The 72,089-nt window shown below is 44.9% G+C and overlaps 1 protein-coding gene across 2 annotated transcripts; it reads right to left on the reverse strand.

The window, feature by feature from the left end:
- Positions 1–18,003: 18,003 nt before the first annotated feature.
- On the reverse strand, positions 18,004–39,879 carry INO80C (INO80 complex subunit C). 2 transcript variants are annotated; one of them, XM_068563680.1, is made up of 5 exons: positions 39,575–39,879; positions 25,067–25,177; positions 23,988–24,099; positions 23,159–23,226; positions 18,004–18,381 (listed from the first exon to the last, which is right to left on the reverse strand). In XM_068563680.1, the coding sequence occupies exons 1-5, from the start codon at positions 39,728–39,730 to the stop codon at positions 18,250–18,252; spliced, it is 579 nt and encodes a 192-aa protein (XP_068419781.1). In that variant the 5' UTR covers positions 39,731–39,879; the 3' UTR covers positions 18,004–18,249. The 2 variants fall into 2 exon arrangements, with proteins under 2 accessions (XP_068419781.1, XP_068419782.1); XM_068563681.1 differs by lacking the exon at positions 39,575–39,879 and adding an exon at positions 33,368–33,653.
- Between the last annotated feature and the right edge of the window lie 32,210 nt (positions 39,880–72,089).

The raw sequence follows: 72,089 nt of genomic DNA on the forward strand, positions 1-72,089 counted from the left end.
TGCAGGCTGACAGGCTCCCCAGCTTGGAGCATTGCCGTTGTTGGGACAGAGTGTATTCGTTTCCTATTGCTGCTGTAACCAGTTACCACAAACTTAAGTGCCTGAAAACAATGCAAATTTATTGTCTTCCAGTTATGAAGGTCACAGTCTGAAATGGGTCTCATTGGGCTAAAATCAAGGTGCCGGCAGGACTGTTTTCCTTCCAGAGGCTCTCGGGGAGAATCTGTTTCCCTCCCTTTCCAGCTTCTGGAGGCTGCCTGTGCGCCTTCCTCCATCTTCACAGCCAGCAGTGGAGCATTTTCAATTCTCACTCTGTTACCTCTGCTCCATCGTCACATCTTCTTCCACTCTGCCTCTCCTGCCTCCCTCTTGTGAGGATCCTTGTGATTACACTGGGCGCACCTGGAGAAGCCGGGATAATCTCCTTATCTCAAGATCCTTAATCACATTTGCGAGATCCTGTCTGTCCTGTGAGGTAACATATTCACAGGTTCCAGGGATTAAGAGGACGTCTTTGGGGGGCCATTATTCAGCTTACCACACAGAGGGAAGTGATGGTGTCCAATCACACGCAGGCTTAAATATTCCGCCCAGAAACAGTCACACTTCACTTTTCATTGGTCAACTGGTCACTTTTCAGTCACATGGCCACACCTAACTTTTATGAAGCAGGAAGTACAATCTCTCATGTATCTAGAATGAAGGGAATAAGAATAAACACCCTGAATTCTTCTTCAGGATTAGGATGAAGGAGAATGCAAAAGGCCTTCACTACCATGGTAACAACAAAATAAATCTACATGAACGAATAATCATACTTTTCTATTTGGTGAATAGGTTGTAGATGCAAGGAAGCCCTGATTAACTGAATTTCAGGTCGGAATGAGCCCCCCATGGTTGAGCCAAAGGCCCCAGCTGAGGCAAACACCTAGTCTGGTATAGGTAGATAGAAGAGCAGGCCTGCTCTAGAGGAAGACAGTGTGGGCAGGAGGCAGCCAAGATTTACATGGTTGAACAAAAGAAAACAAATATAAACCCCCAGACCCAGGAAGCTGAGCAAGTCATAAGCAGAGTGAACATAAAGAAAATCACACCCAGTCACTTTGTAATCAAAATGCTGACAACAAAGTTAAAAAAAAAAATCTAAAAAGGAGCCAGAAGAAAAAAGACGTATTATATACATACAAAATTAAGCTGACCTCTCATCGGAAACAATAAGGCCTGACAATAGAACAAGATCTTTAAATGCTGAGAGAAAAAAAATGTCTGCAACTTAGAGTCTATAAACTACCAAAATATATTATAAAAATTAAGGCAAAATAAAGACATTTTTTGATAAACAAAAGCTGAGAGTCATCTCTAGCAAATTCACACTACAAGAAATGCTAAACAAGTGCCTTGAAGCTGATAGAAAATAACATCAGATTGAGTAAGTTAACAAGAGAGAAAACACACATTTCAAACATCAGGATTAAAAGGGGGTTATTGTTAGCAATTCTGCCGAGATAAAGGATTAATAAAGGTGAATAAAGGGTTTTTGAACAATTTTATGCTAAGAAATACTAAGTTAGATAAAAAGGACAAATTCCTTGAAAAACACACTTACTAAAACTGACACAGGAAGAAACAGAGAATCTGAAGATCCTCATGTTGATTTTAAAAATTGACTGTGCAATTAAAAACCTTTTGCAAAGATAGTTTCACTGGTAAATTCTATCCAACCTGCAAGGAAGAAATTATACCAACTATACACAAACTGTTTCAGAGAATAGAGGAGAAAATCATTTCCCAATTTTTAAAACTTTTGGCCAGCCCCAACCCTAAGACCAAAACCAGACAAAGACATTACAAGAAAAGAAAACCACAGACCAATATCCCTTTTGAACATAGACACAAACATCCTTAACAAAATGCTAGCAAACTGAACCTAACATTTTTTTTTTATGACCAAAAACTAGGATTTTTTTCCTCAGGAATGTAAGGTTGTTTTATTTAAAAATATTAATCAATATAATTCATCATATTATCAAAATAAGATGGAAAAATCATATGACCATCTCAGTAGATACAGGAAAAACAGTCTACAAAATTCAGCACCTATTCATAATAAAAACTCTCAGCATGCTAGGAGTAAAAGGAAACTTCCTCAACCTGACAGAGGTAATTAAAAAAAAAAAAAACCTATACCTAACATCATATATAATGATGAAATATTGGAATTTTCTCCTTAATATGGAGAGCAAGGCAACGCTGTCCACTCTCATCACTCCTCTTCAACATTGCACTGGAGCTCACTATTCACTGGGACAATAGGGCAAAAAAAAATAGGCATATAAATTGGAAAGAAAGAATTAAAACTGTCTAGAACTAATAAGTGAATTCAGCAAGGTCTCGGAATACAAGGTCAATATACAAATATAAATTGTATTTCTATACACTAGCAGCAAACATTTAAAAATTAAATTTAAAAAATACCATTTGACAAAATGGGTCAGATTGAGGGATGTTGGAATTATGTTTATGGCGTGTTGGAATCATGCATATGATGGTAGTAATGAATGATCTGAAAATAAAATGAAGAAAGCAATTCCATTACAGTAGCATAAGTAGCATAAAATAGAATAACATACTTAGGAATAAATTTAACCAAGGAGGCAAAAGACTTGCAGGCTGAAAACTACAAAACATTGTTGAAAGAAATTAAAGACCTAAATAAGTGGAAAGATGTCTCATTTTCATGTATCGGAAGACTTAATATTGTTAAGATGACAATACTTCCCAAAAGCAACATATAGGTTCAATGCAATTCCTATCAAAATCCCGATGGCATTTTTTTTACAGAAATAGAAACGCAGCCTTATATTCAGATGGAATCTTAAGGAATTCCAAATCACTAAAATAACCTTGAAAAGAACAAAGTTGCTGGACTCACACTTCCTGATTTCAAAACTTACTAAAAACCTATGGTAATCAAAATTGTTGTACTGGCAAGAGAACAGATATATACACCAATGAAATGGAGTAGAGAGCCCAGAAATAAACCCTTACATATATGGTCAGTTGATTTTCAACAAGGGTCAAGACACTTTAATGTGGAAAGGACAGGCTTTTTAACAATTAGTGATAGAAAAACTGTATATCCATATGCAAAGGAATGAAACTGGGCCTTTACCTTACACCATATACAAAAATTAACTCAAAATGGATTAAAGACCTAAACATAAGAGCCAAAACTATAAAACTCTTAGAAGAAAACATATAGGAAATGTTTCATGACATTGGATTTGGCAGTGATTTCTTGGATATGACACCAAAAGCACAGGCAACAACAACAACAAAAAATAGATAAATTGGACTTCATCGAAATTTTATAAGTTCTGTGCACCAAAGAACACTATCAAGAGAGTAAAAAGACCACCTACAGAATGGGAGAAAATATTTGCAATTCATATATCTAAGGGTCTAGCAACCAGAATATCTAAAGAACTTTATAACTCAACAACAAAAAGACAAGAACCTAATTTAAAAAATGGGCAGAGGACTTGAACAGACATTTTCCAACAAATACATACAAATGGCCAACGAAAAGATGCTCAACATCATTAGTCATTAGAGCAACGCAAACCAAAACCACAATGAGGTATCACTTCACACCCACTAGAATGGCTAAAAAAAAAAAAAAAAAAAAAAAGACCAGAAAATAAACAAGTGTTGGGGAGAATATGGAAATATTGGAACCCTCATACATTGCTGGTAGGAATATAAATGGTACAGCCACTGTGGAAAGCATTTTGATGGTACCTGAAAAAGTTAAACGTAGAATTACCAAATGATTCAGCAAGTCTACTCCTAGATATATACCCCAAAGAACTGAAGACTCTTCTAACAAAAACTTGTACATGAGTGTGCATAGCAGCACTATTCACACTAGCCATAAGGTGAAACAACCCAAATGTCCACCAACTGATGAATGGATAAATAAAATGTGGTTTATCCACACAATGGAATATATCAGCCATAAAAAGGATTGAAGTACTGATACATGCTACAACATGGATGAACCTCAAAAACATGCTAAGTGAAAGAAGCCAGATGCAAAAGATCACATATTACATGATTCCATTTATATACAATATCCAGAATAGGTAAATCTGTAGGGACAGAAAACAGGACAGTGGTTGCCAGGGGCTTGGGAGAGGTGGAAATGGAGACTGTTAATGGACACAGGTTTCTTCTGGGGGATGATGAAAATGCTCTAAAATTAGATAGTGGTGATGGTTGCACAACAACTGAATTGTACACATTAAAAAGGTTTTTACTCTATGTAAATTATACGTCAAAAAAATTCTATGCAACATAGGGTTATACACCAAAAAGTGAATACTGTCACTATACACCTATTAGAATGGCCAAAATCCGGAGCACTGACAACACCAAAAGCTGACAAGGATGAGGAGCAATAGGAACTCTCATTCATGGGGGAGAAGGCAGAATGGTACAGCCACTCTCAAAGACAGTTTGACAATTTCTTACAAAACTAAGCGTACTCTTACCATACGATCCAGAAATCACGCTCCTTGGTATTTACCCAAAGGAGTTGAAAACTTACGTCTACACAAAAACCTGCGTATGGATGACAATAGCAGCTCTGTCCATAATTGCCTAGACTTGGAAGCAACCAAGATGACCTTCAGTAGGTAAGAAGATAAATTGTGGCACATTCAGGCAATGGAATATTATTCAGGGCTAAGGTCACATGAGCTAGTAAGCCATAAAAAGACATGGAGGAAAATTAATTGCATATTAGTAAGTGAAAGAAGCGAGTCTGGAAAGGCTACCTCATGTGTATGAGTCCAACGGTATGACATTCTAGAAAAGACAGTAAAAAGACCAGTAGTTGCCAGGGGTTGGAGGCAGGGGAGAGATGAATAGGCAGAGCACAGAGGAGTTTTAGGGCATGAAGATACTCTGTATGATACCATAATGATGGATGCATGTCATAATACATTTATCTAAACCCTGACCTCATACTCAAAATAATTAATTCAAGATGAATAACAAACTTAAATAGGAACCAAAATGCTTTTAGCAGAGAGCAGGGGAGAATATCCTCATGACCTTGAGGTAGGCAAAGATTTCTTAGAACACACACAAAAAAACCCACTAACTGTACAAGAAATACAGTGATCAATAGAAGGGCAGCAAAATTAAAATTCAGTTCATCAAAAGATACCATTCAGAGAATGAAAAGACTGAACAGCACTGATGATGATCACAGCCTGATTAGTGGCAGAGGGCCTCAGCACTGTTGCTGGCCTCACACTCACCTGCTTCAAAGGCTTGGAGCTTTGCAAAGTCCTTATCAAGTCCTACCCATCTTTTCTCTCGCTTAGATTGATAGACTGACAGGTTGTGAAGGTTGCATTTGGCCCTGACCAATTCAAGAGCTTTTTTGTCTAACAACAAAGCCTACACCTCTACTAACATTTCTGCAAATACCAATCGGCCACGGTTTTCTCAACTTTCTTTTTGCTATTCAATTGGGGTAGCCAAGTGGCACGGAAGGCCTTAAGAGTCACATTTTTAACATCGTAATGAAATTGACAGTCCTGAAACTGCCTGCATATTACCTCGCCTGCTCAGAAGCATCTCTGTAAACTTTATACCGTGAATACTAAAGCACTTCGTATCTGTAGCACCTCGCAAAGCACATTTACATGAAATTTCACATAAGCTCCACAACACACAGGGATTATTACCTTCATTTTCAGATGAGCACATTAAGATTTCTGAGCATTCCTGTTAACCTGTCCTTTACCTATCTAGTAAGCAGAGGTGTGGAGTGCAAACCCAGATCCTCGGCCTCCAAATCCAGACTTCTCACCTCCTTGTCAGGCCTGGCCCTGGGACATGGTAGAAATAGTCTCAGTCGCTAACTGCTTCGTCAGCATGGGGGTGAATCTGTGTGCAAACAACATTTGGCAGAATTTACAGAATGGTGATGGAACCAACCAGACAATTTGCCTGTCTCAACATGAGCTTGTGCCCTGTGAGTAGCCAACGTGGAACCGCCGAAGGCTCTGGGCAACTGAAGGTTTTGTTTCATGAAAGTAAGCAGCGCTAGGACCTCCAAGTATGAGCAGACCAGTCAGATTTTGCTTAAACTGGGGATCCTTTGATCACCAGTTACCAGTGGAAGGGAAGTGAGCAAACTGCCTAAAGAGACCAACTCAGCAGGCTCTGGGTGTGGGCAGTGCTCAGAAACGAGCTTTAAGATGTTGAAGTCACTCAGTTTGCTCTGCAGCTTTTTGATTGGCTGATTGTATTGTGAGCCTTCTAATCGTTGATTCGTTTTGAAATGCCAAAGCTCTTGCTAACTAAATGAAACACGGGGAGGAGCACCTGACAGAGGACTGGGCATGTAGGGGACTCAGTGGAAGTTGTGCCAGCAGCCCCTGCCCTAACCCTTTTGGGCCAAGTTTTCTGTCCCAACCCACACAGAGTGGAAGGGTATGAAACCAGGGAGAAGCTGGCAAAGGGTGGAAAATGGGTGCCAGGACTGAGGTGTGAGGAAGCCCAAAAGACTAGAGAGCTGAATAGATGGCAGGTAAAACAAAACAGGGAGGTGTTCTGATTTTAGCGGTGGGGCAGGACTGCGTGACAGGGTTCATGGTGCATATTTCAGTTTTTCAAAGGCATTTGCCAGCCCGTTGATTTTCCATTCAGCCGAGTCTGCCATAACTTGATTCCATGATGGTGTCATGATGTGTTCTGTGCCACACATAGGCAAGCCAAGGCACTAGTATTCTGTTTGAGATATTTCTTCAGAGAACAAGAAAAGCTTCTCCCCAAATTTCCCCTGGATAACATCTCTCCCCTTCTCAAATCCTCCCATTCCCCATAAAACAACAACAGCACAAGAAATATATGAGGGATGAAGTCAGAGTAGCAAGCATTTATAACTTCACAAATGACTCCAAGAAAGAATGGACCAGACTTCACATACGCGCAATAAGATACGGAATCTTCTTGCTTGGGGTGTATGGCACCTCGCTATTACCGGAAATTACTGCTTCGTTATCACAATTCCTACAAGGTAGAATGTGGTGGAGTCAGCATTCTGAGTCATTTCCAAAAATGCTTTTATGGGAAGTTTGCAAATAATACTATTTCTTATGGGAGAAATAATTTTGGCAGCAATATCTTCTTTTCAATTCATACCATGTAACATATTACTTTCTGAATCAGAAATAAGTCAAACCAGAATTTTTAAAGGACATAGTAATAGTGGTTCTTAATTATTGTATCTAGAATATATAATAGATATTTAAAATAGCAGTAAAGAAGGCTAAAGTGGGTGAGTTTTCACTTGGTAACTAATGATACTTTATCATGCCTATAGTTTGAAAGGCAGCATTTAGGATCCACAAGTAAGATTTTCTTCAGTGATATGGGATTCAGCAGTTGCTGCTCTATTGGGGGTTGTAGAATGACTTTTCAAAAAAAGCCATTTTTTTTTTAAAGCAAACTTCTTCTTTTAGAACAGTTTTAGATTTACAGAAAAGGTGCAAAGATAGTACAGGGAGTTCCCACATAGCCCACACCCAGTTTCTCTGATAATTAACTTTTTATGTTACATTTATATACATTTGCTAGAATTAATGAACCAATATTGATACATTGTTATTAACTAAACTCCATACCTTATTTCAGATTTCCTTAGTTTTTGCTTGATGTCATTTTCTGCTGCAGGATCCCATTTAGGACATGACATTACATTTCATTGTTATGTCTCCTTAAGTTCCTCCTGATTATGATGATTTCTCAGACTTTCCTTGTTTTTGATGACCTTGACAGTTTCGAGGAGTACTGGTAAGTTATTTTGTGGAGTGTTGCTCAGGTGGGATTCGTCTGAGGTTTTTCTCATAATTAGAGTGGGCCTGTTGGGTTTTGGAAGGAAGACCACAGAGGTGAAGTGTAATTCTCATCACATCCTATCAAGGTACGTGCTAGCAACATGACTTACCACCAGGATGTTAATAGGATGATGTTTTACTTTACTGGGGAAGCAGGGAGCTCGCTGAAGGATGGGCCAGAACCCCAGCCCCCAAGCGTGTGTAGGAGAGGTTGTAGGGGGAGGGGCCTGAGCTCCAGACTCCATTACAGAAGGAAAAAAGCAGAGAAACCTGACGAAGCAGGGGCCTGTTCCTCTTGGGAAATCCCGGTGGTTTACACTGCCTAGTAATGAGATTGCTTCCAAATCGGGAAAGCGTGCCCTGTGCCTGGTCCCATCGGGGGCCTGGTGAGTGGATGCCCTTCGATGCCCGGGAAGGGTTTTGACAGTGCTACAAGGAAGCCCAGGGATCCTCTGTGTTTGCGGGGTGGGGAGGGTTATGGGGGTTCAGGTGAGAGTAATTTATGAACAAGGATATTTGCTTAACGGGCAGAGGCTATGTTTAAAATGTGAGCCCCTTGAGGGGAGCATCCTAAGTAAATTAAGGCACAGCATTATACAGATATGGCACAAAACCAGCTGGTAGGAGAAACATGCCTGAGGTTTGAATCCAAGTGTTAGAAGGCGCAGAGCATGGGGACATCCCAGGCTAGGCTGAAAAGGGTTCAGCACAGCTCAGGGCTGCAAGGCTGGAAGGCAGGAGCCAGCTGGGTCTGTGACGAAGCTGTCTGCACAGCGCACTGGACCTCAGCTGTGCTTCACTCCCTCTCTCCACCAGGCCTTGGTGATGGAGGGTTACATCTCTACTCTTTTCCCCTTGTTCGCATTCCAGGACTCTGCCTGGCATGGGGGCTGGAATTCTTTCAGGCCCTGGGTTTCTGCATGAGCTCCTATGTGGAAAGTCGCCGGGCTGCTCCAGGATGTCCTCTGCAGTGCCCCATCCTGTCCTCCTTATCACAGCTGCAGGCAGCCCGAGCCACATTCCTCCTGCCTGAGTCATTGCCCCGGGTCCCAGGCTGCCTTTCCTCCAGCTTGGCCTAGGGGCCAGCCTCTGTCCATCCCATCTTGTTGCGTGTCCCTTTATTCGTCAAGAATGCTACAGATTTATTTTTATTGCCTATATGGAATGGCAGTTATTAGCCAAAGAAAGTTTTCCATACGTAAGTTATTCCCTTTCCTTTTCAGCATCCTTCTCATCAAGATCTAGCCTGTCTCATCCCTACTGGGCCCTACTCCTAATCACAGCATTATCTGTATATTTTTTAACTTAGGTTTCCTTGACGGTTATAACACCATTTGATCAAAAGTCTAAGCTATGCTTTTAGGTTTAGTCCGTGCACTCCCATCCACCCACTGGTGGACTTCTGACCTCCTCCTTCTTGCTTGTTGATGTCTTATCCCCTAGAGCACCTTCCTAACCCTCCTGTGGCAGAAGGCTTCCATTCCCCACATGAATGGATGACTGAATGAAAGGGAACAAACACAATGTTGCCTAATGTCTAAACCAAGTGATTTTGAATTTGTTGAATTAACTGGAAAATTTGACACCAGGTGGATCTTATTTATCCTAGATAATTGGCAGGCCCCTGGAATCCTGTCATATTCAATTTCAAGTTTAAAATACCTCTAATACATAATTTGGGGCTAAATTTTGTGCTAATTACTAGATTCTAGATAAGCAACAAGACATTATGGTGGTTTTAGAAAATGTATGGAAGGAAAACTTAAAATTGAAAACATTCTCTTCATGGCCGTTGACATTTTTACCCAGAAATTACAGTGAGACTGCCTAGTATCCCCACAGCATAACTTAAGTCAGGGGGTATTTATTCTGAGCACAACCCTCTTACTTTTAAGAATTATTCTATAAACATTGAGTGCCCATTATGTATCACGCAAGATGATTAGTAATTTCTAGTCATTTTTCCCTAAAAGAGGAAATATTCCCTAGTGTACTCACTTCTACTCTCTCCATGGTTTAGTCATCAGATGTTTACCAAGCTCTACCATGTGCCAGATGCTCTCAGTGTCAGGCTCCCTGCCCTTAAAGGGCTCAGCCTGGTGACCATGCAAGGCATCTAGCATGGAGCCTGTGGACCACCAGAGCTAGCGGGGCTGTGTGTGTGTGACAGGGAAGCTTTCTGGAGGAGGTAACCGCTAAGCTGAGTGCTGAGGGATGAAGGAACTCTCCAAGCTGTAGCAGGCAAGGAACGAGCTTGCCACGTTGTGGGAAACGAAATGTTGTGTTGGACGCAACTTATTTGAAAGGAGACATTAAGCCAGAAATTTAAATGGGAATTAAGAAGCACTCTTCCATATCCAGGACACAGTTCTGCGGTAAAGCCAGGGTGCCAAGTCTCCATCCCTTCCTCAGGATCTGCTCCTCAAGAAGTGGTGAGGCTTGGTGAACGAGGATTCCAGAGAAGCCAGGGCACATCCTCCCAGACACCTTTCTCCTTCCCGGCAGCCTCATGACCAGCTTGGACCGTGCGTGACTCCTGTGCAGCCCTGGGCAGACAGCCCAATATCCCTGGGCCTCAGTCTCCTTCATGGTTAAAATTGGAGTAGTGATGCCCCCCAGTTAGGAGCTGTTTCTCTGGGTTCTTCTCCCAGCTCTTGTAAAATGCAGATACTGCTAGGCACCTAAATGAGTTCACGCTGGTCTCAGCATTGTGTATAGGTAACAGGAAGTGTTTGCCCATGGTGAGGGCGTGTGTAGATAGAATGGGGTTGGGCCCTTCCTTACAGAGGGACCTGCACATGGGGTGGGAGCGAGAGGAAGCAGTGCCTGGCTTAGAGCTCTGCTTCTGGCCCCGCCAGACCCCATTTACTCTGATTTAAAAGACAAGACAGAAGCTATAGTTTCTGAAATGATCCTGGGTCACAGACTCTTCAGAAATGGAAGGTACCTCACCACTCATCACTCCCACCCTCCCACCCTTGATTTAGTCCAGTCAATTTCTGTTCTTTTCCATTAGATCCAATGACTTAGATGGGAACAAAGCAGTAGTTTAAATAAATATCATATCTGGCAAAGCCATGAAGCATTTTCCGCCTAGCTGTTGGTTCTCACTCAATTACTTGTGAAGCATGTAAGTTGCGCAAGCCTCACTGCTGGGTGTGGTGATGCCAGTGAAAGGTAGTTTAGAAGAAATGTGTCCACCCAGTCTTCTCTAGAGAAAGTGTACTGGTCAGGGTTCTCCAGAGACACAGAACCAGTTGGATGTGTGTATACATGTAGAGAGAGAGAGATTTATTTCAGGGAATTGGCTCACGTGATAGTGGGGCTGGCAAGACGGCAGTGTGAAGGGCAGGCCAGCAGGCTGGAGATCCAGGGGAGAGCTGAGGCGGCAGCTTGAGTCCAAAGGCAGACCTGAAGGCAGGATTTTCTCTTCCAGGGCCCTCCATCTTTTCCTCTGAAGGCCTTCAACTGACTGGGTGAGTCCCACCCATATTATGGAGAGTAAAGTGCTTTACTCGAAGTTCACTGGTTTAAATGTTAATCTCATCTAAAAAATACTCTCACAGTGACTCCTAGACTGCTGTTTGACTACATATCTGGGCACGGTGGCCACCAGGTTGCACACAGAGTTAGCCGCCACGGACCAGTCCTGGCACGGTCAGTTCGGCGTTCTCATGGTTCATCCAGGCGGGGTCCCTGTGCTCCGTCTCGCCCTCCTCAGGTAGCTCCAGGCCAGCCCCCTGCCAGAGGAAGCAGGGGCTGAAAGGAGCGTCCACCCTCAAGGACGAGCCTGAGCTCTGCCTGCGGGAAATACTCCCAACCCAGAGCTCCCAAATTGAGCTTTTTGCTCTTTTAAAATTACTATGTGTTCTTTCCAAAAATTCCAAAATTTCAGAGTAAAAACTTCCCCTCCTTCATCACTCCTTCCCCAAATCCCCACCCTTCTCCAAAGGAGGCAACTGTTAACTCCTTGGCATGAATCATTTCACACCCCTTCTCACTGATTTCTTTTGTCACTACAAAAATGGGGTTTGTCTATGGTTTTGTGATTTTAAAAATTCACTTAGCAATATACCATACGTGCTTTTTCGTGTCTATATCTGACTTTTGTATAGTGGATGTTTTTTTCCCTATTCACTAAATTAGAGAAAAAAGATAATGAAGAAAAAAAGGTAAATAAAAAGGCTTCTTACAAAATAAAAGATGAACCTCACTGTAGACCTAGGACATCAGCTTTCTGAGAGAGCGCCCACGGTGTTCTCTGCGGAGGGCCCTGGCCAGGCAGTGTTACCGCGAGGGCTGCCTTTGCCCCCAGACCCACTGACGCCTTCCCTCCCTGGAGTTCTGCCTTGCCTTCCTCCTCTGCCCCTGTAGCCGTGTTTGCCTCTGAGGCTGAGCCACAGGTTGGCCCTCCGCCACTCCATAAGCAAAGAAATAGCGGCGTCGAATTTCAGAGAGAATGGTAATGAGTGGGCACACTTAGGTTATTGTTTCTTTAACAAAACCTTCCAGGCAGGCAAGCAAGGAGTTTGGGGGAATTGTGCTAGTGTGTGCTTTGGGGACACCTCACTTTCAAGGTCTGGTATTGAAAAGACCAGAAACTCTCTTATCTTTATCTCTAGTTAGCAGTTTCCTCCCCAGTTGTTATTAGGGGAGAAATCGGTCACCAAGGCCTCAGCTGGATCCCTGAAAAAAGCCCTTGCAGTATTCCACATTGCAAAAGCCCAGGACATTACTGGGAAGATCCGAGGCTCTGAGTCCCCCGGGCTGCTGGAGGTGACTCATCTTCCTGACCCCAGCAGAGGAGAGCGACGTGTTTGGTGCATACTGTGCGCCTGTCAGCACTCAGCATCCTGTTGGCCAGGAAAACGCTGCCCCTTCCCGGGAAAGCCTTTGTCTGCAGTTGGAACACAAGCACCAGTGGACAGAGGCCGCGGAGTCATGGAAGAAAACCAGGTTGAATCCAGGGGCTCCGTGTGTGTAGTGGGAAGAGAGATGCCCCCATTTTCCCACCGAATCCTGTCACCAGCACAAGTAGGCAACTTGGCCTACTTTTGTTCTTGAGGGTTTCCCGGCCCATTATTACAACAAACAGTGGCAGCAGACATGGTGGATACCAAGGAAGGCAGAAAGCAAGAATGGTCTGGAAGAGGTCCAGTGAGTGGTTTCTATCGCCCCCTCCCCAACCCCGCCGCGACTCCTCTCCTCCCCGGCCTCAGCCACGGATCACTTATTTACTTAGCTAGTTATTTACCCCTTCCCTTGCTCCATAAAAAAGTTGAGACAGCTTATAAAAATACACAGAATAAAGGATGGACTAAATGACCATGATAAGTAAGGAAGAAGACAAGGAAAATCGCTGATAGAGCAGCAATAAGATGAGCACACGGGAATGTCTGTCAGACGATGCTGTTCAGTTACTACAAGTGGGCTGCGAATTCGGACCTAAGAGTCCTAGAAGCCAAAGAAAAGAGACAGAATAATCAGGCAGAAGGTGCATATCGGCAAGTCAGAAAAAGATCCGCCTTTTTAATACAGAGACCAGGGAGAGGTGAGGGACCACGGTTCACAGTTTGCATGTGGGCCAGGGACTGAGTTAAATGCTCTTCTGACATTTTCTCATTTGATCCTGGCAATCATGTCAGGGGGATATTATTACGACACTCACTTTACAGATAAGGAAACTGAGAATTTGAGAGTAAGTTAGTAGTTTGCCCAAGACCAGAGAGTTAGTCAGTTGTAGAAATGAGATTCAAACCTAGGCTATCAGGCTCCACGTCTGGGTGCCAAACTAGGAGGCTTAACCCTGCAGGGCAGTGGGGGCCCCTCAGGGCTATTTCTGCAACAGATGCAACAGGGATTTCTGTAGGACTGTGTCTCCTCACTTCTTTCAATACAGTTCCTAAATCTAGGCACAGAAGCATAAATGTAGTTCAAATTCTGTGAAAGCAGTTCCTTCAACTAAAACAGTTTGTCCAGGTGCTTAGTTCTTTGAAGATCTAATTTTCTTCTCTGTATGGATGTATAAACATTGCAGATTCTATCAGGAAGTAGATCAACAGGTATTTTCTCAAACCACAGTCATTTTAATGCATCCCAAACCCACTCTAGTACATTTTATTTATTCCTCAGAAGGAACTAGAAGCTGATGTCTTTAGTCTCTCTACTCCCACGCCTACCCCTACATGGGAAATACTCTCACAGCCCTCCAGGACAACGGAACTCACAACGAAGACCTCTATTAACCAACGTCTTGAGGACAACTTCACCTGACGTGTTGTTCTTTTCTTCCAACCTATTCTTTGTGAAATGCTTTGGGAATTGGGTATTCCCTCTATTTAAGACCATGTACCATTCAGCAGCATTTCTCAAACCTTCAGCTTCCATAAGCCCCTTTATGTTCATGCAGACCACCAATTTTAGGTAAAAATTCATCACAATTTTTAGTAATAAAAACATCATATTCTAAAGAAAACCTTTTTATTATGAAGAAATTCAAACACCTATGAAAGTAGAATAGTGTAATGAACCTCTGTGTACCCATCACTCAGCTTCAACAGTTACTGGCCAATCTTGCTTCAGCACTACTCACACCGACTTCCTCTCTCCCATATTATCCTGAAGCACATCCCAGATAGCACATCATTCCATCCATAAATATTTCAGTATGTGTTTCTAAAAGATATGAATCCTTTCTTTTAACATGACAAGACCATTATCACAACTAAAAGTATTCATAAGAGTTCCTAAATATCATCAAATATCAAATTTCCAATTGTTTCAAAAATGTTTTAATTTCTTTTTGTTTGAATCAGGATCCAAATAAGGCTTGCACATTCCTACCAGATAGAACATTATTTTAAACATCACTAATCATTTCATGCATTTGCAAGAGGACATCATTTTCAGTCTCTTCCCAAGGTATCTGTCCTCTTTGTTCTGGTTTCTTTACTCTGTACTCCATCAGTTTCTTTCCTTACCTTTTGTTTTTGCTAAGTTAAGCATTCCCAACTCGCAGTTATAGGTTGCTGGAAACAGCATCAAGTATCTGGTATTGCTTTCTGATGGCCATGGATTCAGAAGTGAGACATTTCTCATTGAAAATACTTTTAGCCCAGTTACAAAACACATTCAAAATCCAGATGGATGCGTGCTTTAACTTGGGAGATGGGGACAAAATGGGTCCTTCTCATCCACACAGACTGCCCTCAGCTCTCGAAAGCATTTGTCCAACATTACAGGTAGTTAGTTCTAAACTGTTCCCAATAGTAGATTGCTTTCTTCCTATTAAAGACAAGTATCAGATATTGGGAAAGAGTCAAACTCCACTCAGAGCAGATTGGACCTCAGTTTGGTGTTATGAAAACAATCTGGTTTTTCAACTGTTTTCTCTTTTAAAGGACCGAGTTCATCCTTTGGATACTACAGGTCAGCGCCAGAAATGACAAGGTATCTCAGACAAATCACCAGTGAGTGGATGTGCCGTGATGGGCAAAGTCAAGTTCATCCAAAGTTGTGGAAAGGCCCTCTGACAGCAGAGGGGAAAGCAGAGGGGTGGGGGTCAGACTGTTGGAAAGAGCACTTAAGAGGACACTGAAAACATCCAGACAGGAAGTGAGGTCAGGCAGGAACAGAGCTGAAAGAAGAGAAGTATCAGTGTGAGAAAAATGGGGCTTGGGTTGGATTGAACATGAGGGATGAATATGGAGCAGGGAGGAATCTTCAGTGACATTTGTGTTTCTGACTCCAGTGCTGGGGAGCTGTGTAAAAAGGAATCCTAAATAGACACACACACCCCTGAACACACACACACACACACACACAGGAACCCCCTTCCAAACTGCCCATGAGTCTGGGTGTACAGAGCCAGCTGATCTGTGAATTAGAAAACATACCCCATCCCCCATGGGAAATATTCTCTTTGTAGCTGCAGCAAGGGTCTCAACACTGGCTGCACATCAGCATCATCTGGGGAGTTTAAAAAATACTATGCCCGGCAGCACACCCCCTGCCCGCTCCCAGCTCAGGCCAGTTGAATCCGAATCCCTGTGGATTTTGACACCTCCCTCTACACCCCTCTGTCTCCCTGCAGAGGTGATGCTAACATACAGCGGGGCTGAGAACCGCTGGACCAGGCATGCACAGCGAGGGCTGTTTCAGCACCAAATTACCTGCCTGTTCAGAACCTGTGGGAGGACTCCTTCTTGGAGCTGCTCACAGCTCGAAGCTTAGTTTGGCTCAGCCTGGATCCCTGTTGCTTGGGGTGAGAGAAGTGACCTGACCTTCAGAACTCAGCTCTCTGGCCAAAATAAGGGCTGGCAAGGAAGGCCTGGCAGGGGAACAGGAAAGAAGGGAGCCAGGTGTCCAGCACACGTGCTTCCCCTCTGCCTGCGGAAGGCGGCGGTCTCAACCTCCTGTGCGTCACAGGCACGCTGGGATACTTGTCAAATGCAGATGCCTGGGCCCCACTCCCTGCATTGATTAGAAGGCGTAGGGTGTGGCCCAGGAATCTGCATTTTAACAGGTCCCAGGTGACTCTGACGGGGGCTCTGGTGCACACCCACCCCCCTCAAACCCTGAGAGGCCTGCAGGGGTCTGTGGGACCCCCCGGTGGCCGTGTGCCAGGCAGGGATCCTTTTTCCTCCTGGACCTGGCCCAGGGGAGTCGGAAATCAGGACTGAGGTAGCGGCCAGCAAGCAGTGTTAGAAATGATTAGAATTTCCATTTCTAGAAATGGTTAGGATCTTGGGGCATGGTCCAAACGGGGGGTCTTCACGGAAGAGAAGTGCACCTGCCCCAAGTGTTCTTTGTGTCATAGAAGGTGGAAGCAAGGCAAGAAGGGCCCTCGACTCACTCGCTCCATGGGGGTTTCCTAGGCTGAGTGCAGGCAGGGGACGCAGGAGCGAAGTGGGAACCCAGGAAGCAGCCTCTGGTCTTGCAGAGAACTTCCGTGTCAGCAGTGGGTTTCAAAGTACGGTTCCTGGGGCCAGCAACATCAGAATCATTTGTTAGAAATGCAAATTCTCAGGCCCCACCCCCGATCTGTGGATCAGACCCCTGGGGGATGGGCGCCTGTCTGTGTGACAGCGGGGCCTCGGGTGGTTCTGTTAGCACTGAGGCCTGAGGACCCCGCGCCGCAGGCTCCAGGGCTTCAGAGCTCACGGGCTTAGAGAAGGTCCTCGCGCTCCTGGCCTCACCTCAGTCCCTTTCCGTGGGGGAGGGAGAAGCCACACCGCACCCCTCCCACTCTCCCCACCAGCTGCTGGGAAGGGGCTGAATGACACAGGGGCTGCCGCGCCCACCCGGAGGAAAGGAAAAGCCAGGTTCCCGGCAGCTGCCACCTGCCCAGCAGGCTGGCCCCCAGCTGACTCTCGGCTTTGTTTTTCCTTTCTCTATGCCCAGAGGGGTGCAGGAGGGGCTTTCCCTCAGAAAGCAAAGGCACCTGGGGGCCTAACCCACCCAAAGCACAGGCAGCTCTGGCCCGGAAGCCCCAGGGTCTGGTTCCACTGTCGCCCCCCAGAGACCTGTGGGAATGGGGCTCAGAGAAGCTTGGAGCACGTCTCCTTCTCCTGGCCCAGGAGCGCTTCCTCTTCTCAGAGGATGGGAAGCAGGCCCTGTTCTGGAGCAGGCAGCATCCTGTACCAGGACAGACATCCTGCTTGGAAGGGGTGACAATGGTCATACCCCACACCTCCAGAAAGGGGCTGGGGCTGCTGTTTTAAGTCAGCTCAGGCTGCTCTAAATGCCACAGACCACTCAGTGGCTTAACTAACAGACGTATCTCTCTCGGTTCTGGAGGCCGGGAAGGGAAGAGAGGCTGATTCAGAGGCCAAGGCCCAGAATGAGGACTGACCCAGTGTGACAGGGTGAGTTCCTCAGTTCTCGCTTCTCCAGCCCCAATTCTGGACCTCTTCCAAGCATTCTGATCAGCGACAAATTTGAGCATGCTCAGAGAGGGAGTCCCCGGGATCAGGACTAATTCAGCCTCATTGTCCGGACTCACTGTCGAGTCTTTAAACATGTTATAAGAGTCCATAGCTTTGAAGCAAAAGTTCGAGGACTTACTTGGGTTAAATTAAAAGCACAATTTTATATTTTCTTGTCAAACAACTTTACTTGGGGCAACAACTGAAGTATAATTTAATTCAACAGGAAATATCACACTTGGAGGGAAAACAAAAAAACCTCCTTAAATTAAAGCCAAACATTCTTTCCAAGGCCCAACGCTGACATTTCCAGATTGACAGAATGAGTTCGTTTCCATAAAACAAAACGTTGAGTCCAAAGTCTGCCTTTGAAACAGTTTTCCACTTCATGCTCCGTCTCTCCGGCCTCAGGGAACGATGCTCGTGGCCTTCCTCAGGGCCAGGTAGCCCGTTACCACGTCGGACGGCAGCCGCCGAATGTAGGAAAACTCTTCGATGGTGCTGAAGCGTAGCTTGCTCTGGGGGTCAGTGTAGCTGGCCTGGGTGAGAAACAGGCACAGAGAAGGGCAGAAAGTTGTTGTCGGAGTTGAGATGTAAGATCAAGATAAAAATTATTTTTCTGTTTTACTGAAAGTGAAAAATGTCTTCATCATGTCTGACTCTGTCACCAAGAATGCTAAATCGCTCACTTTGGCAAAGACACATTAATCTTCCCAGACTTGAGAAAGGCTTCAGGCTATGGCCAGGAGGAAGGGTGAATAACCACATCAGACACCGGGACTCTTCTGGTTGGTGCCTCAGGGCTACCAGCAACAGGGTCCAAACTGAATTTATGCTGATCATCCCTCCCTGATCCCTGCCTTCAGACTCCAGCTGCTTCAAACAAATGCTCCGGACCTGTCACCCAAGGTGGGGGGGGGGGCACCCCGTCCCCACGCCACCTACTCCCAGTGCGCTCCTCTCCTGCTCCCCCTCACCGCCCCCAGGTCACTTCCATGGCTCCCTGGGCTACCCTGCGGTGCCGGACTGGCCACCCACCCTCCTCCACTGGAAAGGGCTGCCATCCAACACCTGCAGCCAGGGGCCTCTTTACAACCTGCAGCTCCGATCGTGTCTTTCCTCATGAAACCTCTCAATGGCCCCAGTCCGCAGCACAGCTCCTCAGACCCTGCCTGGGCCCCTCCTCCCGAGCCCCTTCCTCAGCCACGGGTCCCCACCGTCCGGTTCCAACCACCCCGGCTCTAAGCGCCCCCCTCCCGTCCTGCCCATTTGCCCTTTCCTTGCCCAGTAACCACCTGCTCATCCCTCAGGACTCAGCCCCCGAAGTCGCATCATCACGGAAGCTTTATCTGCCCCCACAGGCAGTCAGGACCCTATCCTCACGTTCACCTCAGCACCCCTATCTCTGGTGGAATGCTTATCTCTGTTGCTCTTACGTTTATTATCTGTGTGACTCTTTGCCTGAAGTCTGGGCTGTGACCTAGACTTCATGACCCTGCCCGAGGCAAGAACCCTGTGGCTTGCTTATCACTGGATCCTGGCTGTACTGTCTCCTAGTGCGATGCAGAGCGCACAGTGGGCCTTCAGCTACCATGAATGAGGGATGAGTGAATGAACAAACAAATGAACGATGGGGAGAGTCACAGAAAAGAGAACTTGTTTCCCACTGATATATCAAAATTCTCTTTTGGTCTGTTCTCCCCATGTGCAGAGTGGAGAAAATATTCACTTACTATCTACCTCAAGGCACATGCCTCCTACAGATTTTGAAACAGAAAACATGAGGGTGAGTCATTTGGAGCTCCTTTAAAAAATTATAAAAGATGCCATTAACGTCTAGACAGATAACAGCCAATTACTCAGGGGTGGATTGTCTGCGCCAGTGCTGGTCGTCTCTGCGTGGACCCAGACGCGCCGTGATCTACGGAGGGAGGGAGGCTTGGTGAAGAAGCAACAAGCTGAAGGGAACTTAGTCATGGGTTTCTCATGCTCTAAAAAGTCTTCAGTTCCATCACTGGGGATCTCCCTAAGGTATTTGAGGTCTGTGTGTCAGGAAAATGAGATTATTCCTAAAAAGCTAAAATTAATTAAAGCTCTATATAAAACAAAACTTTGATCCTTTGGCTTAATCTAGATATTGCCTTTCTGTACCACATTTCCTTTCATGCCACTCGTATAAAGGAAGGCTTAACTAGAAAAACAGCAGCAGGTCCCTTCTGAGGGCTCCTGGCCATGAGGCAGTTAGATGTACTAACTGGCAGGGGAGCTGCCCTGCAGTTCCGAGCAGGGGTGCAGGCATGTGCGTCTGGCTTTGATCATCTCGCCTCCATGGATGAACCAGCCCTGGCCTGGTTCCATCTCTGTGGCTGCCTCACTCCCACCACCAAACTGTGCCGAGCCGGCCTGCCCAAGTTCAGGCCTCACTGCCAAGAAGGCTGCTGAACAAATAATGCGGAATACAGAGAACTGTTGCACCAACAAAGAGGTCAAACAAAGACTCGCACGGACCAGACCTGACCTAGTATTCTGAACAGAGGGAAGGAGGCTGGGTGACACCTCAGAGATGAACAAGTAAAGAACCGGACTCCTGCGGTCTGCCCTCCTCTGGGCTCCGTCCCTCCAGCCTGAATGAAGCAAAGGCCCCCTGCCCAGAGGGCAGGCAGCAAACGGCTTTAATGCCTCCCTTGTTACAGGGGGACAGGCAGTATATACTGCTCCCCCATCTCACCCAGAGCCGCAGTACTTTCCACAGCCTTGTAACAAGGGCTGAACACAGGTGTGACCCTGCACCCCTTCCAGCCAGGCCCCAGCACAGGGGAAATGGCCACTGGCTGGAACAGATGGGTCAGTGTAAACATGAGCCCGGCTTTATTTTTTAATTACGTAAGTTTAATTTATACAAGTAACAGGTGAACATATTCTCCTCCAAAAAAAAGAAAACATTGCAAATAAGACTAAAGTCTCCTTTTACTACCATCTACCATCCAGAAGTCCTTTGTCTTCCCCTGAGGAAAGTGCTGCTAGGCAGGCACCCTTCCAGACCTTGTTTATATATATACCCTCACACACACATACAAACACGCCAGAGAAGTGCCCAGTATTTTTTTGTGACTGTGTATTGAGTTTTACTGAAGTGGTACCATGCTACTTATCCTGCTTTGCACCACATCTTGGAAGTTTACCCCTGTTGTTACCTATACATCAAGCTCACAGAATAGTATGAACTCCCCAGCCCTAGCCCACTGGTTGAACTTTATGTTGTTTCCAATATTTTGCTCACACATTTTCTCATAAGCATTTCTGCATGAAGCTCCTTGTACACAATATTTCTCTAGGGAGCTGGCTGGAAGGCAAATTGCTAGGTCGTAGGCCTCTACCTTTTTGTCTCGATAGGTAGTGCCAATCGTTTTCCCGAGAATGTGTACCAATGTGACTCCCACCTCAAGACAGCCATGTAGGAGGATGTCCATTTCTCTATGTTGGTGACAAGGTATGTAACCAAATGTCTTCATTTCTTTCCTACCTGATGAGTCTTTTTCCTAATTATCATTGAGATTGAACATCTGCTCATTGGTCATCTGTATTTCCTCCTTGTAATTGTCTATTCATATTCTTTTAGCTGACTCTTCTATGGGATTGTCTTTCAATGATTTGGTAGAGTTCTTTGTTTATTCAGAATGTCTTAATTCTTACATATAGTGGGGCAAGAGGTTAGTTATGTATAACATGACAAGTCCTTTGCCAATGGCATAAAGGGGCCTGGAACAATGCTTCTCAAAATGATTTTCATGCCTCCTAACGTGTGAAAACCACTCCACTATTAAATGAGCTGCCTGATAGTGGTGAGGATAAAGCTACATTCTAAGGGGTCACCCTCCAAGTCTGGCCATAAACCACGGCTGCTACAAGCTCAGCACAAAATGGTACAGGGAGAAATTTCCACTTTGGGCCATAACAGAATAACTTGTGCCAGATGAGCCCTCCTTCCATAAACAACTATTAAAATGGGTCAAATAGATGAGGCAACTACTTTCAGGCAGTAGACAAGAGATAGCATAAGACTACAATATTTTTCTCAAATGGAAGTCCCCTCAGGGGACCTTCCGAAAAAGATACATGCCCATGAATGGACGCAAAACGAAGAACCCAACACACAACACACACACACACACACACACGTCACTTTATAGTGCTTCTACTCTCCCTATTTTTTAGGATCATTATATTTAAGGTCTATGTTAACAAGTCTGTAGTACTCTTTAGAGTGTGTGCTCTCTGGAGGAAAAGCTAAAACATATGACTAACTCAGAGAGGAAAACTAACATTATTTTCAAAAATATAATAAAAAATCTTTCCCAATCTAAAATGTATATCATTAATTTAGTGTGTTACAGAAGTTGGAGTTACACATTTTCATGTAAAGGTAAAGCATTTAAATGTTGTATATGAGCTTCAAAAAGTGAGGTGTCTCATTATTTCTACAGTTATGAGAAGAAGCCCATCTTCCAAATTTAATAATAATGAAAAAGGATGAAGAAGGCGAGCGGAAAGTTCCACACTTCATCCACATTCTGCAAACAAGGAAACGAGGTTCTCTGGGGTCGCTGAGGTTCAGGGACTTACCCAAGTCCCACTTGTCCAACTGCACTGCTGGTTTTCAAACTGTGTTCCCTAGAAGCACCATAGGGGTCCCTGGGGTGGGGAGTGGGGGGAAGGGCAGAGGACCAGATCCACACGGGGTCACAGTGGGCAGGTGGGCTCCAGGGGATTCTGTAAAAGATTTCATTTGGAAAAGGGATTCTGATGCTTAAAAATAAATTTGAAAACCACTATCTTTACCATAGTGCCTCTTTAAAGAAGTTTAAATTTTTTTTTTTAAAGTGTTGGGTTGGCCAAAAAATTTGTTCAGGTTTGTCCATAAGATCTTATGGAAAAACCCAAACGAACTTTTTGGCCAACCCAATACAATCATCTCTAAATTGCAGGAATTTTTTTTTAAACTTCAGCAATAAAAAAGAGAAATTGTTGTTTCTTTCATGTTCTCTCATATAGTTACCAAGCAGAGGAAGGGAAACTAACACTCAGGTCTCCTGCTTTCGGGAGCAACCCTCGCTCCAGGCTGCCCACATGGATGCCCCAGGTTGCAGCCGCTCTTAAATAACTGAGTGAATGCTTCCGCACAAACCCATTACCTGTTCAGAGTACACGGGCTCTGGCAGGACCAGTGTCAATATCCAACACTTTCTAAATAGACAGTACCGTGAAATCTCCTTTTCAGTTCAATGTTGTAAGACATAGAGATGTAATCATACTCACAAGAAGACCTGAAACATCAGAATACTTCTTAGCTGGTTTAAAGGATAGAGGAGCATCAATACTGAAGTCTGGGGAAAAAAAAAAGAAAAGAAAAGAACTAAACTGGCTTTAAAACATGCAGATCCTTTCCCTTTTTTTTTCTTTTTTTTTCCCCCTAAAATACTGCTTGATAATATTCCTGAACTTTTTACTTTGTGATTCAGCACCCAGAGAATTCTCTGGGGAAATAATGCAGGATGTCATAGACCAAGTGCAGGCTCCAGATCCAGCTCTGCCCTGTCCCCAGGGACCCTCCACTCCAGCAGAACCACCGGAAAGCTCATCTGCCCACAAGCTACTTTCACTGTCTCTGGTTACATGGACTGATGTGATGAGATGCCAAACAACCCACTAACTGGATCTGAGCATCCGGACACCGGAATGTCCACACCCAGGCAACTGACTAGTTCGCTTGTCACCCGTCTGAGTCACCCCCATGAAAGACGTGCAGTGGGGCAAGAGATGGAAGGAAGTTCGAACCTGTACTTTCCATGGAAGTTGAGCAGAACATATAACACAGATTTGGAAATACTGCAGCATACTACTGCTGCAGACTGAAATGTTAACAGTGACACTAAAAACCACACATCCATGACAACGCAAACACACAGATTCAACACAGAATACAGCTATGAGGAAATATACACATAATCTCCCTATATGGATGCCACTGTAAAATTCCCAAGCTAAAAATTGTTTCTACATGAATGCAAACACAATAATGTGGGTTTGTTATAAGAAAGTTCCTAGTCTGACATTATAAACACATCGGAGGTTCTAGACAGCTCACAGTTAGGATCGTTCAGTTGCCATGGCAATGCCCTTTCAGAAGCCAGAATCTGTTTCAGGTTCTTCCAGGTTCTATTCTTCTTGCCAGCCGCTGCGCCACCATGGCCAGAGTGCTCGAGGCGAAAGCATGGATTAGAAGAAACAGAAATCAGTGGAGATGATCATTTCAGTATCTGACATTTATGCATATTCATAACTGTAATAAACCCCTCATTCAATCAGCAGTCAGTGTACCCTAAGGCTTTTTTAAAAAGTATTACACCATACACTTTAATCTTACTTATAAAAAAACACGGCTTTTGGATTGTCAAAACATATGAGTTAGTTGGTAATGGAGTAGAAACAAAAGGTTAATTTTTTTTTTTATATGCACATAGAAAATCACATCCTTTATTGGGTCTAACTTTAGGGAATTCACTCATGAATTTCCCACTACTTTAAAATAAATTTACTACAAAGTTAGATTTAAACTCATGACCACATCTCCAGACTCCTTTCTGAGGGCCAGTCTCCACCTTGTAAATTAGTGGTGCTCCAGGAAAACCCAAGGAAGCCTCAATCATGGCACAGCAAGCCTTCTGGAAATTTTTTTTCTTTTTTGTCTTATGACGATGACAAAATAAAATGGAAGGAATACAAAAATCTGTTACAGGCACTGTTAACGCTGTATTTTCAAAGCTAATTAATGAAAAACAAACTTCAATGGTATAATCTGAATCATGTAATTTATCCTACCCCTCAAGCACTCCTCTTTTAGTTAATTATTTCAAGCCTCATCTAAATCTTATGGAGAAGGAAGGTGAGCAATCATCGGGGAAGTGACCCACTCTCAAAATGGTATCCTTTAATGAATTCCACAAAGGACACCAAAATCCTTGGGAATTGGCACACTGGGAGGTCAAAAGGAAGGGCCTTCTTCTCCTGCCCCTACCCCTCCTACAACAGCCCACGGTGGAGGAGGTGGTGACTTGGGCTGATGGAGACGGGGCACCAGTGCTGCCTGGGCTGCAGGCCCAGCGAGATCAGGGGCCGAGGTATAGTTGTTTGGTTTTTTATTTCTGAAACACCTTAGATGCTTACCACAAAGTTGGGATCCTTAAATGGCAAAGGTTTGGCAGCTTTTTCAAGAGGTCCTGTGCTAAAATCAGAGGGCACCATTTTATTCTCACTCACGCCTTCCATGCTGATACCCTTAAAACATAACAAGAATAGTATGAGGTCAGTGTCCTTTAGCTGAGCTTCCTAACTCAGCTCTCAACAAGACGTAAGATGACAGCACCGGACACGCGAGGGGAGACGGTGCACCCAGAGCCCCAGCGGGCGGCCTGCACCGGGGGAGAGCCTGGAAGCAGCACCCGCTGTGCAGAAGCCACAGCAGAGGCAGCGAGGACCCCAGCCGCCAGGCTTCCTGGCTCCCCTGAGTGCCAAGCACAGGTGTCTCACTACTACAAGGTGGGTGCTATTATCCCCAGTTTACACAGAAGAAAACTGAGGCTCAGGTATACGGGTTCAAGGCCACACAGGGATTACCTCTGGATTCAAACCCAGGTGGAGCCAATTCCAAAGGCCCCACCATCTCCGTGACACCACATGGCCCCTACTCCTGCCCATCTTGTCAAATTGTGTCCTGAAACATTAAGCCAAAAAAGGTCCAGCCCCTTTAAGGGTCTCATCGGCTGGAGAACCCAGGATGGAGCTGGTACGCGTCAGGGCACAACAGGATGTGGGCATTCTGAGCACGGAGGATAATGGGAGAGCAGGCTGGGGGCCACGGTCAGCTGGCTGCGGCAGAGAGTGCCCTGACAAGCAGGCTAATGCACTTTAAAACAAAAGACCTTTGAAGCCAAGAATCAGGAAGAAGAAACAAGCCAAAGGAAGGAATCACTTCTGATTTGTAATGCTACTTCCAATCTTCCCAGACCGCAATAAACTGTTTTTTAATTGATATATAATTTACATACAGTGAAATGTGCAGATCTTAAGTGTAGGTTTCATGAGTTTTGCCAAATGCTTCCACTTGTGTAATCCAGGTCCCTAACGAGGCAGAATATTTCCGTCATCTCAGAAAGTTCCCTCATGCCTCTTCCTAGTCAATACCTTCCAACCTCAGGCAGCCACTGTTCTGATTTCCACCACGTTACTTTGGCCTGTTCTAGAAATTTATATGAGTGGAATCCGACAGCATGTACTGTTTGCTGTGTTTGGCTTCTTTAGCTCAGCATGAAGTTTCTGAGGTTTGTCCATGTCGCTGCATAGACTGGTAGTCTGTTTCACAGAATTTGTATACCACTCAGCAGAGCGGTATTCCGCTGTGTGGATGTACCACAATGTTGTCTGTCCATTTTCTTGTTGATGAAATGTGGGTCATTTTCAGTCTTCAGCTATTATAAATAAAGCTGCTGTGAACATTCTGTACAAGTCTTTATGTGGACATGTGTCTTTACTTCTCCTGGGTAAATACCTACTAGTGGAATGGGTTATAGGGTGAATAAACTTTATGAGAAACTGACAGATCATTTCCCTAAATGGCTGCACTCTTTCACACTCCCAGCAGCAGTGTGTGAGAGTTCTGGGGGGTGGGGGGGACAGGGACCACCCGCCCTGCTGCAATAGTTCCCCGAACAGTTTCTTCTCACACGCCTTCCGAGACTCCTCTCCAGGGTCTCTCCTGTGGGCTCCCTCGCCTCTGCTCACAACCCCTCTTCTATCTGGACTGCCCCTCACCTTATCCTCCCCCCATTCACGGTCTTTCCTAACTTTTCTCCCCTCCAAGGCCTAGCTCAGATATCCGCTCTCTAAGAACTAAGACACCCCCAATTTCTCATCCTTTTCCCACCATCTGTAGCCACAGTTCTCTCTCTCTTTCTTTTCCTATCCTCCCCTCCCTCCACAGTCCTTCGCCTTCATCTGGCCCTTTCTCAGCTCTGGGGTTCAGGGCAGGGCCTCAGAAGCACACATCTTGCCCTCTCCGTTCTCTACAGCACACTCAGCGACACACTTCTAAATGTAAACTTGACGTAACTCCCCTATTTACAACTCATCAGTGCTTCCCACCGCCCTGGGAATTAGGCACAAAGTCTGGCCTCCTGGCCTCCTCTCCAGCCTCCCCTCTTGCTCCCCCTCCCTCCTGTATTTTGTATTTTCTGGTCCAGAATCCATGGAGTCATTTTCTGTAAGCATAAAGAGTTTCCATTTTTTCCATTTTTATTTATGCTCCACTAAAATTTCCATTGGGATTAGTCCATGTCAGCTTTACTTTTACAACAAAGATTAGATTTAGCATTTTGTACATAACCAACTTTTTATTGCCCTTGTGATTTTTCCTTCATGGTCATAGTATTTCTGCACATATACGTGTCCTGGGAGACCCAATTTGATGAGGAAGATTTGATTTTTCCCATCACATTTAATCAGTAACCAACGTTACCTTGAGTAGTTCTGGCCAGTTGTCAATGTTATTTAGTGTTGACCATTTGTAAGAGTAATATCATAAATTGGATACATGATTGATAGTTAGTATTTAAGTCTTGGTTAGTCACTGAAATAACAGCAGCTTTGTGAAACAGGCAGGGAACAACAGACCAGAAGAAGGAGAGACAAAGGAGAGAGGTAAGCAGATGAGGGAAGGGACAGATTCCAAGGGTGAGAAGGCACAGGGGGTCAGAACAACCTGCTTCACCATCTGGGCCAGTCTTCCGTGCCCTGCATCTAACCTGGTGCCTGGCACAGAGTAAGCCCCAAATAATCACTGACTGATTAACTGATTGGAGTTAAGGAATAAGACAACGCAGCATCACTCCATGCCAGCGTCAGTATTTGAGATGTGTATGCTCCGGAGCTCACTGTAAGGAACCGTCTCTGGATGGGATGCAGTGGCCAAACCCAAAGAAACACAGGAAGGATAATTCAGAAACGACTGGGCTTGGTTACCTATGGGGCACAAGGGAACAGGGTGGGAGGAAGGGGAGATGGGAAAGGACAAGAGAGGAGTAAACTTCTCCAAGTATAGTTATTTGTAAAGTTTTGACCTTTTGAACCATGTTAACGTTTCACATACAAACAAACAAATAAATAAAACCAACCAACAAGGATCGGGCAGCAGATAGAGAAAATGGAATACAAACAAAAACAAACCAACTTAACTGAGGTTTGAATGAATAACACAACCACACTGAAGGGGAGGAAGGGAGAAATAATGTTAGTGATGTGAACATAGTATTCTGACCATATAACCTAAGGTTAGAGGCAAAAAGAACCAGGAATAATTGGTAGGTTTGTTTCTCACAAGGGTACGGGTTAATAATTCTGAAACTACACACCTTCTAAGATGAGGCAAATAAGGAATGAGGGGCGGCTAGAATGAACCTTGTGCTATTGGATGGAAATCACAGGTTAGCAATAGGAATTCATGGTTTCTAACATATATACAGACAGATAAACACAGAAATGGATACCGAGGCATTAAGTGATCCAGGCTCAGTGTTTCCTGAAACTCATATCCAATGGCACTGGAAAGTCCAGATATCACCTACTGCTATGAAAACATAAAAAAACAGTAACAGAAGACTGGGAACTTCAGAAAGAAAAGGGGAACAATGGACTGAGTGAAAAAAAATGGGGTAAATATAATAGACTATCATTAGCCTCATGAGTTTCTTAAATTCTATATGATGTCAAAGCATGGGGGGCGCTTACACACACACACACCTACATTTTGTAGCTCTTCCATGGAGATGGCTGGGAACAATGAACAATAGGGACACCAGGTATAGATCCTGGTTTCTAAATATTGTTCTCCAAGAACTAGTAATCTTTGAAGAAATGGCTGATTCCAGGTCTGGGGCAGGAAAGTACAAGATAAGCCTTGTGGTGCCAGAAAGGAAGAAAATGCTTGTATCAGTTTGCTAGAGCTGCCTAACAAAATACCACGGACTGGGTGGTTTAAATAACAGAAACTTATTTTCTTACAGTTCTGGAGACTAGAAGTTCAAGATGAAGATGTCAGCAGGGTTGGGTTTTCCTGAGACCTGTCTCTCTCTCTCTCTTTTTTTAATTGTTTTTTAAAATTTTATTTTATTGAAGTATAGTTGATTTACAATGTTGTGTTAATTTCTGCAGTACAGCAAAGTGACTCAGTTATACATATATATATACATTCTTTTTCATACTCTTTCCACTACAGTTTATCACAGGATAGTGAGTATAGTTTTCTGTGCTATACAGTAGGACCTTGTTGTTTATCCATTCTATATATAATAGTTTGTACCTGCTAACCCCAACTCCCAACCCATCCCCCCCCCCCCACCCTGGCAACCAGAAGTCTGTTCTCTATGAGATCTATCTCTTTGGCTTGTGGATGGCCATCTTCTCACTGTGTCATCACATGGCATTTCCTCTGTATACACGCCATCCCCACTCCACCCCTTTCTTGTCTTTCCCTCTTCTTATAAGGACACCAATCATATTGAATTAGGGCTCCACCCTTATGACCTCATTTAACCTTAATTACCTCTTTAATGGCATTATTTCTAAATACAGTAACATTCTGAGGCATACTGGGGGTTAGGACTTTAACATATGAACCTTGAAGGGACACAGTTCAAGTCCATTAGAGCACTCGAAAAGTGATGGGGGTAAATTAAAGGACATAGCAGTCAGTTTGAAGAGGTTCCCACTGGCCACATCTGGACAATTTGCTCAACATCATGAGTCAGTAGGGAAATAGAAATCAAAACCACAATGAGATATCACTTCACACCCGCTAGTATGGCTACACTCAAGGACATAACAATGTGTTGGTGAGGATGTGGAGAAACTAGAACCCTCATACATTGCTTGTGAGAATGTAAAAGGGTGCAATCACTTTGAAAAACAGTCTGCTGGCACTATTTACAATAGCCAGGGCATGGAAGCAACCTAAGTGTCCATCGACAAATGAATGGATAAAGAAGATGTGGCACATATATACAATGGAATATTACTCAGCCATAAAAAGAAATGAAATTGGGTTATTTGTAGTGAGGTGGATGGACCTAGAGTCTGTCATACAGAGTGAAGTAAATCAGAAAGAGAAAAACAAATACCATATGCTAACACATATATATGGAATCTAAAAAAAATTGGTTCTGATGAACCTAGGGTCAGGACAGGAATAAAGACGCAGACGTAGAGAATGTACTTGAGGACACGGGGTGGGGGGGCAGGCGGGTAGCGGGTAAGCTGGGACGAAGTGAGAGAGTAGCACTGACATATATACACTACCAAATGTAAAATAGATAGCTAGTGGGAAGCAGCCGCATAGCACAGGGAGATCAGCTCGGTGCTTTGTGACTACCTAGAGGGGTGGGATAGGGAGGGTGGGAGGGAGATGCAAGAGGGAGGGGATATGGGGATATATGTATACATATAGCTGATTCACTTTGTTATAAAGCAGAAACTAACACAACATTGTAGAGCAAATATACTCCAATAAAGATGTAATAAAAAAAAAACAGTCTGCTGGGCCCTCAAAATGTTAAACATAGATTTATCATATGACCCAATAATTCAACTCCTAGGTATATACCCAAGAGAATTGAAAACATATGTCTATGCAAAAATCCATATATAAATAGTCATAGAAGCATTATTCATAATAGCTCAAAAGCATAAACAACCTAAATGTCCATCAACTAATGAATGCATAAACAAACTGTGGCTTATCCATACAATGGAGTATTATTCAATTGTAGGAAGGAATGAAGTACTGATACATGCTACAACATGGATAAACCTTGAATATATTATGCTAACTGAAAGAAGCCAGACACAAAAAGCCACATATTGTATGATTCCACTTATCTGAGGTACCTAAAGTAGTCAAATTCATAGAGATAGAAAGTAGATCAGTGGTTGTCAGGAGCTGGCAGGACAGGGGAATGGGGAGTGACTGGTAATGGGTAGGGGGTTGCTTTGGGCGGTCATGGAAATACTCGACAATAAGATAGTAGTGATGGTTGCACAACTCAGTAAATTTACTATAAACCACTGAACTGTACATTCTAAAAGTGTGAATTTTATGGTATACAAATCATATGTCAATAAAGCTGTTACAAATAAACAAACAAATACATTTATGAAAGACTGAATGAAGAAGGCTAGTAATGGATTGTAACCCAGAGAACAAAATGAGAATGGATGAATACAAACACTGACTGTAAGAATGCAAAGGAAATGGGAGAGAAGAGAAAGCTCTTGCTCACAGCAGGATTCTAACTAATAATTGTAGAAGGAAAGAAGGAATTAGAAAATCACCATTTGGCAACCACCACTATAATAACTGTTGCAGGCAGGAACCATCAACAGACACTAAAAGTGGTTGGCAAGTGTGAAGAGAAACAGGATATACACAGTCTCAAGACACTGATACTTTAATACAAACAGAAAAATAATAACTTCATAGTGGAGAAAACTGGCAGACACTAACTTCCTAAGTGCTCACAGACACATCATCCGCAGCGGGATGGATCGACACCAAGTTCCACGACATGAAGCGCCGAGAAGGGAACAGCATCCTTCTCTACTCCTGCCAAAAATGTATCACCCAAACCTAACCACGAGGAAATATCAGACAAGCCCGAACTGAGGAAGCGTCTATGAAACAATGAGCAGTGCTCTTCCGAAGTGTCATGGTCACGAAAGATAAAGACTGAAGAACTGTTCCACATGACAGGAGGCTAAAAAGACATGACAGCTTAGTGCAAAGCGTGAGCCTAGGCTGGACCCTGGACCAGACAAAGGACGAGAATAAGGTCTGTATATGAGGTATCAGTGTCGCTTCAACGTTCATTCCCTAAATTTGACCACTGTACTGCTGTTATATATGTATGAGAATGCCTTTGGTTTTAGGAAATCCACACTAAAATATTTAGAGGATTAAAAAAATACAGTGGCCATGTGAGACCCTTCCCCGCACACAGCCAGCTGCCAACCTAGCAGCGAATGAGCCACGGGCCCTGCGGAGGAAGCAATGGCTGGCATGCAGATGTAGAAGAGTGACAGGGGCCTGCTCTGTCAAGAGGCGGTGGCACAGTGCCGAAGGGGGAAGCCCAGGCCCACTGACTGGAAGGCCTGTGAGGTGAGCAGGCCACCTGCCAGCGTCAGGAGAAGGATAGGGGCTGTTTTCCCCAGGAATCCGACAATTCACAAGGGCGCAGCAAGACGCCAGCTAGGAGCAGGCCGGTGGGTGGGGACCGTCAGGAGGCTGGGCCTACAGGGCAGCCTAAGTTAAGGGAGAGAGAGAAAAACAACCCTACTAACTATGCAGTGAGCATCACGTCAGAGCAGAAAAGCCAAGCCAGCCAGGGCCAACTCAGGAAAAACAGGTGGAATGTGAAAGAGGTTTCCCGGGGCCAGATCCACTGGAAGTTTCAACTTCATTTGAGTTTTTCATAAAGAAAATGACTGCTTACATAATGTTGTTTCCATCTGGGAGACAATAAACAAACGGAACTGTTCAGAAGCAAAGAGGAGATACTAGAGGGAAATGAAGAACCAGGCCCCAAGGCCTCCTATGGTGATTCCAGAACCACCCATGGAACACGCCCGGGTTGCAGGCCACCGTCCTCAGCAGGGACCTCGGCTTTTTCTTGTGGGTCTGCGTTCCTCCCTCTCTGTGTCTGCTTCTTCCCTGACTCCTTAGTGGGGGGCTCAAAGGCGCCGGGTGCACAGTGAAATCCCGGCAGGGAACAAGGGCATCCTTTGAGGTCGGCTGTTTGCTCCCAGGCCCCAGGAGACCCAGGAGGACGCAGCAGAAACACCTCGCGGGACTTGGGCAGGGGTGCGGCCCCAGAGGCGGCGGAGGAAAGCAGGTGCCTTGCAGCCCACATGGGTTGGCACGTCTGGGAGCCCCCCCTGGGAGAGGACATGCCGGCGGACAGAGGACAGAGGACGGGAGGCAATGAGAAGAGAGGGTCGGGAGTCTGCATCAGCCGCTCCAGCAGGAAGAAGCGGGTGAGGGTGATGCGCTCAAGCGCTGACTTCCAGAACCGAACCCTCCTGTTTGTCTGGTCACCCCATCCTCATCTCCTCCCTCGTCAGCAGGCCGAACCCCCGCTGAGGAGTCACGCTGAGGATGGGACAGGAAAGGACGCCATCCTGACACCAACTAGGCCATGTCAATCTGGGGCCGGTTGCTGCCTCTGCAACAGTGAAGGCTTGCTTCCCTCTCTGACCAGATGTAAAACAACACCCGACTCTGGGCCCTGAGCGGGGTTTTCTGCTTTCCTTTCCTCTTTAAACCCACCCTCCATGGTACTGCGCCCTCGTTCTTCCCTTCCCCTGGGCTTCAGCCAAGCTGGACGCCCGGCTCTGTTAGTGATGGGATGAGAGGGAGAGACGTACCGTCAAGGGGACGATCAAGTCTGTGAGGCTGGGCTGCAATGAAGTACAATCTGAAATGATGTATAGTTTCCATGTTACTAAACCCTTATTAACACTAAGAGACTTTAGGAGCTGAACTGTCCCGCCCCAAGACACAAAAGCCCTGAGATCAGAGGAAAGGAATGACGCCCGGCCCTAAGGGCTGTCCTCTCTTTGCAGCACGAAAAGAGCTGATTAAGTCCCAAGGAAGAGGAACCCGGCCCGCCATCAAAGGACTGCTCCAGAGTCAGCAAGGCCTCAGCTCGCCCGACCAGAGCCCAAATGCACCACTTCGTGTCTCCTTGGCAGCCTGCAGGGCCCTGACTCAGACTGAAAGGGGGCCTTCTGTCTGTGGTTACACAGAAGGGAGACAAATGTCCTCTGTCTTATCATTCATGAATCCAATGCCCAGTTACATCTATCTAACAGTAGTCTAGATTCAAATACCTGACCCTAGTCTAAAACTGCAGGGTTACTGTAGGGTTACTTGCAACACCAAAAAAGTGAGATGCAACCTAACATTCAATCAAGTCAATTAAATAAGAGCACTTAATTCCTTGAGAAGACTATCAACATAGAGAAAGGGTCAAGAAACAGTGCTAAGTGGGACTTCCCTGGCGGTCCAGTGGTTAAGACTCTGCGCTTCCAGTGCAGGGGGCGCAGGTTCGATCCCTGGTCGTGGAACTAAGATCCCACATCCCATATGTTGTGTGGTGCAGCTAAAAGCAAACAAACAAAGAGAAAACAGTGCTAAGTGAAAAGCAGGGCATGCAATGTTACACACCACATATAGTTTATGAAAAACCATATCAACACGTAGGAAACACAAATTATAGTAATTGTGCAGGAAGAAGACTGGCTGACGTTTTGTGTCCACTTTAAAATAGAAAAAAGAAAACTAACATTATCATGACTTTTTTACAAGGTGGGGTAGAATGATTATTTTTTAGATGAATAAATCAAATCAGTCCAGTGTTCTCTGGATGCCTCCAACTACAGAAGATTCTACCATCACCTGCACTCTGCACTAACCTTCTAAAGAAGCAACTGCTGCCTCTCAACTTATTTAGATGCTTTGCTAACTGCTTCACCATCACAAATCAGCCTATTAGGTAACACTCAGTCTATAGGTCAATTAGGTTTCTCTGTAGATTTTATTAACTTGAATAGGCACTTGGAAAGTCTATAATGCCCTGTATTGAGCTAATAAAATCCCCTCCCAAAGCTTTTCTCTGCACCTTGGATTTGGTTACATTAGAGATCCAATTACATCTTCTAAGGTAGACAGTGGTAAGAGTGATATTAAGAGAGGCAGTCAAGAAAAAAAAATGTGGACTCTGGACGGTCTGTCTCGGTCCCAATACTGACCCTACGACTTGTTAGCTGTGTGACCATGGAAAAGTTACTTAACCTCTCTATGCTCCTGTCTTTTTACCTGTAGAATAACAATTCACAGAGAATTAAATGAGATAGTACTTAGAAAGTGCGTAGAACAACATTTGGTACACACTAAATGCCCAATAAATATTATTATTATTTATCATGACTTCTTTCACTTTAGCACAGCACAGTGTATCTGTTCTCCAACCCAAGTTAACACTAATCATTTTCAAAATATCATGACCAGAATGGGTGGGAGATGGCACTTTCCAGATTCTGATGTAATTAATCAATAACTACATTAGTTACACTGAAAATATAAATCCAAACACAGAATTGTAATTCTGTGACAATCTGTACAACTTAGCAAGCATAAACATCAATAATTTCTGCTGAACTAAAGATTCATCTTGATGGAATAATAAAACAATATTGTTTTAGTCCTATTAAACTATTTAATACCATTTTCTAGGGCTGACATAAAGGAGACGTCTATAAATGCTTTGCTCAGAATACTTTTAGATCAAAAATATTCCCTTCAACCCCTGAGGACTTCCAAGCAGAAAGCCCTTTAAATTTCATCTAGTCACTCAATTTTACTTTAGAAATAGCATGCACATTCTGGAAAGTAAAACCCACCTTAAGACTCCATTGAGTTATTTTCACCAATTTTAAAAAGCACTCTAATGTCTATGTAAATGTCCTTTGTAAATTTTTAAATCCCATGAAAGTTTTACAGACACTGCTTTTTTGTAAGATACAAAATAGCGGAAACTACTGAAATTTAGATACTGAAAGATCTCTAAAGTCCCTTTTAACTCAAGAACTACAATCATTTATATTAAAAAAAACCACTCATTTCTCACTGATGAAACCTTGAGCAATCTGATACACGTACACAGTGCCGACTCTGGAAGGCCTTCCCCATCCAAACCCACCACCCCTCAAAGGCCACCTCTAGTCCCTCTTCTCCCTCCCCACCTCTCCTTCTCTGATGACCATCACCTACGCTGAATCCTCATCTTCCTGTGTCCCACCACTAAGGCACCAATACCAGAGAAGACCTATAATCGGCTTTGGGACATGGTTAGAAATGACGAGATTTTCCTAATTGTTTCAGATATGTGATAGGTAGAATTCAGAGATGGCCCTTAAGATTCCCGGCCTCTGGTGTACACACACCTTCTCCCCATTTTTAAGCAAACGCACCACTAATGTACGTACCACTGTGAAGGGATCTGAGATATATTTAAGGGGTTTGCAATATATATCTTATATTTGACATATAATTAAGGTCTCAAGTCAGCTGATCTTAAACAAGAGACTATCCTGGTGGGCCTGCCCTAATCACACAAGCTCTCTAAAGCTGGTTCAGAGCCAGAGACAAGAGAAGTCAGAGACATTTGAGGTGTGAGAGAGATTAGACACAAAAGAGATTCTCCATAGCTGGCTTCACAGATAAAGAAGATGTGGTACATATATACAATGGAATATTACTCAGCCATAAAAAGGAATGAAATTGGGTCATCTGTAGAGACGTGGATGGACCCAGAGTCTGTCATACGGAGTGAAGTAAGTCAGAAAGAGAAAAACAAATATCATATATTAAGGCATATATGTGGGATCTAGAAAAAGGGCACAGAGGAGCCTATTTGTGGGGCAGGAATAGAGATGTGGATGTAGAGAATGGAAGTGTGGACAGGGGGTGGGGGTAAGGGGGGTGGGATGAACTGGGAGATTGGGATTGACATATATACACTACCATGTGTAAAATAGCTAGCGAGTGGGAACCTACTGTATAGCTCAGGGAGCTCAGCCGGGTGCTCTGTGGTGACCTAGATGGGTGGGAAGGGGGGAGGGTGGGAGGGAGGTCCAAGAGGGAGGGGATATATGTATACATATAGCTGATTCACTTCGTTGTACAGCAGACACTAACACAACATTGTAAAGCAATTATACTCCAATAATAATGAATAAATAAATAAATAAAGATGGAGGAGGCCACGTGGCTAGGAGTGTGGACAGTGACAAATCGACAGCAAGGAGACAGGGGCCGCAGCCCTACCACTGCGAAGAACTGAATTCTGCCAACGACCGGAATGAGCCTCAAAAAAAGATTTTCCCCCAGAGCATCCAGGCAACAAACTAGCCCGGCCAACTCTTTGGTTTCAGCTTGGTGACACCCTGTGCAGGGAACCAAACTAGTCTTGTTGTGCCAGGACTTCTGACCTACAGAACCAGGAACTAATAAATGGGTGTTATTTAAGCTACTAAATTTGTGGTCATTCGTTACGACAGCAGTAGAAAACTAATACAATATGTGTAGGTCATTCTCTCCTCCTGGAAGGATTTTGGGATGGCAGGGACAAGCTATAATCCCTTGAAATGTCTTAAGCATACTGCTGGAGACATAACAGAAATAAATTCTTGCTGACTGAGCTCAACTGAAACGGGACAGAAAGGCTGAGGAGGGGACACAGATAAGGGTCAATTCAGGAAGATTCCAGACAGCCCTCAGGGCAGCATTGCGCAAATGCCTGCATTTGCTGTGGACAAGGGAACTAGGATGGAATGCTATGTTAGAGCAGGAAAAAAAAAAACAAAAAACTAAGACTCCTTTCTGGAGATAGAAGCCAAGTTTTTTCCCTTCTTCATGAGATGCTGAGGGTGGGAGTCAGGTAACTGGCTATATACCTCATTAGTTAAATGCCAGCTGGGAAGAGGAGAACAAAGAAAAGAATTCACTATTCCAGGGAATGCCCTTCTCTTTCTAGCCTGAGGATTCGCTGAGGCTGATGAGATGGAGAAGACCCACAGGGAGTACCTAGGCAGCCCTTCCCCTCACTGAGAGCTCTAAGACCACCAGAGTTGTGATTTCCACCAAGCTGGGTTACTGGGAATTCCCAGCGTCCTGAAGTCATTCGTCCACTCTCTGAAGCCTGCTGTGGGAGAGCTGATGATCAATGCTACCTTTAGGGTCAAAACAGTCATTCCTCCCAATATGTACTGACTACATTCCTTGGTCTCAGCACAGCTGGATATCAACATGCACCGTGCACATACTGGGAGCAAGTACTTGCAATGCATATATCTGGCAAAGGACTCCAACCAATAATATATAAAGAACTCCTATACATTAACAATTTAAAAAACCCCCAAAAAACAACAACACAATGAGAAAAAAATCAGGCACTTCACAGAAGATATCGGAATGGTCAAAAGCAAATTAAATAGTGATGACATCATTAGTAATCTGAGACACAAAAATTAAAACAAAGAAGTACCATGACACAACCATCAGAATGGCTAAAATTAAAGACTTGATGCCAAGTATTGTTGAGGTTGTAGAGCAACTGGAACTCTCATACTCTGCTGCTCAGAATGCACAATAGTGCAACTACTTTGGGAAATACTGTTTAACAACTTCTAAATTCAATGTGTGTCTACCTTATGATCCAGCAATTCCACTACTACCCATTTACCCAAGAGAAATGAAAGCATGTATCTACCCAGATTTTTAGGAATGTTCAGAACGGCTTATGCATAAGAGCAAAAACTGTAAATAACTCAAATGTTCATCAGTTGTGGTATATTTACACAATATACTCTATGTACTGATACAGGTAATAACATGAATGAATGAATAACTCTCACAAACATTTTTTCACAGAGAAATCCAAACAGACACAAGAGAATATGCTCTGTATGATTCCACTTATATTCTGCTCAAAAACGCAAAGTCAATCTATGGGGAGAGATGTCAGAGTACTGGTTACCTCTGGCAGGGAGGGAAGAGAGTACTAACTGGAAAGGGTCACCAGGGAATATTCTGGGGCTCTTGGAAATGCTCTCTATCTTAATCTGGATGCTGGCCACATCGGTGGATACATATGTAAAGTCATTGATCAGTACTCTTAAGATTTGGGCATTTTACTGTATGCCAATCATACATCAATAAAGTATTTTAAAAGGAAAAAATGCACTACCAACTATCGACGAAGGAAGCCATAGATAGTTAATATCTCTAGAATGTCGTTCTGGGTTTAGGATGCCACGCCATGTGTTGGAGAGCACAAAATAACACAGTACATCTTTGCTTTCTCATTGCTTTAAGTAAAATGCAGCAGCCAAGAAAAACACTCATCAACCAAGCTACTCTTCTGCTGAAAATTCTTTGCTGGAATTGCGGAGCCCCGATCGCCCAGATGCTGTGAAGTCTGTGCCAGGCGCTGTGCTCCGAGCTTAGGGCCATGATCTTATTGAATCCTCATAACAACCGCATGAGGTAAGACCAAACGCACTTTGGGACAGGGAAACTGAGGGTCAAAAAAGCACTTTTCTGAGGATGAGGGAAATCATCTGTATCAATACATCTTTGTGTTCCTCCACACGGTTCATTAGGGCGCTCTGCACCTCACAGGCACTCGGTAAATGTCTGCAGAATGGACGAAGGTGAGAGAGGAGAACTTCTGGTTGACTGAAACTCACATAAAGAAAAGTCCCGAGCCTCGCTCTAATCGCGACCCCGACGGGAAGGGGCGTCTCTACTAGTAAGGCAATAACAACCTCCCCACCTCCCCAGTTCTCCTCATGGACAATGCAACGCGGGTCGTTCTTTAACCAAACTCCACGTATGCAAACTAAGGGGAAAAAATGTTTCATTTGCACCAGACACCTGCGTTTACCCAAGAGGTACGACTGCATGGCCCCGCCCACGCGAGGCGCCCCGCCTCCCAGTGCCCGGCCCCGCAGCCCGGCGCACGCGCTCTCCGCCCCGGCAACGCGCAGACTAGGGGTGTGACAGCGTACCTGCGCAAAGCCGGAGGCGGACACCTTTTTCTTCTTACTGGCGGTATAGCCCCCGGCGCTGCTGCCGTTGTGGAAAGGACTGGCCGGCCTCTTCTTGCTGTTCCGGGCTATCCCCGGAGTGGAAGTGGTGGCCACAATTGGAATTTGAGCCGCCATTCCTACCCCGAGTCTTCCTCCTACCCCCCTCCCCACTTCGGTCCCAGTGCAGGCCCTGCAACTTCCGGCCCGCCGTTACTTCCGTCTTAATGCTTTTGAAAACCCGGCCTGGACTCCCGACAGCTTTCGTTGACTTCTCTCGGCCAAATCTAAAAGGCGGAGCTCGGAGCTGTCTCTTCCTTCCGGGCGGGAGGGCGTCTGGCGGGCGGCGTGCTGCTGCTCACGCGCTCGGACCCGGGCACGTGCTTGGACGTCCCCAGGGATTGAGGATTAGAACATCCCGTGATCTTTTTAAAATAACTGGATTTTTTAAAAGCTAATCACCACGTTGTCTCTTCTCACGTTAAGTCAGAAGATTGATCGCTTTTGATGTCTCTAAGTGTAAAGGTAAGGTCATTCTCTGTGGACTAGACAGACCGCCAGACTGCCAGCATTCCCCTTAGTCGCGGCCTTGTCGCGCAGAAGTTTGTGTACCGTGGTGCCCAGATGGATTTGAAGGGTAGAGTGGTTCTTAACCTTGAAGGGGTCACGGACCTCTTTGAGCATCTCAGCTCCCCTTTCTGCCCCCCCCCCCCAAATTATACAGGCACAGACAAAATCTTACATACAGAGTTAAGCAGTTCACAAATCTGCTAAAGCCTATTTATGAACTTCAGTGGAACACCCCTCCCTCTTGTTATTTGCCACATGATACTCTATACTTCTTCAAATCTTCATGACGTAAATTACATGGTTTATAATTGGTTGGTTCATTTCTTATTTGGTTTCTGCTAGAAAGTAAGCTCTAAAAGGGGAAGGCCTGTTATGTTTTGCTTACTTTTCTTTCCCAGGTTCATGAGTGCCTTGCAAGTCGTTGGTACATTATAAGTATTTTTTAAATGAAGTAATTAAAAAATGAAAACCCCTTGCAGTAATTGGTTGAAGCTTCTGTGTTCTGATAAAGGAAAGTAGTATTTATGAATCTGGATACTTGAAGGAAATAGGCTGCAGAATGACTTACAGGTGAGAGAAAGAGAATAGGAAACCAGTAATAATGTTACTGACATCTTTTCTCCTTTGGAGAAAGGAATACCTACCAGTGTTGAAATGTTCCCTCCTGTACTCCATTCTCCACCCCTATCTTCCCCTAAATCTAGTCTTCCTTATTCCTTATCTCAAAGACTGACATCTCCCACCAACTACTCACCTAGCCAGAAACTAGGTGTTGATCCTGGCTTCCTGGGTCCACTCTCTTCTCATTCCAGTCAGCTACCCACTCACTTCTCTTCCTATCCTGGTGAATCCATCACCCCTCATCTGGATCCTTGCAAGACACCTCTTGCAGCCTCTTGTTTGTTTTGTTTAGTTTCTTTTTTTTTACTTTAATTTTTATTTTATATTGGAGTATAGTTGATTTACAATATTGTGTCACAGCCTCTTGATGGAAGTTTGAGCCTCCATCTTTTCCTAATTCTCCCTGACCCCAGGCCATCCTTCACATTGGCTGCCAGAATGGGCTAACTAAATCACAAATCTAATCGTGCCACTTACTTTCTTACGTTCTTCAGGGCTCTTTTACCTTGGCATATAAGGTCCTTAATAACTGGGCTCTGACCCCTTTTCTTGCTCCATTCCCAACACTTAAGTCCCTGCAGCCAGGGACTAACTCTTGCCTAGAGTGTACATCATTCTCTTAACTCATCATAGTTTTTTTTCCATTATTTCCTCTCCTAGGAATGCTGCAGTTCAGATGCTACTTCCAATGAAAAGCTCCCTGCCACCTGATGCACCTTCCTTTCCCTCCCCTTCCCCTGCACCCACCCTGTGCATGCCTGTATGAGGGCATTGAACACAGGGTGTTCTGCTGGGCACCTTTCCATAATCCCTTAGTAAATTTTACTGAGTTCAAACACCAATCCCCTACTAGAGAGGAATCTGACAAGTGGGTGTCTCACCATCTGGCTTCCCAGCGGAAAATTCAGTCCAGATTTTGCCTAATCCCTTTCTTCCCGAACTCCTTCCCTTGGCATCTGGAACATCACCATTCTTTTATTTTCCTTTTTTCCTAACCACTGATCCTCTCTTTGACAGTTTTTTTCTTCTACCAAATGGTTTCTAATCATACTATAGTTTTTTCAAAATGTAGGTTATGCGGGACTTCCCTGGTGGCACAGAGGTTAAGACTCCGTGCTCCCAATGCAGGGGGCCCGGGTTCAATGCCTGGCCAGGGAACTAGATCCCACATGCATGCTGCAACTAAGAGTTTGCATGCCGCAACAAAGACCCAGCACAACCAAATAAATAAATATTAAAAAAAGAAATAATAATGAATAAAATTAAAAAAAAATATATATAGGTTATGTAGACACATCCTCCCCAGCAGATATACATTTTTTAAGTTTCCCAGGTGATTCTAATGATCAGCCAGGCTTGGAACCAGCTCTTCCTTCTCAGTCCTTACATATCGAGAGTTCCTTGTTGCTTGGTCAAAGGTCCTCTGCCCTCCTCAGTTTATACTTTCCCCAGACATTTCACCAACTCATGGGGCCTCAGGTACCATCTAAATGCAGATCAGGGACTTCCCTGGTGGCGCACTGGTTAAGAATACACCTGCCAATGCAGGGGACACAGGTTCAACCCCTGGTCCGGGAAGATCCCACATGCCATGGAGCAACTAAGCCCACACACCACAACTACTGAGCCCGTGCACTCTAGGGCCCACGTGCCGCAACTACTGAGCCCACCTGCTGCGACTTCTGAAGCCCACTTGCCAAGAGCCCATGCTCCGCAACAAAAGAAGCCACCGCAATGAGAAGCCTGCACACCACAACGAAGAGTAGCCCCCCCCCCCCCGCCACAACTAGAGAAAGCCTGTGCGCAGCAACGAAGACCCGAGGCAGCCAAAAATTAAAAAAAATATATATATATATAAATGCAGATCGCTTTCAGATTTGCATCTCTTATCTGGATTTTTCTCCAAAGATGCATAGCCAGATATAAAATTCCCTGCCTAGATGTAAATTCAGATGCTTATCACACTCAGCATCTCACACTCAGCTTGGCAAAAACAATTCATCCTCCTCCTTGCTCCTCCAAACACACCCCTTCAGCACTTCCTATCTCAGCAAATGCCACCATTATTCACCAGTTGTTCAAACTAGAAACCTGGGTGTCATCCTTGACTCCTCCCCTTCGGTCACCTCCTCACTATAACCCCACTCCAGCCACCGTCATCTCCCTTGAGGACTCCTACGTTGCCTTTTTATCTTTCTGGTTCACCTCTGGTCCCTCCAACCCACTTCCCACATACAATTCCATATGACCTCTTCAACAATACAGATGTGCAATGTTTCAATCGTGTCCTCTACTTGAAACCCTTCAGTGGCTTTCCATGTTCCCTAGAATGAAGTCCAACGTCCACAACATGGATTCACAGGCCTTCAGAGAGCTACCCACCTCTCCAACCTTGCCTCTCACCCAGCTCTCTGCACTCCAGTCCAGTGTTCACTTTTGTCAGTTCCACCAACCAGCTGTGTTCCCTCCTCCCTCAGGGCCTTTACCCATGTTGCTACCGCTTCTGCCTGGAAGCTGCTTTTCTCCCCAAACCACCCTCCTGGGGTCTCATTTATTTCCACCCACTTTTCCTACCTTGGCTGACATGCTATTATTTTAGCCTTCCCCATCCCTCTGGTTTGGTTAAAACTCCTGTTCCGTGCTCGCATCACTCTTAGTCATCTGCTATCAATTAAGCAGTTGTAGTATGCCCAGTCCCGAGGATAGAGACGAGGACAAACAGAACAGAATAGTCCCTGCTCTCAGGAAGCCCCCAGTCTAGCAGGGGAAGAGAGACAATAGATTTGTCTTTTCCGCTGGACAGAAACTCCCTGTGGGCAGTTGCCAGAGTCCTCAAGGATTGAGTGGCAGAGCAGCAACAGATGATTAGCAACGACGAGGGTGAGAGAAACGCGGGAGCACGTCCACTCAAGGAGGAGAAGCTTTGGGCTGGGGAGAAACGTGTTCCACATCCACCTTGGCGGCGCCATCACTGCACACCGGGGGCACAGGCAGGGACTCCACGTGCGCTGCCTCAGGTGTGGCTCACGTGCTTCCGTATCTATTGCTGGAGATAAATTAACAGCGTGGGTCCACTTACACAAGGATTATTTTCAATAAATACATACTACAGTACCATACAATCCTTGGCTGGTTGAATCTACAGATGTGGAACCGTGCATCTGGAGGGCTGACTGTAAAGTTATATGCAGATTTTCAGTTTTATGTGGGTGGGCCCCCAACCCCCATGTGGTTCAAGGGTCAACTCTAATGTGCTTGTTAAGCTACCCCATCTCACCTGAGATGTAAAGCATCTACTCAATTGTCTCATCAATTTCAGGAAAAGTAGTGGGTATTGGGATCATGCTATTGGATGGAAGACACGCTGCCCCCTTCTCTTGATAACTTGTGTGAAGTACGATGGGCGTTGCTCACTGTATGAACAGTGGATGCTCCAGTTGGTATGGGACTCCTTGATGATGCAAAGTAACATTGAAGCTGCAGTCGAGACCCTCAAAATCCCCAACCCACAGCCGCCACAAGAGGAGCCGAGCGTGCAGTGCCTGTTCCGTAGGGATGTGCAGGCCGAATTAGCCCCACTGCAACCAGAAGCTGATGGAGCCCCTCAGAGATGATCACAATCTTGTCTGGATTTGTTCTTTGGACATCACCTCTCAGGAACCTTCTCTGATCTCAGTTCCCACCTTTAAACCAAGTGCGATGTCCCCCAAGGAGGCGCTCCCAGCGGCCTGTTTCCTCCATCACAGGACACGTTATGTCATGCGGATTGTAGGCTCACTTGGACAGAGGCAGTTTCTTCATCCCTGTTTTCCCGAGCCTTGCAGACCCTAGTGATGGTTGCGGAGGGCCTTATTGTTTAAACGATCCTTGTCTAGGAGAGAACTCAGGCCAGAGAGGGGTGGGGAGGGGCCCTGGTTCACATAGTTGTTTGCTAATTTTTCACCTGACAGCTGCATGGAAATATTTAAAGGGGGGAAAGAGAGAAATTGAAAATAGGCCTGACGCTAACATTTGCAGAGTCCAGGGCAAGAATACAAATGGAGGCCTACTTACCACGTGTCTTGCTATTTAAAGCACAAATCAAGCTAATGAACTGTAAAATAAGATACCTTCTACCCTTCTACCTCAGCAAACATACCTTCACAACTCAGAAGACCAGAGCTCAATTTAGAATTCTCAGATTCTGTGGAGTTCTGCTGCGGACGTGGTGGCATGCAGACAGCCATGCCAGCGCCGGGCCCCCTCCCTTTCAGCCCTTGCTGCGCCGGGCATCATGAGGCTACACGTGTGCACATGTGTGGAAACCTGCCCATCTTCTCCCCGACCCTCACAAACAGCCGCCTCTCTACCATGCCTGGGCCTGGGGCTGTACACGTGGAACCCAGGGACGAGGCCCACAGAGGCCATCTGGGGCCATTTGGGCAGGAGGTCCTGGGGTCCCCGGTATCCAGAGCACGTTCAGGAAGGGGGGTGGCAAGAACCAGGGTGGACGTGTGTCCCTCCCTCCACTGGGAGCAGAAGGGCATGGCCAGGAGAGGGCCCTCTTGTGCAGGCCAGGGACTCGCCTGCTACTGCGGGCTGAGTCCTGAGAAGGCCTCGGTGAGGAGCATGAGTGAGGGGCAGGCCGCTGCTGCCCCTGCAGCTAGGGGGTCGGGGGAAAGACAGGCAAAGGTGGGTCCAGGTGGAGAGCCACATTCAGATGAGGTGGCAGGAAGTTAACGTGACTTCCATCCTTTAGCCAGGGTTTCTCTGGGAAGGGGAGGTGACATCTTCTGCTCGGTGGTGGGTGGGGGCCAGAGGCTTGGGGAAGGGTCATAGGAAAGTTTGGAAAAGGCAACGTTCAATAGTATCATGAGAAAGGACAGATAAGGAAACTTTCAGAAGAAACTGACCGCGCCACGGGCCTGCTGTGGCTGCCACGTACCCGTGGGCAGGCTGCACACAGCTGAACTCCAGATGCACCTTTTACATCGACGACAACGTGATGGCGACCCCTCGAATCGGGCACTGAGTCAGGCATTGCACCTCCCGCGCAGTCACACCTGGCGGCTCCAGGCTCACGCAATCTCCTCTCTGAATTTTGACCTCAACAGTTAATATTGCTTTGCAGAGTCTGAATGAGAGAAAATAGTTTTAAGGGCCCCTATGCTTACTGGAATTACTCCTTAAAGCCATGCCTATTCTATAAACACTAATTTAACATTACAAATGTGGCCCCCAAACGCTGACAAAGTTCTCCCCGAATAGTGGGGTACTTCCCTTTAATTCTGAGAGCCAGGATCATGCTCCCGGAATGGTGTTTTCCTCATCCTTGTTGCCCCTGTAAACCCCCTCTGAGCACTGGTCCTTCTCTTGTCTCTTGAGGCCCCACCCATTACTTAAAATGAATTATTATTTTAACATTTACTCTTTGTGCATATTATAGAGAAAGAAAACAATTGTAATTACTATAATTCTGCCATCTCTGAGGTTCCCTCCCTATTTTGCTCTCTGCAAACCTCAAATTTGCTAATCCCCAGGCTGTGACAACACCTCCCTTCTTGAACTGTCAGCCTGCTTCAATTTTTCCCCTGTATCATTGTTCCTAATTTTGCCGCTACGTTGTTGAGTTTTGTTTGCTTTCATTCACACGTGACATTTATTTTTCCGTCTGCTGTACTTGTACTTTGAGATAGTAGTGGAGACAGTCAGTCCAAAAGCTTTGGGGACAGTTGGTTGTGGAATAAAACAGTGATGACATGGAGACTCGGTGATGTTCATTTTCTAAGCCTGCAAAGAAATCCTCAAAAGACTCTGAGGAGCTGAGGCCTCCTCTCAGGGGCGTTTTGTTCCACGTCTTCACAAGACATTGCTGTTCCTGCCCCAAGGCAGGTGAACCAACCAGCCCAGGTCCCAGAGTGTGCCCAGCCCTGGGGACAGGGGCAGGGCCAGAAAAGCGCATGGCCGGCGGAGGGAGGGAAACCCATTCCAGGCAAAGGAATAGCATCGGCCACCTTCCTCATCGGTGGGCCACTGGGGAGGCCCAGAGGCCGGTAGGGCACAGAAGCCTCCACCCCAGCCTTGTCCAAAGAAGCCTGGCTTGCTGATGAGGCTTCCACCTGCCATTGTTTAGAAGAGCAAGAAATGGAATGTGTGATGGCGCTCACAATTTTTTAGAAAACTATACATTCTATAAAATCTCAAACTACTTATTATGCCCTATGACCGGTCTCGTTATCTTTTCTTTTTAACTCTTACTGGGGCACCCTTGAATGTTGAATGGATCCTGACCAAGTCCAGCTGCCCTGGCCTCCATCTCGCTTCTCTCAGGGCTCCTGGACGCCCTCACCCCACACCCCCAACTCTGCCATGGCTGCTCTGAGCCCATCCCTGGACCTGTGTGCAGAATGGCTCCTGGCCTCTTGCCTTAGCCCGTGTTCACCTCTGCAATTCTCTGATCCTGTTGTGGAGCAATTTCTGAAATGATCTATTTGGTTCTCCACCTACTACACTAAGGATCTGAACTTTTTGTAAGGATTGGGAATCGTCAGTATGAATTGAACATCTGAACATTTGTACTCTTCTCTAAGACAAGGAACTTCTCATGAATTGTAGCTGGTGTATAAGGCATTTTCCCTATACTAAATGGCCCTGACCAATATGCACTTGGAGTTCTTGCCTTCTGATTTTCATTTCTGCCATTAAAGTGTTGGCTTTAGACTTCTCTCCTAGCACATCCATGCACTTAGCAGATTTTCTGTTTTTGATATGCTGTGGACTAAAGTGGCAGATCCCCAAAGGTGTTAGAAGTATGTCTAAAATCATCACAGATGCCCGTGAGTGAGGCCTTGGTTGAGCATTCAGGGACCAGGGCCATGTGCTTCAATGTATGGACTTTGATTTAGTTTGGTGAATCAAAGACCTTTTTTCTTTTTTTTAATCTTATAAATTCTTTTGGCTTCATCTCTAAAATGGGTTAACCAATCTTGTTTACCTGGGTTTTCAGAGATTTTTAGAAAATAAACATTTTTATTAAAACATAACTCACATAAAATAGTACACAAATCATAAGTGTACAGTGAGATGAATTTTTACAGAGTAAACACCTGGTAATCCTTCAAGAAATAGAACATCATCAGTGCCTCTAAAGTCACCTGTTCTATGCCCATTGCCAATCCCCTGTACTCCCCACTACTCAAAGATTCATCTTCGAGTCATGTAGCCATGCTTCATTTTCATTGCTGTGTAGTTTTCCATTGTGAGAATACACTACAATGTATCCATTCCTCTGCTGGACATTTCAGTGGTTTCCAGGATTTTGGGGTTCTGTTGGATTACACTGCTATGAACATTGTACATATCTTTTGATGCACTCATGTACACATTTGTGTCATTAATCCCAAGAATGGAATTGCTGGATCATAGGCTATGGCTTAATAAATCCTGCCAATAGTTGTGGCAAGAGATTGTACCAATTTACCTTCCCACCAGCAGCAAATAAGAGTTCCAATTACTCCAAATGATCAAGGAACTTTTCATTGAACTTTATAATGAATTACTGTGTTTGCCAAATAAATGCCCCTAGTAGGAAGCAGTGGAGTGTGGCAGAAATCATGCTAAAGGGAAACCTCATGTGAAGCGTGAAATCGTTCTGGACCATGAAGTCCTCATTTCTGAAGCAGAGCTGATCTCTAAGACCGCTTTCATCTTTAACACTCTTGGCTCATTTTGTGATTCTCATAAGAAGTGCTTCATTCGTCATGTACTTTCTGGTGTCTCCCTGTGCCAGGCCCAGGACCAGCTCTGGGTGGACGCTAAACAACAGATGTATACACGTGGGCCATCGATGCCCGGCTTCAAGTGCAGAGGTTAAACTGGAGCAAGGACGCTGACCGCTGAAGGGTTTAGGAAAGGCGGGTGGCAAATGAGCAAGAGACATTTGCAAGAAGAGTTCTTGGGCCCAGAGTGGTGTTATTTTGTTCCAGGCAGCACGGCTGAGCTACCAGAACAAACGGTCCGAGTCCAAAATGAGCCAAGGACGAGGCAATGCTTGGGCCACTGTGGGCGAGCCACCTCATTGCTTGGCAACATGCACCAACCTCCTCTATGCCCGGGCAAGGCAGGTGGCTGCCATCACCTTGGTCAGCCTCCTGCCTTTGACGCTCCACTGCATCAAAGTCTGAGCTCGGTCTTTGGGTGGATGGAGCCTGCGGCTGTACTCAGGCCTGAGCTGCAAGAGAGACTTGGAGAAGGAGGACCTGGCATTTTCAGTTTCTGTAGAGGGAAGGGGCCCCCAAACTCAGGAAGGGGTTTGGATATTGGACCGCTAGAACTATCGTTACTGACGATAACTAGAGCTGAAGCAATTATCAGTTGTCATCCTTCCTGGGTTTTTTTGAAAAAGATCACAGCCAAAGAGGATTAAAACACTCCTTTTTTATTTATTTATTTATTTATTTATTTATTTATTTATTTATTTATTTATTTTTTAGAAATTCACGTTCTTATTTATTGATTGATTGATTGCTGTGTTGGGTCTTCGTCTCTGTGCGAGGGCTTTCTCCAGTTGTGGCAAGTGGGGACCACTCCTCATCGCGTTGCGCGGGCCTCTCACTATCGCGGCCTCTCTCGCTGCGGAGCACAGGCTCCAGACGCGCAGGCTCAGTAATTTGTGGCTCACGGGCCCAGTTGCTCCGCGGCATGCGGGATCCTCCCAGACCAGGGCTCGAACCCGTGTCCCCTGCATTGGCAGGCAGACTCTCAACCACTGCGCCACCAGGGAAGCCCTAAAACACTCTTTTATTCCTCATTGTTTTCTACAGTTAAAGCTCCCAGGATCCACACCTTAGATCCACGCCACAACTGTCACATGTTCAGAAGTGACACAGCTTCTCAAAACCATGCAAGGTATGCAGGAGGACTGGCCGAGCTGAGTGGTGGACGGATCAAGGCCCTGCAGCTCCCCGCTGTTGGAAGCAGCTGTCTCACAGGGCAAGTGTTTGTTCCCAGATCTGGAGCACAGTGGTTCATGATTCCTCAATTAAAGGTTTGTCTCCTTCACACAAAGACCTGATGGGGCGCTCATTCTAAGAGCGATGGAAATCTGCTTCCTCCCACCTGCCCAGATGCGCAGCTGCGCACTGACAAATGCACACGTGCCGTAAACACGCCAGTGTCACCCTCCTTAGCCCCCGGCCCTCCTGGCCACTCCCCTGTGGCTGGGCAGCCCGGCTGGGTTTTGTATCACTGAGTCCTCCTCACCCGACCAGTTATGGACGGTGAAACAGACACATCTATCCTTCCTCTCCGCATCCTCACCTTTGCCCTTCATGGTGCTTCCTCTGGCTAAGTTGCCTCATCCTCTCCTGAGGTCTCTTCCCCCGGCCCCTGCTACAGGGCAGGCAGGCAGTCAACTCAGTCTGAGAGGAGGGGACTCGGTGCAGAAGAACACGACCTAAAATATCTCATGGGCAGGAGCCCAGCCCTCGCCCTCCCCACGCTCCTGGTGAGTCACTTTAGGCACTGCCTTCGTCCTGGGGCTCTTTTAAAAAGCAGATGCTCCCAGAAGAGGTCAAGTGTTGAGTCACCACCCTTGGTGTCCCACTGTGGGTTATTTTCATCAGATCACTTTCCTCTGAATTAGGAGGAGCCTCTAGGGGTGGAGGGAGCTTCTGAAGGTCAGCAAAGGGGGCCGAGCAGTAAGGAGGAGACCTGCTAACAGGTCTGATCCAGGGCTCCGGAGTCCCCATCCCTTCCTTCCACTGGCCGCCATGCCCCAGCCCACCCCCACCTCCCAGGAGAAGAAGAGGCACAGCTCCAGCTGGCTGCCCCAGAGCCTGCTCCTGTCTGGGCCCACACCTCCAGCCCCAGCCCTTCCTACTCTACACTTTGCTCCTCAAATCCCAAACCCTCACACCTACCAGCCTGCATTCTTAGCAGATCACATAGTTCCCCTTGCTACTCAGCATGAATGTAGCAAAGCCAGATGCTGGAATGGCCCTTTGCATTTTACGCATATGCTTATTCCATTTAGTCTTCACAACAAATCTGCAGTGGGTGGCTATTATGCCCATCCCATCACTTAGGAACCTGAAGCTCTAAGAGAATTAAAAATAAAATGAAATAATATCCAAAGGCAGAGGGAGGGGAGGGAGGGGACGTTTTAAGGTCTCACAGCTACATAGTGGCCAAGCTGGTTTGAGTCAACAACTTATCAGATGTCTGGTTGTGTGCTGGAGGACATCAGAGGCATTCCTGGAGGACCCGGTCCCTCTTCCAGTGTCAGGTCTGAGCCACTCAAAGCTTTGATCCTTCTTTCTCGCTTATTGCACTGGCCAGAATCTCCAGTGCAATGTTGAAGAGAAGGGATGAGAACAGACGCCCTTGTCTTTTTCCTGATCACAGGGGGAAAGCGTTCATCTTTGATCATTAGGTTTGATGTTAGCTGTGGGGTTTTCATAGCTGCCATTTATCAGTTGAGGAAGTTGTCTTCCATTCCTAGTTCGCTGAGAGTTTTTAATCAGGAACAGAAGTAGGATTTTGTTAAATGCTTGTTCTGCATCTACTGAGGTCATCATATAGTTTTTCTTTTTAGTCTGTTAATATGAGGAATTAGATTGGGTACTTTTTGAGCGTTAAACCAATCTTGAATTCCTGGGTGAAATCCCACTTGGTTAGGATGTGTTATCCTTTTAGTATATCGTCGGATTTGATTTGCTAAAATTTTGTTAAGAATTTTTGCCTCTGTGTTAATAATTCGTCTGTAGTTTCTTTTCTTGTCATTTCTTTGTTTGGTTTTGGTATTAGGGTAACACTGGCCTCATAGATTGGGTTTAGAGGTATTCCCTCCTCTTCAATTTTCTAGAAGACTTTGTGTATTATTTATTCCATAAATGTTTTGTTGAGTTATCTGTGGCTGCTTTGATATTTTTTGGTTGTGATTTAAAAAAAAAAAAAAATCCAGAAAGTGTCAACATCAGGCAACCCCGATTGCTATTGTTGGCATCAGCATCCTCACCAGCAACAGACGGCGTCATTCTTGTTTATCATCCCCGACAGCTCCCAGGAGGAATGAAGCTGGCGTCTGGACGATGCTCTAGTGGTACTTTATGGGGCTGAAGTCACCAAGAGCTTCTTTCTCATTTGACCCAAACATTTCAGAAACCAATGGCTTCTGAGAATTAGTACTAACTCTTCCAGACCCTGACGTCTTTTGCACTATTCAGATTCTTTCCATCCTTCCAGGCTTAGCTGGCATCTCTTTTGACTTCCCTAAGAATCTGTCAACACCCCACCCGGGCCTGTCTCTGAATTCCTGTCACCCTGACAGCCAGAACTACCCAGTTAAGCTCTTTGTGAAATTCTGCCTTGTGTTATTTTCTTGTTGATTCTTCTATATGTTTCTCTCTAACTAGATTATAAGTTACGTGTCTTATATTGCCTCCAACACCTGATGGAAGGTTGACTGATTTAGGGCTAGTCATCCTAGCATATGGCATATGAATTTCTAACTTCACGATGTCTGCTCATTCAGCAGTGGTTCTGCTAGGAAACAAATACGAGGCAGAACATCTTTTCATAAACAACTTTGTCTCATAAATGACTGCATATGTTCTATGTCAGTTCTGCGTATCTCCTAAACATTACTCGGTTTTCCTATTGGCAAAATGGCGGGCCTGAGTTTTTTTTCTTAATGAAAACTCTAGAAGCATGGATGACAAGTTACTGTCTCAATATCGGAAGCATTTCTGCCTACATTTCATTGCACTCTCCCATGAGGTGGAAAGAGCAAGTCTCATGCTCATATTTTAAGAGGCCTGTCTTTCCAGCCCTGGCCCTGTCCTGCCTCCTCTGAACTTGGCCTCACCACTCACTCCCTGAGCCCCACACCCATGTGCTGTTCTGTGCCCCAGGCCTCACGCTGTGCACTTGGCCTGGAAATCCACCGGGGTCTAATTCAAATATATCCTCAAGGGAATACTATCCACTCCCACCCCCAAGCAGAATTAATTACTCAAGTGTAAATTTCTAAAAACCACCTTTTTATCTGCTTCATCACATTCTATTTTTTAAAATCTTTAGAACTCATTAATCAAATTCATTAATAAAATATGCCTTCATTTCAAAAATAAATAGTGAGGTTGATAGTCATTTCCATCATTGGAGAGTTTGTCAGTATTTCCAAGGGCAGTGAGCGTTGATTCTGATGGCCCAAACCCAAGCTATTAGCAATTGTTAAAATAAACACGTTTACTACCAAAACCCAGGAGGTCTCTAAGTGCCGTCTTGTCTCGCTGTTTTCCAGTCCTGCGTTTTTCTGATCCTTGTTTCTCCCTGGGTATAGTCTCAAGTGGCTCTTTGTATCTGCTTGTGGTTCTGCCTTGGCCCAGGGCTCCTGGCTATTTGTTTACTCTTCCCTTTTCTTGCCTTTCTTTGTTGCCTCCCTAATTCTTTTATTGTTGTCATAACTTGGGCTGGCTGGACATTAGGTCCCAGCAGGCCTTGGCAATCAGGAGTCAAAAATGACAGTGACTCTCAGAAACTCTCTTAGCCACAGAGCCCAGCCCTAGTGAGGGTGTTGGGATAGGCACCACATTTTCACTTCTTGCCTCAGAGAAATGCAGCACAACAACCTGTCTGCATAGTTATTCCCTTCCTACCTAATCCCTGGAGACCAGCTGTCAGCCTAAGACTGAGTAACACACAGCAGGTGCCTTGGACCCCTGGATCCTGAGTGTCAGAGCCACTTAGCTCACACCCCCCCCCCCAGGCCCAGTGGGTACCAGATCACAGTGTTGATTAACTGACATTATGTTCATGTGAATTTTATGTGATTATATTTTTGTTCCCATTAGATTGAAATTTAGTTTGAGTTAAAATAACACTTTTGCCTTAAAAGTCCCATGTTGCATTTTTGCAACTCTTCAGCTTACCAGCCACTCAGGTTATTTTTTAGTTTTTCTTTAAGTGTTAACCCCTTTATATGTTACATCCCAAATATGTGTATCTAAAATTGAAAAACACACCTTCCTCTGACAGATGATCTTCCAGGTCTCTCTTCTGCTCTTCTTCCTCCTGCTTTCTGCCCGGGCGGCTGACCCAGATCAAGGGCAGATCAAGGGCTCTCTAGCCCTCTGCTGCCCAGGTGGGTTTAGCCAACTGGGAACCAGAGCAGGAGATGGGTGGGGGAGAGGGACGTAGGGTATTTATTCCCCTAGCTCCCTCAGGGCAAGGTCACAAACTCTCAACTGGAGGACCCAGGTCCTCTCAAGGAAGACTTCTCTGTGAAGCTTTCTCCTTCTGTAGCAGCCCCCGGAGCTGCACTCTCCCTTCTGGTTTCCTGACACCCAACCGCGCCTTTCTAAATTCTTCCTTTATTGAATCCTTCATGAGTTTTCCTAACTCGTGTGCCATTGATTTCCTGCTGATAGATTTCAAAAAGTGTTTGAAATCCTCATTCAGAGGTAACGGCACGCTGACAACGTCAAACCACATTTGGGTGCAGACACCTAGACATCTCATAACAAAAGAGAGCAACTGACTCAAATGGGAGCCTCTGTGAGAAACCCTTTGATTTCACTCAAGGCAGTTGCATCTCAAATACAGCATTTCTTTAATGCAGCCGTCCTGTAATGACCATAAAACTCAGTGTTATATTACTGGAAATCCTGTGTTGGGACTGATTAATGGCTTTGATTGCAAAATTACTGGGAAATGAGTAAATACCATAAAAGTTGTTTCGAAACGTGTTTTAAATCACCCCTGGAATTTGGAATCATGGCAATCTTAAACTCTTCCCTGCTTCTCCGTGTAGGGAGAAGTCAGGTTGCGGTTTTATGCCACCAGTATAAGCAACTCCATTCCCCTCTGCTCAGCCGGTTGATGAAGTTTAGGGAAGGCCGGGGTTCAGCCTGAGAACCCAACCTGCAAGTCCCCAGGTGTTCTATGTCCTGAGGACCTCCCGCATGCCAGGCCCTGCGCCCAGCATGTCACGTGCAGCGTCCCATCCATCCTCAGCTCAGTCCTGTGATGGGGCTGCTGGTTGAGGGTAGGGGATAGTGGCCATTGGACCAGTTCATCCACATCACACTGAGGTGCTATTAAATAAGTAACTTTTAGATTAAGAAGCAGGACGGCCATGATTTAGGATGCGTCTGCTTGTGACCGAGGCGAGCGTGTTTCTGAGGATCATACCTTTTCCTCTTTCCAGCTGTGGACTCATCCAGGGCAGGGATGCTTTCTGACTTTTTTATTTTTATTTTTTGATGGTTCGCTTGTTTTTATCCTAAGTCCTTATCACAGGCAGGTGGTGGGTGCCTGGTTTTAATGAATGGATGAAAGACTGAATGGATCAACAAATCCACTCATTAAAAGCAATGACTGTGATTAATGGTGAAGATGACCACAAAAAATAGATGTTTGAAAGGATGGGTGAGGGGTGGCATGAGGAATAAGATAACCCGATAAATTGTTACCTTTTTTTTTAAAGCTGAGTTTTAAAAATTTATTTATTTATTTATTTTTTTGCCTGTGTTGGGTCTTCGCTTCTGTGCGAGGGCTTTCTCTAGTTGTGGCAAGCGGGGGCCACTCTTCATCGCGGGGCACGGGCCTCTCACCATCGCGGCCTCTCTTGTTGCGGAGCACAGGCTCCAGTCGCGCAGGCTCAGTAGTTGTGGCTCACGGGCCCAGTTGCTCCGCGGCATGTGGGATCCTCCCAGACCAGGGCTCAAACCCGTGTCCCCTGCATTGGCAGGCAGACTCTCAACCACTGCGCCACAAGGGAAGCCCTAAATTGTTACCTTCTATTTTCTTTCTCTCACTAACTCAAGTCTGCAAAGAAAAGTCATTTGATTTTTTTAGTGATAAATTAGTTGCTGACTCCTGGTCCCAGATCCTCCTGGCTGGTGGAGAACATGAGCTATCCATTTTGAATGTCCTTGTCCCATGTTACACAGCAGCAGGGTATGTGTGGTGGGGGAGAACCAGTTCTTGTCCTCTGTCCCCAAATGGCCTCTTCAGGACCTGGGTTCCTTTGCAGCATCTGTTCCGGGGTGCCTCGGGGAGTGGGCATCTGGGCCGTGGCAGCCTGTGGTCCTGTTTCCCAAGCGGGGTCACATGCTCTAGGCCTCCAGGATCCAGGCTGTGAGTGGACATGAGCCAGGCCCACTGGGCCAAGCTCTAAAGAGCACGGGGTTGACGACAAACTGGAGTGACATTCAAGTTGTTCACAGCACCATGCTAAACACGACATCTCTCTCTACAACTAAGTCTGGCTTGTGGCCTCCAGTTGCCAGCTTTTTCTCTGGAGGAAAGATTCAAGCCCTGCACAGACTAGTTCCCTCTGTAATTCTCCTAAGGACGTATTTAGGGCACAGCCTCATCTCCAGAGGATGCCAAGCATTTCAGCACAGCTCCCTCTGCCTTCAGGCCTCCACAGAGTGCCGTGCGTGCATCTCTCCTGCCTTCCCTTCCACACATTCACATCCTCAAGGGCATCGCCATAGAACCGCCTGGAGAGGTGAACTGGCCGTACGCCTTCAGCCCCACGTCCAGATGAAAGAGAAGGACAGACATTCAAATGGGAGAGTCTACTGAAAGAGAAGAATTGTCAGTGACCAGAGAGGGAAGTGGCCTTTGCTTGCTCTGGAGCAGACTGAGAGGTGGAGGAGGGAGAGTGAAGAGACGGCCCATTCTCCTTTCTCCCTGTGATGCTGGGATGTCGGCCCTGAGCAGAGAGATTAAGGATTAGATGGGGGAGAGGGGTTGGCATTTTAAACTAAGTGGCCTTAGATGTCTATCACCCTCCAAGTAAAAGTAAGCTTGAGATGTCAAGAAGTCAGGAATGGAAATTCAACTAAATATGTTTAAAGACAGAGAAAGAAGGTAAAGTAAAGCCATTTCCTGCTTATGTCCTAGCAGGTTCAGCTACTAAATAGATCAACTTCCTCCAGGCCCAGGAGACACTGTCTACCCTGGGGAAAAGCCTTCTCATTTTGTGTTTATTCTAGACGATCTGGGTCTGACCTGAGAACACAGACCTTTGGAAGACAGAGTTAGTCTGACTTAGAGGTTACTCTACTCGCCTGCCCACTGCATCCTTCCCAAAGGGAATGAGGACAGGGCCAGCCCCAGTTCAGACGAGAAGCTGGGAAGAGGGAAAATATAGGAAGCAAAAAATGTGTAGAGATTACTCTCAAAAAACCTTCGCCCAGACGCACCGGTCAAAAGCAAAATAATACTCAGAGATCAGGGAGGACAAGAGGGCTGCTTGAGCAAGGAGGCATCCTTGGCTTCCCGAAATCCTTAAGGGGCGGGGATCCGACAGCTCCTTCAGCTCCTGCACGCCCTCGGCCTGTGGACCAGCCAGGGAATCTCTCTCTCAGGGACCTCGGTTTTCCCCACTGTCAAAATAGACACCAAAAGCTGGTTCCAGTGACCTCACCAAGTGGCATGAAGTCAAATGCAATTTCATGGCCTTACATGAAGGAGGAACTCTGAAAACTGCACAATGCCACCCTGAACCCAAAATATCCCCTGTTGTCACCATTGCCAATTACTGAGGCCATAATGGAGACTGGTTACCTCTGTAATTCTCCGAAGGATGTATTTAGGTCATTCTTGCTTTGTAACTGTCTTTGGGATTTTGCGGTACAGTATTCTACTAATTTTAAATATGCATAGTCTCAGCTTACAAACAAGTTGTGTTCCAAAAGTAGATTTGCACGTTGGTTAGTTGGCTCTCAGAATTCAGTTTCACATGAAAACTGTGCTAAAACAAAATCTATGATTCATGTGCAGTCAAGCTAGTAGAAAACAATACTGTTACAATGCGGTAATGAAGCCAAATGGAAAAATATTATATTAAAATTGACCAAGTAAATGGTACACTGACTAGCTTAAATCCAGGTACTTTAAAATTCTCCACTAATGCTTGAATGCTGCTGTTTCCTGTACCCTGAAGCCTTGTGCTGGGCATAAAGCAGACAAGGAGGGGATGTGGAAAATTGTGATGGAATTCCTGGCAAGTCAGAGCAACCCACACGTTTCTCCTCTAGAACTTCCCGGAGCTAGGCTTCCTCCACCGTCTGTGTCCACCGACCACTTCCTGGCTCCACCCCACCCTTAACACGCCTCCCCATCTTCCTCTAGCAAGGATGAGAGCCACACACAAGGTGTTACGATTTAGGGGGGGAAGGGGTTGACATTTCTACTTTTAAATTTACTAAGTTACTTTAACTGCAAAAAAGGAAAGTAGCAGGTCCTCAGTTGCCAGGTTCTAACCCAGAGGAACAGAGCATTAAATCAAGCACGGAGCGACTCTACTGTGTTACTGCACAGGCCACACATTCATGACGCCGGCCCTGAACGTGGCATCCACCTGCTGGACAACCTTGACCCTCCCGGGTCATGTCCCATTTCCTGTCCAGATTTCCCAGGTGCCTTCGTTTAGCCTCCCTCCATTGTGTGGACCATGCCAAGGGCCCCTAAGAAAGGCACCTCTGGGTCCTGGCCTCAGAGACGCCCTCTGTCTCCAGGGCCCTACAACTATTTGGCTAAGCAGACAGTCTCTAAACCAGCACGCACTTTCCATCTCACACTGTGCCTGCACAAAACCTCCTCTATGACAAACTTTCAAAAATAGGAACACAGCGCCCGGGGACAAAGGCAACAGACGTGGCTGCAGGGGTCACACCGGGTTCTTCCTGTTTCAGCATCTGCTTGTTCACTGGTCTACACTTCAGCATGCTGGCTGCACCCAGGCCTTGCTTTAGGTTTTCAGCCAACATGAAGCCCCAGTGTGATGGGTAATTTTATATGTCAACTTGACTGGGCCACGGGATGCCCAGATATTTGGTCAAACATGATTCTGAGTGTGTCTGTAAGGGTGTATCTGGATGAGATTCACATTGGAATCCGCAGGCTAAGTGACGCAGAGGGCTCCCCCCAGTATGGGTGGGCATTGTCCAATCAGTCGAAGGCCGGAATAGAACAAAAAGGCTGACCCTCTCATGACTAAGGGAAAAAAACACACCCTGCCTGATTCCCTTGAGCTGGGACATCGGTCTCCTGCCTTTGGGCTCAAACTGAAACGTTGGCTCTTCTTGAGTATGGAAACTGCTTGCTTTGGGACTGGAGCTTCCACCACCAGCTCTCCTGGGTCTCCAGCTATTGACTGCAGACTGTGGGACTTAGCCTCCATAATCTCACAGCTAATTCCTTATAATAAATTTCTACTATCTGTCTATCTACCTACCTACCTATGTATCAATCTTAAAAAAGCCTTTGTTTTATATGTATTTATATTTGTACATACATATATATATATATATATATATATATATATATATATATATATATATATATATATATATATATATATATATCCTATTTGTTCTGTTTCTCTGGAGAACTGTAACTAATGCACCCCGTCTATCCAAAAAAAGTGCAGTTAGGATTGAAAGTGCCCATAACGCTGAACAGGATGTCAGTGCCCTTCAACCAACGGCCCCCAGGAACACACCTGTGGGTGACCAGCATCACACTGAGGGAGAACATACACTGTGGGGAACTGTGGAGCGTCTCTGTAAGAGGGTGTTAGCAAGAACCTATTATAGAATTTGGGCTCTGGGGGTGATCGGGAAGGATCCAAGAAAGCAATGGATTGCACAAAAAAGTAAGGACAGAAAGTGAGACAATTCTATGTTTATCTCAACAAATACCTTCTCTCTGGGGAGGGCTAACTAGAGCAGGGATAAAGCTATGCTTGGTAAAGATACCGTGGTCACTCATTTTAGCTGACGGGGGTGTTGTTTGGAAGTTTGTGGTGGCACGGTGACTTTGGTTTGCCCTTGCTTGGACAAAGGTAGGAAGTGGCCCTGTGTCGTCTCACTTTGTCATGGTCTCAGAGTGGCCTTTTCTGATGTTGGTGTTCTGTGAGATTATTTGTGTCCCCCTACCCCATGTTCTCAGTCACTTATGCTCCCACAGTTCTCCCCTCTCTTGCCCCAGCCTGCCCCTCCACCCAGAAGAGGTGCTTATCCAGAGCATAAGCTGAAAGCTTATCCAGAGAGGCAGATGGCTGGGTCTCCCCTATGCAGACAGAGGGTCTCTGGGACCTTCTGAGGGGAGTAGCCGCAATACACACAAGCTTTTCTCCTGCTTATTGTGACTCCCTTTCTAAAATCTTTCTACTCTGTATTATTACCAAAACCCAAGCACTGTGCTGAACACTTTACATACATTCACGAATTCGACCCTTAAAACAACCCTAGAAGGTAAGTATAGTATTGTCTTCATTTTGATGGTGGGGTAACCCAGGTACACATAGAGTAAAAAACAATAACAACAACAAAGCAAAACCTGACGACAAAGAACTACATTCCACCCACCACTAAAAAGTCCCTCTTGTGCTTGATTACATGGCATGATGTGCATCTATGCAGGATGACATAGACAAAATCAGAGAACTTCCTTTCCATCTGCACACTATTTCCAGAGTAAAGTATCATTTCGCCCTGGACCAAAACCCTGCACTGCTCCCTACTGCCTAAAGAATTAAGCCCAAATGCCTTACATCAAGACCCAGGCCAGATTTGAGACCCTGTCTCGACTATTCCGGTGTCCTTAGTTTCCCCTTTCCCCTAAGTGAGCTTCCTGCTATGCCCACAGCCATACATTCTCTGCCCCCTGAACATGTCAAACGCATTTCCACATCCATGCTACTCCCTCCAGCTGGAATATTCCCCGACCTCCATCCAATCTCAGTTCCATCTCTCCTTCCCAACTCAGATCTGTGTTCCTCTGTGCAGTTTACCTGGCAGGTATCCTGTGCTATTTTATATTCTTATTTATGTTTTTATGTATCACCCTTGTTGTCCCAATAAGACCTATGGTAGATAGTTTGCAGAACAACCACAATAGTTTCTCCCCTGCCTAGATGTGTGTCCTTTTGCAGCATGACTTGCCCTGGCCACTTCTACCTTCAAGAGGCAGAGTCTATGTCTTCACTCTTTTGAGTCTGAGTTTGAATGTAAATATGACTTGTTTTGGCCATTGGAACATTAGATAATCCTCACCACCATGTAAGGAGCCTGGGCTAGCCAGCAAAGGATTAGAAAACACAAGGAGCAGAGATGGATCTTCCCAGCTGATCAACCAAAACCAAGCTATCCTAGACCAACCAGCCTGCCAGATGTGTGAATGAGGCCATCCTAAATCATCCAGCCCCAGTTAAGCCATCCTGGACAGAAAAGCCATTCAAGCCAACCCAAGGAATTGTGAACAAACAATAGATGTTTGTTTTTACGTGCCAGTACATTTTGAGATGGTTTGTTATGCAGCAAAAGCTAACAAATACAACATTATAAACTCCATCAGGGGCTGCGCTATGACCCACCTTACCTGAATTCTTGGAATTCAGCCTTGCACATGACAGTCAGTCTTCAATAAATGTTTGTTTTTGATGATAACAGCTCGAATAAAGAATGTTGAGGAATTCCCTGGCAGTCCAGTGGTTAGGACTCCATGCTTTCACTGCCGAGGGCCCAGGTTCAATCCCTGATTGGGGAACTAAGATCCCACAAACTGCAAGGCATAGCCAAAAAAAAAAAGAGTTAAAAAAATAAAAAGAAGGTTGAGAGCTGGAGTTTGAAGGAGGCCAGGCATAGCCTTCAGAGAGGATGGAGATCTGGGGGTGCCTGGGAAAGCTGTTTCATGCTTAAAACCTGGACTGAGCCAACTGGGTGATATCAGAGTTCATGTTAACCTACCTTAACTCTGTGGAGTTTCTATCATGAAATTCCCTTTTCTCACAGGACAACTTAGCTGTGCACTAACGTGGCCATCACATGCTGGATTCAGCTGATGGAGTAGCAGGAAGGGGTTACCTTTGGGAAGAGAGATGCAGCCTCTGGAGGTGAGCTCTCACATTTTATCATTCCTTCCATTTATCAAGTGTTTACTGAACACCCACCATGTGCCTGGTGGTGGGCTGGGGACTAAGGAAATGAACAAGCCTGGTCCCACCAGGTCCTCAAGGGGCTCTAGTCTGAAGCGTCAGAACACGTCTGACCATCTCCTGGCTCAAGTTCAACAAGGAGAGAGGTGAGTTAGAGAGCTCCTGTTCTAGGGCTCATTTTCCTGAACAAATGGACCGTTTTACTATTTTACCTCTTCCACTTGTGGAAATTTATAGACAATTTTCCAAGTCTTTAAGTTTATATTTTCTTAACCAAATTGAACTTTTCTTAAGAAAACAAGTAAAAATTAATTGTCCTTAATGGTATAATCATCCAACTCCAGATGTAACGAAACTCTGTGCAGCTGAGCCCTGGGTGCCACATACTCAACATCAAGACCTCAGACCGCGGTGGAAGCATGAAAGGCAGTAATGCCTGGTGTCCTCCAAAGGTTCTGTGACACCCTGCCTGATGACCAGGGCCTGACCATGGCTCCTCAGTTGGGTTATAGTAATCACACACCCAATCATGGATTACTGGGTATTGAGTGCTTATTATTTAAGTGCTAACAGTTTTAAACACTCTATTCTTTTCATTTCTCTCAGCAACCCCGTGAGATAGGAACTAGTATGATGTCTTTTTTTGCAGATGAGAAAACCAAAGCACTAAGAAGTTAAGTAACTCACCCAAGGTCACACAGCTAATACGTAGCAGAGCTGGGGCTTGACCTCAGTGTTCTCGTTTTTATCTTTTGTAAAGTTTGCACCACTTTAGACCTGGCCTGTTAATAGCATTGTTGGGAGAGTCTTTGGACTTCTTTCCTTTCCTTTCCTCCCACTCTAGAACTTCAGTGTCCCTGCAGCCTGGCACTTATTTATAGGTGGTAACTTGCCTTCTGCTGTTTTTGCTCTTAGAGGATTGGAAGTGCTTCTTACACAGTACTTTACTTCCAGTTTGGTTTATCTTTGAGCTTTAGCTCAAAGCAAATAAGAGAGCCTGACCTGTTCCCTCCAGGCAGCTTCTGAATGAGAGCCTTACAGAACTGTCAGCCAGTGCTTAGCTGACACCAGCCCAGCTCCAGGCTGCAAGTGACTTGGGGAGGCTCTTCGAGGCTTGCGGGCGCTCCTGTCCCAGCGCTGAGCGACAGGCCTGCAGACATGGCTGGGTGAGTGCGGGAGTCACTGGGTCCGAGAGGCAGGAAACGACCTCACCTGCCAGGCCAGCACCAGTCTTTTCTACTTTCAGTTATAGACATTTTGTAAAAAGAAGAAGAGAAAACCCTGTAGAGATGGCTCCCTACCTGGATGTGGTCCCCGGCCCCTCCCTTCCTTTCCTCCTCTCTGTCCTGAGCCACTTCCCTCCCTCCCTCTCCTCTCAGCCCAGCCCTTCCCTTCCTCCTCCTCTCCCATCCCCCTTCGCACACAAGATCTCCTCTCCCTTTCCTAAAGTCCAGCCTATAGGAACTTCCTCCTAATTCAGATCCGGTTTTCCAGCGTTACCATGGCAACCCGTGGCTACCGAGGCTTTTCAGCAAAGTCACTTCTCCCCTACATTTTTCATAGAAATCTGCATTTTTCATAGAAATCTGCATTCTACATCTTGCTCCTCCCCACTTGCCGTGTTTGAGCAAAACTCTAGCCCCAGGCTCTCCAACATCTTTAAATGTTTTTAAACAGCCATATCTCTTTTATATCAACTATGTTGATGTATTTTGAATAATTTAAGATATAATGTCATCAACTTAGTTAATTCCGAATACATCAGTACAGTTTTCTCCATGGAGCCGTACCTGGCTTACTTATTGAGGGGTGGACAAGTTGAATTTGTATTTATGCTGGGGCGTTGACAGGAGCTGAATTGTGAATACTGAGTAGGGAAGTGGCTCAGGTGGGACTGTTGGTGCCCCACAGGGAAGGTGGAAGCAAACCAGAAACCTGCCCCAAGGCAATTGTCCTGCCCACAAGTGTCAGTGAGAGCTTGTGAAAATAGGCACAAAACACCCAGAACTCAGCATCCTCTCCAAGCCCTGAGCAAAAAATCCTAAATCTGGTGCAAAGGAAAGAATATGCCCTCTGAAATTAGGCAGAATTGAGTGTTATCCTCAATTCTGTTAATGAACTAGCTGTGCTTGGGCAGGTTCCTTACCCTCTCTGAATCTCAGTAGTATATCTTTCAAAGTTATTGGGAGAAATAAATGGGCTAATGCACGTAAAAGGGCCTAAAGTAGTTCTCGGCACACACTCGCTAAAGAGTAACTGCCATATTCCAGTTATTGTCATGAGCAAAGTTCTATGAGGCAGCACCGAGATTCAAGCTGAGCCCAAGAAGCAGATACCAAGGTTACCAAATAATCAGGCTGCACAGCTGGTAACCAAACCAGAAATCATGGTCTCAACACTCCGAAGTTCAGGATATAAGCAGGAATGAGACGCTAAGGCACCAAGTCTCATCAGACGCTGTTACAGGAGCAACATGCTAGCATCGTCAGGTGGAGACTGACCCAGCAAAGGAACCGTGCACTGGCTGCTCTCAGTGTCCTCTACCCTCTCCATGGCCTACTGGAGATGTGCTGGAATGTGTGTTAGGCAGGCCAAGAGCTGGGAGCAGGATAGTGTAGGGAGAGAAAGCCAGGTCCCTACTGGGGCCCAGAAAAGAAGGTTGAGCACACACAGATGGGGACTTGACCTGAGCTAGTTCAGCAGGACCCGTGAGTGTGGGGTTGGTTCCAAGCCTTGAACCTTCAACTTGAAAAATATGTCATGCAGAAGATTCTGAAATTGAGTGCATAACAGGATGGTAAATGAGACATTTCCTGGCATCCACAGCAGCAGGGGCCACATCAGCAGTGCTGTGCATACTAAGAGACTATACCTACAAAAGCAACCACTAGCTCAAGACCACTAGCTCTAGGATATATAAGAGAAGATCAAGTAAAACTACTGGGGGCCCCTTCTTTGGAAGTTGTTTCCCAGGCAGAGGTAGCAGGGAGTGGGGCAGAGAATTTGGCCCATGTCTGCTCGAAGGTGGTGGGCTGCTGTTTGAGAAAAATCTAAAGGTGAGACATTATAATTAAAGCTTCTCCTGAGGGTGGAGGAAGAAGAGAACCCAACTGCACTTTTCGTAACAAAGGAACACGGGTCTCACCACGGGTCAGCCATGAGCTCCCTGAAAGGGAGCCAACTGCATAGTCTTGAACAGGACTCTGCCCAGAGGCCCTCCCAGAGGAGTGAGATAACCCAACAGAGGGTCTGTGTGGGGCGGACTTAGGAGCCAGGAAGGAGTCTTAAGTAACCAGCTGGAAGAAGCATAGTCCAGGACAGAAAACTGTGGTTAGAGGTGTCCTGGAAAACCCACAGAAGAGATCTATGAGGGGGAAAATTAGCATCTGAACATGAGTCACACACAGAAGGCACCAAACCAGATGACAGTAGTACAGATCTAGTAAGAACTTTTCTCTTCCCCTTATGTTCCTCTCTCCTTGAGCCAACCACGGAGAAGCTAGAGGCAGGATGGGGCAATAGAGGGCAACAAGATGGGGAGATAAGGAAGAAAAAACTGGTCATCCACACCTACCCTCGGCCACTGCATGTTTCCTAGCCAAGTATGGTCCTAACCAGGAGAGGAGCTTAATCCAGGTGAAGGATACATATTTTTTTCTTTTCTCAGCTTTACTGAGGTATAATTGACAAAAATTGTATGCATTTAAGGGGTACAACGTGATGGTTTCATATAAATACACACTGTGAAGTGATCACCACAATCAAGCTAATTAGCATTACCTCACATAGTTACCATTTTTGGGTTTTGTTTTCTTTTCTTTTCATCCCCCTACCCCCACCCCCCATCCCTTCTGGCAATCACCTTTTGTTCTCTGTATCCATGAGCCTATTTCTGTTTTGTTACATTTGTTCATTTCTTTTGTTTTTTGGCTTCCATATGTAAATGAAGGCATACGGTCTTTCTCTTTCTTTGTCTGACTTACCTCACTTACCATAAGACCCTTTAGGTCCATCCATGTTGCCACAAAAGGCAAGATTTCATTCTTTTTTAGGGCTGAAAAGCTGTGTTATATTCTATTGTATATCTATCTCCTACCTATCTATCTATCTATCTATCTATCTATCTATCTATCTATCTATCTATCTATCTATCTAATCTTCTTTATCCATTCATTTATCGATGAACACTTAAGTTGCTTCCATATCTTGGCTAGTGCTGCAATGATCATATGAGTGCATGAATCTTTTAGAGTTAGTGTTTTTGTTTTCTTTGAAAAAATACCCAAAAGTGGAATTGCTGGATCATATGGTAGTTCTATTTTTAATTTTGGGGGGAAACGTCATACTGTTTTCCATAGTAGCCACACCAATTTACCCTCTCACCAACAGTACATGAGGGTCCCGTTTTCTCCATATTCTCACCATCTGTTGCCATTTGTGGTCTTTTTGATGATGGCCATTCCAATAGATGTGAGGTGATATCTCACTGTAGTTTTGGTTTGCATTTCCCTAATAATTAGTGATGTCGAGCATCTTCTCATGTGCCTGTTGGCCATCTGTATGTCTTCTCTGGGAAAATGTTTATTCAGGTCCTCTGCCCATTTTTTTTTTTTCCCATGGGCAAATCTGTTTTATCCAGAGTAACTGAAAAGCACCACCAGCAGCAGCTCCTAGCCACCCCATGGGTGGATCCTGCAGATGCTCTGCTGCGTAGAAGGCACGGGACCCAAGTGCAATTCCATTGACAGCAAGTTCTAGAACAGGTAAAACACACCTATGGCAGCCATAAAGTCAGCAGGTTTACACCTGGGAGTGGGGGTGGGGGGACGCGGTGGGAGTAGCTGGGAAAGGACACAAGGGGCTTCTGCAATGGGGGAGAACAGAGAAGGGGCTGAGAATGTTCTAGGTCTTGATCTGGACTCAGGTGCTGCGGAGGTGCACATGTGTAAAATTTCATGGACCAACACTGCTGTGCGTACTCAGGGTACGTATGCGCAACTCCAGTTTTTTGTTGTTGTTTCTTTTAAGGGAAACAATTGGATCTGGGAAGGTTGGCATCTTTTTAGCTAGGGAATGGTGGAGAATTCTCTCTTCTTGTCTGATAAAGTTGAGGAAGAAAACTGAAAGTCTTCTAGAGGTGATGTTTGGAGAGATGGGCGACTGAAATATAAGGGGTATTTCCCCGCCGGCAGCAGGATAAAAAGTTGCCATCTTCCACCATCCGGGTCCCAAAGCTCGGAGAGATTTCCAAAGATTGTTTAATTGATTTTTCTCCTATTTACATGCAGATCATAGTGTCTGGGGCCCAGGAATTCAGATACATGGCTTTGGGTCCAATCAGCGCCATGAAAAATCCTGTCTGAAACTCGCACAAAGCCAGACACACACGTCTTCAGAAACACGCTGTTTCCTTTTTGTCTGGGGCTCCAGGGAGCGGGTGCAACGAGCAGGGCCTCAGACACGCTCCCATCTGCAGAGTCCCAGGGATCCCGTCCCTCTGTTCTGCTGGACTGCAATCCAGCTGGCATTCACAGTGTGATCCCCAAAAGGGCCAAACCCCATCACCACCACCACCTTCCTGGGCTGCTCCATGGAGGGCTCAGGCTGCACCTCTGACCCACTCCTGTCTGGACTCCTCTGCCCATTTTTTAATCGAATTGTTTGTTTTTGATGTTGAGCTGTATGAGTTCTCAGTATATTTTGGATAATAACTCCTTATCAGATATATCATTTGCAAATATCTTCTCCCATTCAGTAAGCAACGTTTTCATTTTGCTGATAGTTTCCTTCCCTGTGCAAAAGCCTTTTAGTCTGATGTAGTCCCACTGGTGTATTTTTGTTTTTGTTTCCCTTGCCTAAGGAGACATATCCAACAAGATATTGCTAAGACCGTGGTTAAAGAGTGTTCTGCCTATGTTTTCTTCTAAGAGTTTTATGGTTTCAAGTCTTACATTTAGCCTTTAATCCATTTTGAGTTTCTTTTTGTATATGGAGTGAGAAAGTAGTCCAACTTGGTTCTTTTGCGTGCAGCTGTTCAGCTTTCCCAGCATCAATTATTGAAGAGATTGTCTTTTCCCCATCAATTATTCTTGCCTCCTTCATCATAGATTAATTGCCCATATAAGTGTAGGTTCATTTCTGGGCTCTCTATTCTGTTGCATTGATCTATGTGTCTGTTTTTTTGCTGGTACCATATTGTTTTTATGACTGTAGCTTCGTAGTATAATTTGAAATCAGGGAGCATCATACCTCCATCTTTGTTCTTCTTTCTCAAGGTATCTGAGCTATTTGGGCTCTTTCGTGTTTCTATACAGTTTTAGAATTATTTGTTCTAGTTCTGTGAAAAAAATGGCAGTGGTATTTTGATAGGGATTGCATTGAATCTGTAGATTGCTTTGGGTAGTATGGTCATTTTAACAATATTAATTCTTCTAATCCATGAACATGGTATATCTTTCCATTATGTCATCTTCAACTTCTTTCATCAACGTCTTATAGTTTTCCAAGTACAGATATTTTACCTCCTTGGTTATACTTATTCCTAGGTATTTTATTCTTTTTGATATAATTGTAAATGGGATTGTTTTCTTAATTTCTCTTTCTGAGAGTGTTCATTGCTAATGTATAGAGACACAAAAGATTTCTGTATATTAATTTTGTATCCTGCAACTTTACTGAATTTATAGTTTTTTGGTACTGTCTTTCAGTTTTTCCATACATAGTATCATGTCATCTACAAACACTGAAAGCTTTACTTCTTCCTTTCCAATCTTGATTCTTTATTTCTTTTTCTTGTCTGATTGCTGTGGCTAGGAATTCCAATATTGTGTTGAATAAAAGTGGCAAGAGTTGGCATCCTTGTTGTGCCCCTGATTTTTTTTTAAACATCTTTATTGGAGTATAATTGCTTTAAAATGCTGTGTTAGTTTCTGCTGTACAACAAAGTAACTCAACTATATGTATACATATATCCCCATATCCCTCCCTCTTATGCCTCCCTCCCATCCTCCCTATCCCACCCCTCTAAGTGGTCACAAAGCACCAAGCTGATCTCCCCGTGTAATGCAGCTGCCTCCCACTGGCTGTCTATTTTACATTTGGTAGAGTATATATGTCAGTGGTACTCTCTCACTTCTTCACAACTTACCCTTCCCCCTTCCCATGTCCTCAAGTCCATTCTCTATGTCTGCGTCTTTATTCCTGTCCTGCCCCTAGGTTCATCAGAACCATTTTTTTTTTTAGATTCCATATATATGTGTTAGCATACGGTATCTGTTTTTCTCTTTCTGATTTACTTCACTCTGTATGACAGACTCTAGGTCCATCCACCTCACTACAAATAACTCAATTTCATTTCTTTTTATGGCTGAGTAATATTCCATTGTATATATGTTGCACATCTTCTTTATCCATGCATCTCTTGATGGACACTTAGGTTGCTTCCATGTCCTGGCTATTGTAAATAATACTGCAGTGAACATTGTGATACATGACTCTTTTTGAATTATGGTTTTCTCAGGGTATATGCCCAGTAGTGGGATTGCTGGGTCATATGGTAGTTCTATTTTTAGTTTTTTAAGGAACCTCCATACTGTTCTCCATAGTGGCTCTATCAATGTACATTCCCACCAACAGTGCAAGAGGGCTCCCTTTTCTCCACACCCTCTCCAGCGTTTATTGTTTGTAGATTTTTTGATGCTGGCCACTCTGACCGGTGTGTGCTGATACCTCATTGTGGTTTTGATTTGCATTTCTCTAACGATTAGTGATGTTGACCATCCTTTAATGTGTTTGTTGGATATCTGTACATTTTCTTTGGAGAAATCTCTGTTAAGGTCTTCTGCCCATTCTTGGATTGGGTTGTTTGTTTTTTTGATATTGAGCTGCATGAGCTGCTTGTATATTTTGGAGATTAGTCCTTTGTCAGTTGCTTCGTTTGCCAATATTTTCTCCCATTCTGAGGGTTGTCTTTTCATCTTCTTTATGTTTTCCTTTGCTGTGCAAAACTTTTAAGTTTCATTGGGTCCCATTTGTTTATTTTTGGTTTTATTTCCGTTTCTCTATGAGGAGGGTCAAAAAGGATCTTGCTGTGGTTTATGTCATAGAGTGTTGTGCCTATGTTTTCCTCTAAGAGTTTTATAGTGTCTGGCCTTATATTTAGGTCTTGAATCCATTTTGAGTTTATTTTTGTGTATGGTGTTAGGAAGTGTTCTAATTTCATTCTTTTACATGTAGCTGTCCAGTTTTCCCAGCACCACTTATTGAAGAGACTGTCTTTTCTCCATTGTATATCCTTGCCTCCTTTGTCATAGATTAGTTGAGCATAGGTGAGTGGGTTTATCTCTGGGCTTTCTATCCTGTTCCATTGATCTATATTTCTGTTTTTGTGCCAGTACCATACTGTCTTGATTTTTGTAGCTTTGTACAGTAGTCTGAAGTCAGGGAGCCTGATTCGTCCAGCTCCATTTTTCTTTCTCAAGATTGTTTTCGCTATTTGGGGTCTTTTGTGTTTCCAGACACATTGTGAAATTTTTTGTTCTAGTTCTGTAAAAAATGCCATTGGTAGTTTGATAGGTTTTGCATTGAATCTGTGGATTGCTTTAGTTACTATAGTCATTTTCACAATGTTGATTCTTCCAATCCGAAAACATGGTATATCTCTCCATCTGTTTGCGTCGTCTTTAATTTCTTTCATCAGTGTCTTGTAGTTTTCTGCATACAAGTCTTTTGTCTACTTAAGTAGGTTTATTCCTAGGTATTTTATTCTTTTTGTTGCAATGGTAATTGGGAGTGTTTCCTTAATTTCTCTTTCAGATTTTTCATCATTAGTGTATAGGAATGCAAGAGATTTCTGTGCATTAACTTTGTATCCTGCTACTCTACCAAATTCATTGATTAGCTCTAGTAGTTTTCTGGTAGCATTGTTAGGATTCTCTATGTATAGTATCATATCATCTGCAAACAGTGACAGTTTTACTTCTTCTTTTCCCACTTGGATTCCTTTTATTTCCTTTTCTTCTCTGATTGCTTTGGCTAAAACTTCCAAACGTATGTTGAATAATAGTGGTGAGAGTGGGCAACCTTGTCTTGTTCCTGATCTTAGAGGAAATGGTTTCAGTTTTTCACCATTGAGAAAGATGTTGGCTGTGGGTTTGTCATATATGGCCTTTATTATGTTGAGGTAGGTTCCCTCTATGCCTACTTTCTGGAGAGTTTTTTTTTTATCATAAATGTGTGTTGAATTTTGTCAAAAGCTTTTTCTGCACCTACTGAGATTATCATATGGTTTTTATCCTTCAATTTGTTAATATGGTGTATCACATTGATTGATTTGTGCATATTGAAGAATCCTTGCATGCCTGGGATAAACCCCACTTGATCATGGTGTATGATCCTTTTAATGTGCTGGATGTGTTGGATTCTGTTTGCTAGTATTTTGTTGAGGATTTTTGCATCTATGTTCATCAGTGATATTGGCCTGTAATTTTCTTTTTTGTGTGACATCTTTGTCTGGTTTTGGTATCAGGGTGATGGTGGTCTCGTAGAATGAGTTTGAGAGTGTTCCTCCCTATGCTATATTTTGGAAGAGTTTGAGAAGGATAGGTGTTAGCTCTTCTCTAAATGTGTGATAAAATTTGCCTGTGAAGCCATCTCGTCCTGGGCTTTTGTTTGTTGGAAGATTTTTAATCACAGGTTCAATTTCAGTGCTTGTGATTGGTCTGTTTATATTTTCTGTTTCTTCCTGGTTCAATCTCAGAAGTTTGTGCTTTTCTAAGAATTTGTCCATTTCTTCAAGGATGTCCATTTTATTTTTTTTATTTTTTATTTTTTTAAGGATGTCCATTTCATTGGTATATAGTTGCTTGTAGTAACCTTTCATGATCCTTTGTATTTCTGCAGTGTCAGTTGTTACTTCTCCTTTTTCATTTCTAATTCTGTACTTTGAGTCTTCTCCCTTTTTTTCTTGATGAGTCTGGCTAATGGTTTGTCAATTTTGTTTATCTTCTCAAAGAACCAGCTTTTAGTTTTATTGATCTTTGTTACTGTTTCCTTCATTTCTTTTTCATTTATTTCCAATCTGATCTTTATGATTTCTTTCCTTCTGCTAACTTTGGAGGGTGTTTTTTGTTCCTCTGTCTCTAATTGTTTTAGGTGTAAGGTTAGGTTGTTTATTTGAGATGTTTCTTGTTTCTTGATGTAGGATTGTATTGCTATAAACTTCCCTCTTAGAACTGCTTTTGCTGCATCCCATAGGTTTTGGGTTGTCATGTTTTCATTGTCATTTATTCCTAGGTATTTTTTGATTTCCTCGTTGATTTCTTCAGTGCTCTCTTGGTTATTTAGTAGCATATTGTTTAGCCTCTAATGTGT

Source organism: Eschrichtius robustus, chromosome 14 (assembly GCF_028021215.1).
Source record: "Eschrichtius robustus isolate mEscRob2 chromosome 14, mEscRob2.pri, whole genome shotgun sequence".
NCBI classification, from domain to species: domain Eukaryota; kingdom Metazoa; phylum Chordata; class Mammalia; order Artiodactyla; family Eschrichtiidae; genus Eschrichtius; species Eschrichtius robustus.

What these genes read in the sequence shown, in the direction of transcription:
- INO80C (XM_068563680.1), bottom strand. Translation starts at nt 39,730, where the DNA reads ATGGCGGCTCAAATTCCAATTGTGGCCACCACTTCCACTCCGGGGATA. An exon ending in CCGCCTCCGGCTTTGCGCAG is followed by an intron (nt 25,178 to 39,574) that starts GTACGCTGTCAC and finishes TTATGTTTTAAG; the next exon opens with GGTATCAGCATGGAAGGCGT. An exon ending in GCAACTGAACGATCCTAACT is followed by an intron (nt 23,227 to 23,987) that starts GTGAGCTGTCTA and finishes TTTTTTCCCCAG; the next exon opens with ACTTCAGTATTGATGCTCCT.